The following is a 72,089-nucleotide window of genomic DNA, read 5'->3' as shown; positions in this document are numbered from 1 at the left end:
CATTTCTGTAGACAAACACCCATTACTTTTTCTTTAAATGTATTAAATTAATTTATTAAAAAAATATTAGTTGGAAAATGAAGAAGATAATGCATTCATTCATTTTTAGCGGACAAGCGTGGCATGGCGGCCTTGTCACTGCGAGCCGTAAAAAATTAAACAAATTGGAAACGTAAATATCAGATGTGAGCATTATCATGAGAAATTACATATTATGCGGTGAGCGTGGATCGAACACGCGGCCTTCAGATCTTCAGTCTGACGCTCTCCCAACTGAGCTATCCCCGCTTTACGTTCAATTAGTAGTTTAATTCATTAAATAGATAATAAAATTAAATTTAACTAGATGGAGACCTGCGCTTAGGGGTGTAATCGAGCCGAGCCGAGCCGAGGTTTGTAAAGCTCAAGCTCGTTTATTAAAAAAGTTTGAAAGCTCGAGTTCGAGCTCTAATATTTGATTCGAGCTCGGCTCGAGAATTAAATATTATAATCGAGCTCGATTGGAGCTCGACTCGTGAAAGGCTCGTTTAGTTTAATAACGAGTCTAATTCGAGTTCGAACTCGAAAAGCTCGATTAAGAAGCTCGTTAATAAAACTCGAGCTCGAACTCGAAAAGCTCGATTAAGAAATTCGTTAAAAAAGCTCGAGATCGAGCTCGAAATTAAAAAGTTCGGTTTGAACTCGAGTTCAGGCTCGAGCTCGAATTAATAATTACACTTTAATCAGTTTTTAATCATCATTAATTTAAATAATATAAAAAAAGAAAGTGCGCATAAAAAAATTACATAACACAATTTATAACTAAAATAACACAAATAAATATAAATTCAACAATATAATAAAATTACACACAAAATTTAATATCAAACGAATAAAGTTGATTCCAACTTCCAACAGTTGAAACAAGCTAATATAATTTAATTATCTTCATAATTATCTTCATACTTGTTCAACTAGTTAACTTGAATTTCAACTTCAACGTCCATATAACCTTCAAATAACACAAAAAAAAAAAAAAAAAAAAAACTCTATTAGCAACATAAACAAATGTGTCATTATCTAATTAGTACTATAAATTAAAAAAATAAAAAAATAAAATAATTTGTACCTGAAAAATAATTATAACAACAAAGTTGAATGTTAAGGATCCAACCACTAAGGTAGTATGACCTCTTGAATATCATCTTTATCCTTTAATAATAATAAAAGAATAAAAAAAGTTAATTACATATTATTATTTGAAAATAAAAATAATAATGTGTTATTAAACTTACCTTCTTTTTTCTCTTGATGCTATAAAATGCTCGCAACCAATCAGCTCCACAAGTTAAAACTTGAACAGTTTCTGCTCCCAATGATGCTCTATGTGGATCAATAATTCTACCTCCAGCACTAAAAGCAGATTCTGAAGCAACAGTTGTTATAGGAATTGATAGTATATCACGAGCCATCTTTGATAATATCCTAAATTTCATGTTGTTCATCTTCCACCATTCTAAGGCATCAAAGTTAGAATCATCTTGACAAATATGAACACCTTCTTCCAAATACACATCTAATTCAGACTTTGGTTGCTCAATCACACAATCAACATTCCTAATATAGCTATAAAATTGTGCTCTTCCTCTGATTTTCCCTTTTCCACTTATAATACAACTAGATCCTTCTTTTTGAGTTTCACCACTACTAATTTTTGATCCAATACTTTTTGTTTTATGAGCATCTACATATTCATTATAAAGCATGCGCAATGTCTCCATCACAGTTGTAATATGCTCATCAGAATCAAACTCAGAATATATTTCTGGAAAACTCCATTCAATCAATTTCATCTTATTTCTTGGATCTAATATAGCTGCTAGAGAAATCAACAAATTACAATCACCCCAATACTTATCAAATTTACATTTCATCTTACCAACCATGACTTTCATATAAATATTCCCATTTTCATGTGCTTCATCTAATAATTTTTTATTGAATGAAGTTCATGAAGAAATAAATTTGAAGTTGGATATTCAGTACCTGAAATAACATTGGTAACTTCATTAAATTCTTCAAGAAAAGAACACACTTCCTTAACCTTTTGCCAATCATCCTCACTAGGCAAATATGTATAACTTGAATCTCTTTGCTGATATCGAAGGAAGACATCTTTAAACTCCAAAGCAGCTGATAACATGAAATAAGTTGCATTCCACCTTGTGCCACAATCTAAAAGAAGCTTCTTGGAAGGTAATTTCAATTGTTTTGCAATTTCACTAAAAATTAAACGGCGAGACTCAGAAGCAACAAGATGTTTTACACTTTCACGCACATTTTTAATTATATCTGCAATCTCAGACAAACCATCTTGTACCAATAAATTCAAAATATGTGCACAACATCTCACATGAAATAATTTACCATGAAGTGCAAGACTATTCTTGTAAGCAAGATTATCCTTCAACATCCTAACAGCAACATCATTATAACTGGCATTATCAACACTAATAGTCCATACCTTATCTTCGATGCCCCATTCAACTAAGCATTTTTGTAGCACATCACATATAACAACACCTGTATGAGGTGGTGGGACATCACAAAAATTCAAAGTACGTTTTTGTAACTTCCATTCAGAGTCCACAAAATGGGCAGTAACAACCATGTATGAAATGTGCTGCCCAGACTTCCATAAATCCGTGGTCACACTAACCTTGTCAGTGTCCTTCAGTAATGCTTTCACTTTCTTCTTCTCAATTTCATACGCAGAAAAACAATCTTTCCTTGCAGTTGCACGACTAACCTTCTGATAATATGGAGTTGCGGTTCTCATTAACAAATTGAAAACCTCATACTCTACAAAGCTGAATGACAACTCATGAACAAGAATCATATGAGCAATGACTTCTCTTACTTTTGCATGGTCATATTTAAAATTTTGCACAGAAGTCACACTTTCTGTCTCAGCTATGGTTGTTGTGATGTTGAGTTGTTGTTGCCCTTTCAAATTCACCTTCCTTCTTAGGCAACTCTTTAAATGTCTAAGCAAGTGTGTTGTGGCACCAGTTTTGCACACTCCAAGTTGGTGCTTGCAATGAATACATTCTGCCTTCACTGTTCCATCAGAAAGTGAAATTTCCTTGAACTCAGTCCACACTTTTGAAGTCCGCTTCCTTTTTTTCAGACAAAATGGACTTTCCTCATCTTCTTTTTCTTTATTTTGATTTGATTCATCAACATTTGTAGTGGCATCATCCATGGCTGGACTTGTAGATGAATCTTGAGTAGAAAGAAAAATAACAGAAGGCACTTGATCAATAGGAGTACTTAATTCGTTCGAATTTACGTTTGACATTCTGTTAAAAAAAACTACATGTTAATTTTATTAAATACACAAATCTATTTTACAATAATGTATCATATCAATCATGTATTCATAATTAATGAACATATAATAAATATAAATGATTCAAATTAATAGAAATAATTTTATCCAAATGGTATACAAACAAGTTAGTAGAAGGACAGTAGGAATCTTGAAAATAAAATACTTTAATATATATAATATAAAAAAAATATGCCTGTGAGTCTTGTTTAGGATAATTAACACACGACCAAAACAAGAAACAAACTCTACCCAAATTTTCCAATTTTAGGAAAAGTTGTTATAGAGCATTTCAATCTCTCTTTTCCTACAGGGCATTAAGAAAACATTCTTCTAATGGATTTGCTATCTTTTATAAAAAAAAAAAAGGGTCTTGAGACTAACTTCATATCTGTTCTGATAGTAAGGCTAACCTAATTTCATATATGTTGAATGCACTGCTTATTTTATTGTTACAAAAGCTCATATCCTATCAGGGTAAAAATATGGAGATTATTTATTAAAAAATTTTATTCTATTGCGATTAATATGTTATATTAAAGTTGTAGAAAATTAAAAAATCAGATACTAATAATAATAATGATCATAAATTAAAAAAATCAAATGCAAATTATAACAATAAAGATAATAAATTATATTTACATTAGAACTGATCGACGGAATGGCGGGATGTGGCTCAGCGATGGCGATCGGCGGTGGAGCTATGGATTCAACAATATCCTCCAGCAATGTGATGGGTCTTAGAAGGCTCTGTGATTGGCATGCGGCAGAAGGTGAGGCTGTGATTGGCATGCGGTAGAAGGTGAGTGGTGGGATGGTGTTGGCATGCGAAAAGGTAAGTGGTGGGATGGTGTGTTGGCATGCGAAAAGGTGAGTGGAAGGTGAGTGGTGGGATGGTGTGCGGCAACATCAGAAGTTTGAATTGATTAAATAATAATATTAATTTTGGTTAAAACTAATATTATTAGGTTATATGATTAGTTAGGTTATTATTAGTTACACAAAACTACGTAATTTTGATTAAAACTATCCAATTTTGATGAAAATGTATTTATTTATAATTAATTAATTACATAATTTAATTAATGGATTGTAAAAATATTCTTTTTATATAATTAGAGTATTTCATTTAAAATTATATTATTTTAATTAAAATTATAATTTTTTTAGTAATAATTATATAAATATATTAATAATGATTAATTAAATATTTACAGTAGTATTAGTTTAAAAAAGATTTTTATAATTATACTTTAATCTTTAATTTTAAAAAGTATCTAGTTTTACAATTCAATTTATCAGGTAATACTACTTGAATAATAATATTAAAAAGTACTTATTATTATTTATAATTTTTAAAAATGTGATTTTTAATTATTTATAGTATTGATATAGGACTGATTAGATTTTTTTAAGTTAAAACTTTTAATCAATAATATTTTGTTAAGATGAAATTTGAAAACGAAATGTCAAAAATCGAAAACTCTTATTGATAATTATTATTTTTAACCAATAATGCTTTGATACTTAGTTAAAACTTTTAATTAATAATACTTGATTATATACATTGTTTACTTAATTAATTATTATTAATATACTTTAATAATTATATCATTTTTTATATCGTATGCTTAATTATATACAAAATTTTTTTATAATTATACTTTAATTTTAAAATGTATATAATTTTTACAACTCAATTTATCACGTAATACTATAATTTTAAAGAATATTTATTATAATAATTAATATTAATTATTTGTGATTATACATTAATTTTATGGGATCTTATTATAATAATTATATACAAAAGATTTTTATAATTTAATTTTAAAGAATACTAATTATAATAATTAATCTTAATTATTTGTAATTTTCAATAGTATAATTTTCAAGTATTTATAATAGTTTAAATTTTATAATTTTATAATTATTTTTATTTTTTTAATAATATATGAACTTGTTTATAAATTTATTTAACGAATTAGTTGACCAATTTATTTAAACAATATTACTCATGAGCCTATTTAACAAGTCAGCTCGCGAGCCTTCTCAACGAGCCAGCTCGCGAGCCTGCTCAATGAGCCAGCTCGCGAGCCTAAAAACGAGCCAGCTCGCGAACCTTAACGAGCCGAATACTATTGAGCTCAAGCTCAGCTCGTTTAGGTGACGAGCCTCAAAATTGAGCTCGAGCTCGGCTCGTTTAAAAAACGAGCCGAACTCGGTCGAGCTTTTATCGAGTCGAGTCTCGAGTAGCTCACGAATAGCTTGGTTCATTTACAGCCCTACCTGCGCTACGCTGCCGCTATTATTTATTTATTTTTTTATATATTTATTTTATAAATCAGTAACAATTTTTTTTATAATTTTTTAAATTTTATTTTTCATATATTCTAATTTTAACTGCGATTATTTTATTTTTTATTTGAAAAATATTTTACTATTACTTTCATTACTTTTTTTATGATCTGAGATCCAGAAAAATAGGGTTTTACAGAGGTTTTGTGAACTTAGAAAAAGTTTAGACCTAGAGGGAAGTATCTCCCCTTTTATCTGTTTTCTCCGTCGGCTTATGACGTATAACACATTGGCTATCACTGGGCCACCTGTCCCTGCCACGTTGATACAGACGTACGAGGAAATCAGATCTCTGCCCCATACATAACGGCCCCTAATTCTCCCCAGGCACGCATGCGGATGGTCCCATAAGGCGAATGGGCTGAACTTCTTCCTGGTTCCGAGCTGAGCCGGAAGATAAGGTTAAGACTAGGCCCAGAGGGGATCTGTTCATTGGACCGAAAGAGCTGGGCCGGCCTGATTAAAGAATCTGACTAGAGCCCGGTCTTTAAGCTGAACGGACTGGACCTGGCTCTTGGAGGAGACTTAGAAGCCTTCAGATTATGGGTTGTCCTAATGGGCCTGGCCTTAGACCGGGATGAAGAAATCCAGCGGTCAATCACTTTTTTTTCTATATCCTGAATGAGAGAGTCAATTCATTATTTTATTACCAATATAATTGATTTTGAAATGCAATTTCACATAAAAAGCATAAAACAATAAATCAAACTAAACCATCAAAATAGCAATTCAATCATTAGAAAATTCTTATAGCACACAATCAAAATCTTATTACTATATGAAAGTATAGCAAACCTTAGTGTAAAATATGAATGTTAAAATTTGAAATTATGAAATTGTTTAAAAAAATATAAAATTTCAAATGGGGCTAACAATTTAAGGTATAACACTCAATCAATAATTGATTAATAAGATTCAAGTCAACAGTATAATATCATTTTATAAAAGGAAAAATAAAGTATAATCCACATATACTGTTTACAGACAAAATAAAGGTTTATATATTATAAACATGATCAAAATGCTCTTCAGACGATTTAAAATTAGAACATCACTGACATATTATAATTTCCTGAAATCCATCCATTTATTGCTTTCACAGTAGAGAGGTACAAAATCATCACACACATCCAATGTGCCCTCCTCAGACCATTGTTCATCATGTGATCACTGGATTATGCAATATTGATCCTGACGCTCCTTTTTCCCTCTCTCTTATTAAAAGAACTGCATCATGGTTTTTAGTGGAATAACATTAAATCAAACTCATACTGAATTATAATAGAATAAATTTGATAATGAAGGAAATTAGAGAAGGGAAATACATGAACCTGTCCTTTTGCTCAATCACACCATTGTCGATTAATAAGCATAGCAATAAAATGAGTTCTATATCAAAATCAAAATTTACAATATACGCCATAAATATAAAGCCAAACTTAATTGCTATGCAATTCTTTTTCACTGTGAAAATTCAAGGTAAAGTAAAAAAACTTGAATCAAAAGTCGCACTTGAATTTGCATATTGTGTGCTGCAATCTATAAAAATCAAAACTATAAGCACACAATTAATTATTCAAGAATAAAATAAAAAAATACATATAAGTAAAGAAAAACAAAAATAAAAGGAAAAATATATTAACTTAAAAGAGATAACACCTAACTAGAGACTTATATTATAAGAATCAATAATTGCGGTACTTATATACAGAGATCTTTGACAGGCATCAGATACTAATTCAGATTCACATCCACAATCCACGTCTAAAGCTCGTGCTTTGGACTGAGAAGACTTAGAAATGGAGCCATTAGAAATGGAGCCATTAGCAATGGAGCATTCGAATTTCTTTTGTCTAGTTTTTTTTTGGATGCATCACTACTTGTCTTGCTTGTGGTTACTTGGCCTTAATCCTTTGTTTTTTTAGATTAGTTTGAAAGAATATCTTATAATTGTAAGTTCCATATGATAGTACAACCAACAAATGATAAATTTTTACTGACTCTGAAGTAAAGGAGCCATGGCAATATCATATTAAGGAAGCAACACCTTAGTGAATAAATACAGGAATAGCAACAACACTACTATAAAATGATATTTTTAAAGACAAAGGATCCTTGTTATTTATTTTTTGTAAGGAGGCAATAAGATAGAAGATAAACTAAGTTAATAAGCTTACCAATACAATCTAATACAACTAAAAAGTCAGAAAATAAAAAAGTCCTAGCTTAGACTTCCATTTTATTTGAAATTGATAACCTAAATCTGCTTGAGCTCTACAATATCAACAAAATAACCCGTATTCTTCTCATCTTTACTGCCCTATATTACATCTGATAAATCTACATCATATCAAATAATAATTAATTAACTAAATATCAATCTATAAGTTGAGAAAATGAACGAAAAGAGGCTGAATTAAAGAATTCTTGGACCAGAAGGTTATAACCTTGGTCAAACCTGTAGCCCAAGGCGATGAAAAGTTTCAGAAAGTGCCACCTCATCAGATTTTGCCACGTAAGCAAAGATAAGATAAGCTTCAAGTTAGATTAAATATAATCAGATTAGGATAGTGATAAGATAGGAGTAGTAGAGTTTATTTTAAATTATTAAATTTTATCTTTTTGTGCTTATATAAAGGCTCCTAGAATTAAACCTAGGATAATATATTTTTCTTCTCTCTCTCCTCTCCTCTCCTCTCTTGCCCCCTCCCCTCTCTTCTTCTCTACCTTTTTTTTCTTCTTTTCTTCTTCTTTTCTTTAGTTTTGCAATTTTATTATGCCCCTTAGAGGCTAAACAACTCTTTTCAGTTGAAAGTTAATTTAAATTGAAATTTTATTCAAGTTGTGAGGTTATGTGCTTCAATTCTTTTTATCTTATTTCTATTTTCTATTAATTTTTGAATTCGATAAACACTACCTCCATTGTTGTTTTCTTAAGCATTTAAGGGATCCATTGAATCTCTTAGGAAGACAACATATTGCTAATTAATCCGATTAAATCTATAATTATTTAATTAGGTTAATAATAAGTAGCAATTAACATATTAGTTTATATTAAGGAATTAGTAGATTTGATTTAAATAAAACACGTGTTTTTATTGATCAAATTTGGGTTCTTCTCTCTTAAAGTAATTGACTAATTAAATCTACACGTGTGTTGGAGTTATTAGTTAATTAGGAATTAATTTAAGTGCGAAGCTGATTAATTTAATCATAAGGAAGAATTGGTGGGATTCGCGTGTTTGACCACTATAACCAAACAATAGATAATAAAATGAATTATTTTTCTAATCGATGATCAACTGTAAAACACCTCAATTTGACTACCTCCAATTAAATTTTTAATTAATTATTTGTTTCTCAAATTTAATTGCATTGTTTATTTTTCTTTTTTAGTATTTTTAGCTTGTCCAAGGCAAAAAACCAATTTCATCAAAAACTCTCTTCTTTTCACTTTTTGTATTAAACTACTTTTCTATTTCAACTAGTCATCTAAATTAAACAAAGTTAAGGTCTGTGGGATCGATACTCACTTATCCTATCTACGAGTTCTTATTAATCAAGAAAAGAAAAGTAAATTTCAATTGACGGATTCAACACCCATCAAAATGGTAAAAATTGAAAGTCCCTTGTATGGTATGAGTATGCAACTAACTGTATTGTAACACCTCATAAGGATTATATTTACGTTTTCGGATAGTATTAAGTATTTAACCATTGTTCAATTGAAACCACGTTTTCCATTATTTTTGTAGCCAACTATAGAAGCCTTTTGCTATTTGGAAGACGTGAACATTCGTTGTCTATTGATATAACCGATTCCACTTCCATAATCTCTGCATATTAACTGATATCACTTTTGCTTACACCTTCTATACTTCTATTTTTGCATTCTTACATTCTCTTCTTTCTACATACATAATGAATACTAGAGACATGGTCTTCTTGCATAGGGTTATTCTAAAAAATTTGAAAATTGATATGCATATAGAAATTAACTTTTTCCAAGTTCAATTTTTTTTTTCAATATTTCCTGAGGCACTTATTACATGTTATTTTTGTATTATACATCTTCAATATTTTGTATATAATCTTTTAATATGTGATATGACAACTCAAACGGAAATGAGGACGAGAATCTTAATAGTTAAGTTTATTTCAACTATTAAATTACATGTATTTTTTATGATATCATCGATTATTTTATAGTGTATATTACAGAGTTAATATATTACTATTATGATATGTAAAATTATTTTTTTATATTTATTATTTTCTAATGTAGTCATGCTCTTAACTGCATTTCTTTTGTTATTTTTAGTAAATTTGGGATAAATTCAATCTAAGCTAGATGACCTAAAGTTTTTTTATTAACTGAATAAATGTGATTTCAAGTATAAAGTGGTAAGTAGTTGTTCATTCGTATTATTGATATTATCTTACTATTATTTCTAGTTGATCTCTAGTTTATATTCATTTATTTCATGCAGCAAAACATTCCAATATAATTTTTAAGAAATCATGTTAGAGATAAAAAAAAAAAAAAAAGATAGCAATTTTTTATAACAAAAGGAAGCGAACTTTTTAAATATATGAATTTCTACCCAGACTGAATGCCAAAAGAGTTATGTACAAAGGAAGAATTGAGGGTGAATGGTTTGAGTTTGTTAATGCCCATATGTTGACAAAAGAGATGTAGTTAAGTTTATAGTCACTGCAAAGAAACCTATACATCTCAGTTCTATGCAATTATTCGAAAGCAAAGATGACCATTTGATTTTTCTTAAGCGTTATCAACCTTGAATATTTAGTCTTTCTAGTCATAATCCAATGATATATAATTTTCATAATTATGTTCTCTCTCATATGTTTCATTAGTTTTTGTTTAGAGATGGTATTATGAATTTTATATTTTAGATATATGTTTTATTAATTTTTGTTTAGAAATGTTATTATGGATTTTATATTGTTGATTAAGCAATTGATATTTATCAATTACTTTACAATAAAAAAAATATTTATATCAATCAATTTTTTTTTCATACTTAACTTCATGTATAAAGTATATTGATCACTTAAAATAAAAATGCAAATAATGTAAATAGTATGTATTTGTAGTTAAATATAAAAATAAAATTACATAATTTCTTAAATAAGTAATTTTTATAATGAAAGGTAATAAGTTTGAATAATATAAGATAAAAATTTAATGCACATAACATATAAATATCAACTTAGATCAAATTTGTATTATAAAAATAAAAATTTGGTAATTTAACAACTCAAAACTATATGATATATGATATGCTCAAGTTAAGTCTTAAATCAACATCATTGAGCCATTTAATACTATGCATTACATTCTCTATAGAAATAGTATGCTACTCATATTGGAACTTCAAAAAAGTTTTTAATACCACTTATTATTATTGAAATTCAGCAAATAATTTTATTGAGCTGTCCAAATCATAAAGCCATTGAGAAAATATTGTCTCATGCCACAATTTAAACTTCTCTATATAAAGTTGCTCATGCATATAGAACAACATAGATAGCTATCAAAAATTACAATATTTCTTACTTCCTCTATCCACATTTCTACAAGCAATTTTGTCTGAAATTGCGTCAAATCCTTAGAAGAAAAATGATGGTAGGTGGATAATGTTTGCATCCCTTATCACATTGGAGAAAATATACAATAATTAGGAGCCAGTTGATTGAATTGAAGAATGAAATGAAGCTCCTCATGAAAAGGCTGATCAAAGATTATAGAGAAGATGAAATGAAATTTATCATGCTACAAGAGTATCTACTGATGAATACGTATGAGATTTTGATGGAAGTGATTAAAATAAGGAAGGAGGCTACTCGAAGCATTAGGGTAATTAATATCTCAAATACTTTTTATGAGATATGAAGTTATTATAAAATGGTCATTTTTTTATGATAGTAAGAAATTAAAATGTTGTATTTTGATGCATCTAGAATGTTTGAGAATGATTTTACTTATGTCTTTTTGAATTTTACATCACTATATTAACTTTTTTTTTAGGTTTCAATTGAAATGGTGATGTTATGAAATTTTATTTGGCAAATTGATTGAAATGTATGAAATTCTTTTTGGTAAAAAATAAATATTTAATGAAAAATTATAACAATAAATACTAATTTTTAATCAATATTTAATTTTTTTAAAAAAATACAAACCAATAAGTACTAAACAAGAAGAGTAATTGATAATTGACTAATAGTAAAATTGTTCGAAATATTTTTTTGACTATAACTTCTGTATCTGATGTTGATCCAATAACAATCAAAGATGTATCTTCCTCATTTGATGATGAGCTTTCCTTTCTCTTTCTAATTATGTAAAAATTATAAGTTTGAATAGCCTTCGCCTCTATATCAAATGATTCATATAATATTTTACTCACTCTAATAATGTTATCTGCATATTCATGTAATGAAGTGTAAATTTCGAATTGAACACCTTCAGATATAATATAATATTTGTATATTCTTCTTTCTCTGGTTATATATACTTTAAATGATGTCAAAACAGAATGAAGTATATTTTTTTGTGTTTAGATTAAGAGAATACAAGAAATGACTCACTTTTTTCTGATAATCAAGATGGACGTGAAGTTAAAAAAGATTGGATTGAAAGATGAATGTTAATATAAAGATCTCAACTTTGTTAAAAATAAAGTAAAGTAGGAAGGTGAATATATGAAGTAACAAGATTACTGTTTTATTATAGCTATCTGAATAACGAATTAATAATAATGAAAGAAAAAAACAACATAAGAAGACGAAGAGAAAAAACCAAATGGGCAATATAAAAAAGATTAGGTGAAGTAATTATTAATGTAGTAAAAAATTTATTTGCAAGTGATAGTAAATTTTTATTGAAATTATTATTTTATGCGAAAATTTATAATACTTTTAAATGCGTGAGAATTTAAATTATAAATTTAAAATCTGCACAATATTTTATAAAGATTTTTATAAAGGTATTGTAATAAAAATAATCACAATTTTAAAGGATATTATTAAAATATTACTATCGTATTTAATCCACCTAGCATTATTCTTTTTAAGAAAAACTATGAATATTCTCTTTCTTCATCCCCTCTCATTTCTTCTCTCTCCTCATTATCTGCATCCTAATTTTGGAAGGCATATCAGATTTTGCTTCAAACCCTTTAGCGTGTAAATTCCAATACTGCACTATTTTCACCAAAGGCCATGCTAATGAATTGATTGAATTGATTTAATCAACAAAGTCTAATTCAATTCATTTCAACATCGGCTTAAAATTTCAACATCGGCTCATTCTGAGTCAGATTAAGGAATTTGGATTCATATCCCTTTTTCTCTTATAATTTTTTTATCGTTTTGAATTAATGATATTTATCTATTTTTTAAAAAGAAAAAAAATATTAGAAAATTCTTGATTTAAGACCGTTTATATAAACTAATTTGAATTGATTAGATATTGAATTCGCTGAAAATCGAGGGTGGATTTAAATAGAACTTTCTAAATTAAACTCACTTTCTTTTTTTTTTAAAGAAAAAAAAGAAAAAAAATTTTATAGACATAAAATCCAATCATCCATTATATTGAAAAATAAAAAAATACAATTAAATAATTAATAATATCAGTAATTTATTTATTAGCTGAATTAAAATATTAATTTTTTATTTTATTATCTTTTATAGAGTAAAAAGCAAATAAATTTTTATATTTATTGTGTTATATAATTTTAATATACTAATTTTTATTTTTCATTTGTTATTATACAATTTTAATTGCAAGTATTTTTTATTATATAAATTGAATATTATTATTTAAAATTTCAAATTATTTTCTAAAATTATTTACATCTTAAAATTTGAGTAATATCAAATAATTAGTAACAAAAATATAAAATTGCGAGAGAGAAATTTATTTGCAGATCTGAGCCTATATTGTTTTATATATTTTTTGTTTGTGTTTTTTTTTTTCCAGATCTGAGCCTTGCGGGAGGGTTGTTTTGCTGATCTGATGGAGGGGCTCTCATTCGATTTATAGGGTTTCAGAACATTAGTGTTCTCTTGGAGAGAAGTCTTTGCAGCGAAGGAAATTTGGGCGCCATCACCACGCATGGTGATTAGTCGACTTTCGATCAGTGTTGCTATGAGCTCTTCCTCGCCATCCTTGGAGATGGATTTGCTTTGTTATGAAGTCTAAGATTTCTGGGAAGTCTTTCGGGGTTTGAATCGAGTTTCTTAGAAGTGTTTTCCTGGTATTCATGTTGGCTCAAATGATTCTAGCTTTGTTAGAGGTCTAGTGCTAGTCCTCTTGGCAGTGGCATTGTGGGCATCTTCCATGTCAACCTCTTTCTCCTGCAGTTTCTAGGCTGCTTGAGAGGATTAGGCTGATTTCTGAATTTTGGATTGTTTTTTGTTTTATTTGAATGGGGTTTAGTTTGTTCTATAATGGGCTGGGCTAAGTAGTTAATTTGAAGCTTTATTTTAGTTTTCTATAGTTCCATCCTTAGTCGTTTTGCTCAATTTTGAACTATAAAATGCATCTGCATCTCAAAAAAATAAAAATATATAAAATATTAATTATAATATAAGTATTATTATCAATTTCATGATATTTATTTAATAATATACTAATTAAATTTTGATTGAATTTTAAACCCTTAGTTATTCTCCTTCATCAACTTAATGACAAGGTGGGTTTTAAGAATATTGCCCAAAACTCTCTAACTTTATACTCTTTCCTTAAATTTTTTGCATATGTAATAGACTTTCATTGTATCTTTTGCATATGTAATAGACTCCCTAACGATGAGTTCCTTCTTCTCACCATTGGGTTAGAGTGTAAATAGCTCCCGGTAGTTTTATTTTTGAAGGCAGCAACGTTATTAAAGGAAAGGATTCTTTTGCTGTCTTTGTATTTTTGTTTGTTTCTTTAACTTTCTGGAAAATATTTTACTTGCGTTTGTTTGTGCTTCGATGGTTCTTTCTACCTCTTTTTTTCCATCTCATGGCCTCTTGATAGTCCCTTCCAGCAGTGGCAGCAACAACTCCAAATGGCTCTTCTCCTACAAGTTAGGGTTTTTTGTTTGCTTGGTCGAGCTTGTTGTAACCCTTGGGATGTCTCTCTAGGCCTCTTTTGTTTTAACTTGTAGTTCTTTCTTTAGGTTTGAAGCCTTTTTTTTTTTTATTTTTTTATATCTGATTGTATTTAAACTTGTACTTAGGCCTCATAGTTTTTAATCAATATATCTACTTTCTCTTCACTAAAAAAAAAAAAAAAAAAAAAAAAAAGAACATCTATCCATTCTCCCTCCCTTTCTCACATCATTTATATTTTATTAATAGATAATTATTTATTAATAAAATTATTATAATTTTAATAAACTTATATTATTATATTCTACAATTAAATTATTTGATATATGTAATATATGTAACTATATTAAATTACTTGAATTTGATTTAGAATTAAAAAAGAAAATTCTTGTTATAAAAAGTAAGAGTTTAAAAAATTTATGCATGACTATATTAAGAGTTAATTATTAATTTGTTTTTTTAAAACTATATTATTGATCTATTAAAAATATTTAACTAGATAATAGTAAATTTTAAAAATATAAATATCAAATTTAACTAATTTAAAAATAAACTATTAAATATTTAATAAAAATAAAACTAATGAAAATTTCCATTGCTAATGGTTGAATTTTATAAATAATGCTAGATCTTAAAAAAGTAATTATTTAGTTGCAGAAATAATTTGAAGTAAATAAAAGAAATCTTTATTCAATATTAATTAAAGTTTTTTTTCTTAAATTCTAACAATAATTTGAATAAAGAAAAAAAAATTACATTTTTATCGTTGATTGTTAAGTATTTTTAATATTGGCATTTAAACACTTTTATTATACATTATCTACATATTTTTATATTTGAGATATTTAATATTTTTTATTTATAGTGAATATTTATTAATTAAAGAAAAATAAACTAAAACATTAAAATTAGTTTTTATTTAAATTCAATATGAATTAATTAATTTAATAAAGTTTAAAATAATAATAATAAAATGCAGAAAAATATAAAATAATAATTAAATTAATAATAAACTTATTAAATTAAAACTTTATTTAAGATAAAATAATTAATTTTTAATTTCTTTAAATATAAAAATGAGAGTAATAAAAAATATAAAAAAGAATATCTAAAATAATTATTTGTCATTTTGGAAATCTGGAAATCTATTATAGTAAGTTAAAGTCGAAATAAAATTAAAGTTGTGTGGCTGCCAGATTGAAGATTTGGACTTCAAATTGTGGGTGGAAGAGAAATGAGGAGGGGATAGTAAAAGACATCAGTTTCCAATCCTATAGCCTCACAATCCCTCCAAAAAGTAGAGGTAATTGCCGAAGCAAGCTTCTCAGACACCTTTTTTCGCAAAATTCTCCTTAACAGTTCTGCGAAAATTTGAAAAAAACTCCGAAAGACAACTGCCTCACCTCATAGGAATAACTCAATTTAGCAAGCAGATGGTAAGTCCAGAACGAAGAAGAGAAATTGGGTTTTGCCCACGAGAGAACCTGACATAAACGCCCATTTGAAGCAAAGGATGGAGTTAAGTTGAGAGTTTAAAGGAGTGGAAAAATAGAATCCCTTTGAGTAGGGTATTGTAAGTGAGTTGTCAATTATAGAGACATTAAAGGAATGCTTGGAGATGAGGGTTTTCGGTTATAGACATGTTGGCTACGGTGAGCTATTAGCTAATTGGAGTTGCTTGTTCTAATGAATCACCAGGATAGAATATAAGCCCTTAGCAATGTTGCAGGTCAGTTAGCGGGTGTACCAACTTTAGTTATTGATTCATTTGGTAAGCACGTGCAAATACAAATAGCCATTCCTATGTTTACGTTATGTTTGTTTCTTTTTAATTCCATTATATTTAACGATGTTCAACCAAACTCACATTCACTCTTCTTTTTAGACCTTTCCTATCGCTATGTAAATATTTCAATTGGTAAGCATTATAAGTTAGTTGTTGTTATTATTATGAAAACTGCTAAAAATTATACTGTATTTCACTAATTTTTATTTCAAGATATGTAATTTAATTTATATTAAAATACTAATCTATAGTATTAAATTGTTAGCAAACAACAATAATATTTAAATATTTCCAGAAAATATTAAGTGACAAATAAAATATAACTATTAATTATTATTTTACTTAATATTTTTAAAGACAAAATAAAAGAAAAATATTTTATAATTTCATTAGTTTTTACTTCAAAATATCACCTTAATATAATTTTTCTGTTAGCATTGGAAATTACTACTGTTTGCTGACAGTGGTATGGATACCACAAGATATTATTTTAACATAATATAAATCACTAACTCTAAAGTGAAAAATTAATCAAACGGTAGGATTTTTTTTTTTTACTTTTTTCGATTATTGTTACTATGTATAAAATACCTGACAATATCTAGAAGGAAAAAAATCATCTTAATTTGAAGGATAAATTGCTAAAACCCCCAAGATTTAACTTCACATGTAATTTCATCTCTATCGTGTCAATCATGTTTTTACTTTCAGTGGTGAGTTTCTTTTGATTTTTTTTAGATTGGGTCTTGGGAAGAGAGGAAGGCAGAGAAGCTTAGAGGTAGACCTGAGAACAATTGCCATAAATATTTTCAAGGTAACTAATTAGTTAACCTGACTGGTTCTCAATGTGTCTAGTGCAATGAGCTTGACAATGTTCGTACTGGTCATGAATCTAAGTTCACATCCTTTAGATGTTCGTTGATTTACCTCTGGAAGCGGGCAAATAAAACAGTTCGTAAATAGAAAAATTCAGTTTAAAAAAATTTAATGTGACAAAGACATGTATGCTATAACTTACTGATTGCTTTTGCATATAAACAGACTAAGCAATACATTCAAGTTTGAGGCAGTTTGAAGATGTCTCCAATGCTGTAGCTTGAAGAATCCAATTGTAAATGTGTATTGACATGCAAAGTTCAGTTTACTTACATGTCAAAACTTTGCAAATCTGGGCTGTCTGTCCATGCTGATCACATAAATATTGGTCTATCCTTCAGCCAGATTCTCTTTCTTTATTTCCATTAAGCAGTTTAATCATGTCAGCAACAGTAGAATCTTATCACACCAACTGAAAGTGTTGTTCTTCACCTAGTAGTATAGCAGGATGCATTAAAATAGTGATGCGCTTCAATAATTGGAGGAAAAGAAAAAAGGAAAAGAAAATTCAGTGCAATTATTATTTGGTGGTACCTGATATCGCTGGCAAAAGATTAAATTCACGCTCCAAAGTCCATTTAGATTCATTCTGATTGTTAATATTTACAATATACTCCTGGAAGTACCCATTAAAGGTTATTATTGATAGCGTGGCTCTGGAAAGTCCAAAGTAAGAAGGTAATAAGACAGTAGAAATATCATTTACAAGAAATTTCACAGGACATGTAAAGGTCCTTAATAAATAATATATATATTTTTTAATATGCAAGGAAAACACATTTTTATACGCAGAAGTAAGCATACATGTCATTATCAAATGATATAAATGCCCAACATCCTTTCAATGAGATCTGGACTTGAAACAATTAATTGCTACTGGCCACAAAGTACAAGGGGCCGGAATTTCAATTCACCAAACAAGAGACATTATGGGTTCATTGCTTGAGAACAGAGTTTAAGTGAAGCTGGAAGTCCAAACTCAAGGGAGACAATTGCTATTTACTTTTTGTTTCAAAATTTATCTTCTTTTTTATTTGTATTTCACAATGATAATGACAGCACTGATGCAAAAGGCTAAATGGCATGACTGGGTCTAAGCATACAAGTCTTAACACGGAACTCAACAAAAGCTAGGTTAATTGACACCCTTAACGTGAACCTATTCCCTAAACACTTGCTCAAAGGTTCCAACAAAAAAACAAGGGACTTGCTCACAGGCTTGGCAAAAAGTATACCAATGGTAGAACATTTGAATGGGAGAAAAAAGATATAGTTATCATAAATGTATCATCAAGTACAAATACTGCTTCCTTTCGTGATGCAAATTCCATATTAATCCTGATTTCTATTTTTAAAGAAACAAAATAATCACAAGGGAAATCATATTCAATTACACATTATACCAAACATGAAGTAAACATGGCCATTCAATTCAATTCTGATTCCAATTTGGAAACCAAACACGTAGAAAAATTGGTCATTCAATTCAGCTCCAATTCCACTTTATTAGAAGCTTGAAACAAACACGACCATTTGTTGACAAAATTTTAAAGCTACTTTGTGGTAACATGTAATGTAATTGATTCACCAAATATGGGAATCAAATAGAAAAGAAGAAAAATAAATAGCCTCCAGAAGCAGAAAATAAAGACACATAATAAAAGGCAATAGAAAAGGATGAGAGAGAACATATTTGAAGCCTGCACATATAGAAAACTAACCTACAAGCAACAAATTCAGTTGATGTGTCAGCAGCCTTGTCCACCTTGCGCACTACCACATAACTGTATTACATGACCTGATTAATAAGTCAATGCGTTTCAAACAACATAAATGTAGATAGGCATTATTGAACTAATGTAAGCTGAACAGGAAAATATGTCTACAACTTCAAGAATTACCTGAGAAATCATATTTGCCCATCAAGAAATATTTAGACACTACATTCCGTCTTTTGTTTCTAGAAGATCATTACTAGAGAAATCATTTTTTTGTTTCTTGAAGATCCTTTTATTCAGCTAAAAATATAGCTCAGAGTATCTCACAGAACTAAACAGTAAATTGCTTGTTCAATAGCAAATATGTACATACATTGCATGTGAACTTTTTTGTTCTGAACAAAATCCATGGCATTATTGAGTTATATTCGCCTTCATTTTAACTTTGTTTTTAATATTCTACAAACTATAGACGAAACTAACTTAAAAAGAAAAAGAAAACCTTAACCACCCCCTCCCCCAAAAAAAAAACCTTCAACCAAAAAAATAATGAATAATAATAATAAACAACTATAACAACCAAGTCTTAATCTCAAAGTAGTTAGGATAGGCCACATAGATCCTTTGTTGCCATTTAACTCTATTAGACACCTAGTCTATTTTAATATTCAAGACATGTAAATTATTTAATGTGACTTCTCTCCATATCATCTTAGTTTTCCCCTTTCTCATTCTCACTCCTTCCCCTATTAGAACAGTGATAACAATATAATAAATAAATAAATATGAGAAGAAAAAAAAAAAGACGATCCAGTAGTTCAATTGTATAGAAAACCTCCTCACAAGGTTTTAGATGCCAAGAGAAGGTTTTAAATACCCATACAAGTAGGGGTGTAATCGAGCCGAGCCGAGCCGAACTTTGTAAAGCTCAAGCTCGTTTATTAAAAAAGTTTGGAAGCTCGAGCTCGAGCTCTAATATTTGATTCGAGCTCGGCTCGAGAATTAAATATTATAATCGAGCTCGATTCGAGCTCGACTCGTGAAAGGCTCGTTCGATTTAATAACGAGCCTAACTCGAGCTCGAGCTCGAAAAGCTCGATTAAGAAGCTCGTTAATAAAACTCGAGCTCGAATTCGGAAAGCTCGATTAAGAAACTCGTTAAAAAAGCTCGAGACCGAGCTCAAAATTAAAAAATTTGATTTGAGCTCAAGTTTTGGCTCGAGCTCGAATTAATAATTACACTTTAATCAGTTTTTAATCATCATTAATTTAAATAATATAAAAAAAAATAGTAAATAAAAAAAATTACGTAACACAATTTATAACTAAAATAACACAAATAAATATAAATTCAACAACATAATAAAATTAGATTACACACAAAGTTTAATATCAAACGAATAAAGTTGATTCCAACTTCCAACAGTTGAAACAAGCTAATATAATTTAATTATCTTCATAATCATCTTCATGCTTGTTCAATTAGTTAACTTGAATTTCAACTTCAACATCCATATAACCTTAATTAATTATTATTAATAGACTTTGATAATTATTATCATCTTTTATATTGTATGCTTAATTATATACAAAAAATTTTTATAATTATACTTTAATTTTAAAATGTATATAATTTTTACAACTCAATTTATCATGTAGTACTATAATTTTAAAGAATACTTATTATAATAATTAATATTAATTATTTGTGATTATACATTAATTTTATGAAATCTTATTATAATAATTATATACAAAAGATTTTTATAATTTAATTTTAAAGAATATTAATTATAATAATTAATCTTAGTTATTTGTAATTTTCAATACTATAATTTTCAAGTATTTATAATAGTTTAAATTTTATAACTTTATAGTTATTTTTATTTTTTTAATAATATATGAACTTATTCATAAATTTATTTAACGAATTGGTTCACCAATTTATTTAAACAATATTACTCACGAGCCTATTTAACGAGTCTGCTCGTGAGCCTTCTCAACGAGCCTGCTCGCGAGCCTAAAAACGAGCCAGCTCGCGAGCCTAAAAACGAGCCAGCTCGCGAGCCTTAACGAGCCGAATACTATGGAGCTCAAGCTCAGCTCGTTTAAGTGACGAGCCTCAAAATTGAGCTCGAGCTTGGCTCGTTTAAAAAACGAGCCGAGCTCGGTCGAGCTTTTATCGAGTCGAGCCTCGAGTAGCTCACGAATAGCTTGACTCATTTACAGCCCTACATACAAGGTAGATCATGCCACCTCCCTCCCCCTCTAAGTGGGGTGTCATGTTTTATTTCATACTGCTTGTGATAACATTAGGAATTTAGGACAGCAACCAAGAAAAATAGGATTCAAGATACAAGTACAAGAAGAAGAAAAAATGTCCCACTCAATATTAAGAGATAATAATGTTTTTGGCACATAATTTCTTATTGTCTATGCTGCATATACAATAAAGGTGCTCAGGTAGTTCCATCAGGCTAGTCTTTTTTTATCTTTTTGCCATTTTGTTTTTCCCATAGAATTTATTTTAATTTAATATATAATTTTGTTTTTAACTTTTTAGTTGATTGTTTTGGCCTTTTTACAGCTCTCAAAATGATAGACATATATAACATGCAAGCAAAAGGAAATTTTTAAATCCTCTAAATTTAGTTTCGCCCCTAAAAAAGGAAAAAAACTATCTTTGAACCCATCCAATGACTTCAAGACTAAATTATCAGTGAAAAATGATTCACCTTTTCACTCCTGCTGGAACAGCATTATGAAGCACATGATGATGAGCTGGATCCAATGCATCATTTACAGAATCAGGCAAAATTGACCCAAGGAGACTACTTGATCTCCTACTTCTGGGAAGAAAATAGTTTAAACATGAAAGATTGGATGATTTACAAATTTTCATATGATTAATTATTTGAACATAAAACACAGAGCCTAAAAAGTAACCTGAAAAAACATCCAGTGCAAATGTGATAGAGCAGATAATATGCTCATTACAAGTTTACAATCATTGGATTTCAACAATTTCAGGTATCTCCCTTATTTTGATAGACATTATACTTATTTCTCTCCCACATGTAGCTTATATTGGAAGATTCCTTTTCCATAGACTAGAAATGTGATCATTTATTTATCATGATAAAAGGAAATGAAAACGAAAATCACACACACACACACATGCACACAATCACAAACATACATTTGAAGATGGAGAAAATTTGAGGGCAATTATTAGCTAAAGCTAAAAGGTGAAAAATGATGATCAATAGCACAAAAAAGATAATACCATGTGACTCTCGTCAATATGTCTAAGAAAGGTCATTGTGAACCAATTTTACAAATTAGATAGTAACTATACTCTATAGCACATTGCTGGTTTGCCAATAAAAAAGTGAAAACATTAAAAAAATGTAAGGATATTGGTGAACAAAAGCCTTGAACATTATAACTTGCTATTACCATTATAATTAGCAATCATCCTCAGCAATACGCTCCCAGCAATAATCCATAATAGTTTGCAGTTCTCACCTCTGATTTATAGCAAAACTCAGGGAGAAGACGTGAATAGAACCTGAAGAACTTGCTGCTACAAGAATATCTGGAAGTTGCATTGAAGGTCCAAAGGATAAGGAAAATATAGTTGATGGGTATGTCCCCCTTCTAAAACTATATGACTGCTCAAGAACAAGATAGAATCTCATTAGTAGAGTGGAAAGAATTCATGAAAGCCCATAGTGTCCATTAAAAATAAAAAATCCACCTCATAATGAGTCAAACGAATGGAGCAATAGAGAAAGAAGACTATGCATCATAAGTGTAAGTCTTGTATGGAATTGCAAAATGCTTGACCTAGCTATTAGAAGGATCAACATATGAGATCTACTAATCTGGTGATCAATCTTACTCGAGAATGAAGAAATAACAACAATAGCATCTATGCATTTTTCTTTACCGTATTTTCAAATAAGAAATCATTTTTGTAGTTATTTTTTAATCCACACACATTCTATAAAGATGTAATGAGCAAAATTTTGAAATCCGGTTTAATCATTAAATCCATAAAAGCATAGAGTTAAGGTTTAAGGTTTAAAGTTCCAAGGTTGAACAAGGGTTTAACTGATATTATTATTTATTAAATATTACAACATTAACAATAATGTTTTTTGTTGACTTATTTGTTGATCCTAACTGATTCTAGGGATATGATTTGATTAGAATTCTTAATTATCTCTATAATTATTATTTGATTATTTGTTTTCTGTTTAGATATAATTCTTTGTGCATAAATAGTCATGTATACCAATTGTAAAGATTAAGAGTGAAATACAAGAATACTCTAAATTTTCCCAAAATTCTTCACGGTATCAGAGTCTTTTCCTGATTTTAGGGTTCAAATTCAATTTTTTCTCTTTAGGGTTTCAAAATCCTAGATCTACCTTTCTTGGTACTAACCCATCTAGGAGCCTTTCCTCCTCTCACCGCCGACACCAGGAGAATCGCCGAACTGTCGCCGACCGATCGCCTAGCTTCGACACCAAAAAAGTCTGCGCGTGAGGCTCACGCGCCTCCCCTTCCAGGCGCGTGACCCATTGCCTGACACTGCTTCGCCGCTCCAATCACTCCAACGACGATTCCGACCATCTTTTCGGCCTTCCCGTGCTGCTACCCGATCTTTTGGTGAATCGATTGGGTTCTCTTGTGTGTACAACCTTGGGTACCTCCTACTCTTTCACGGTTCATAAATCTTTACCATGGCAGAAGGTAAAAGGGTCTCGATTCCTAACTCTAATAATTCTTCCTTGCAAATTAGTCCCATAAAACTTGATGGAACCAATTATCTTGCTTGGTCAAGGTCTTGTTTGTTGTTTATCAAGGCTAGAGGACTGCAGCGCTATGTCACTGGTAATAAAAAAACAACTGGATGAGAGTGATCCAGATTTTCCTCAATGGGACTCAGATAATTGTCTTGTTATGATATGGTTACTTAACTCTATGCAACCTCATATCTCTAAGTCCTATTTGTTAATTGATACTGCTGCAAAAATAAGGAAGGTTTTGTCCTTAATTTATTCCAAGATTGGGAATGATGTTTAAATTTATGATATTCGGAATAAGATTCATGGTACTAAGTAAGGAGAAATGACTATCTCCCAATTTTATTCTGAGTGTTGACTTATTTGCTGATCCTAACTGATTATAGGGATATGATTTGATTTGATTAGAATTCTTAATTATCTCTTTATTTGATTATTTGCTTCCTGTTTAGATATAATTTTTTGTGTATAAATAATCATGTAGACCAATTGTAAAGATTAAGAGTAAAATACAAGAATACTCTAAATTTTTCCAAAATTCTTCATGGTATCAGAGCCTCCCATCCAATGTTGGGCCTCCCATAAATATGTCACGCACCAGTAAAATTCGGAGCGTGAAGGAGTGTGTTAAATCCCACATCGGTTTTGGAAAGGAGTAATGTGCCCCTTATATGGGCCATAGGCACTCCTCCCCCTTGAGCTAGCTTTTGGGGTGAGTTAGAGCCTTTGCCTTGTCTATTTCCTCTGTATCTATTCTACAGAATTGGAAAAAAGCTCTTACAGATTGGTAAAAATGAGACCTGAGAGCTTGGCACTCTCCCACCTGGGAAGAAACTCGTTGGCTGTAAGTGGGTGTTTACAGTAAAACACAAAGCTGATGGCACAATTGAACGGTTTAAGGCTAGATTGGTTGCTAAAGGATTCACCAAAACCTATGGAGTGAGTTACCAAGAGACATTTGCCCCAGTTGCAAAAAAGAACTCAACCAGAGTTCTGTTATCTTGCGCAACCAACTTGGATTGGGACTTGCAACAGTTTGATGTGAAAAATGATTTCCTCTATGGAGATTTAGAGGAAGAAGTGTTCATGGAAATTCCTCCTGGGTTCGCTGATGAGAAGACACAAGAGAAGGTATGCAGATTAAAAAAGGCTTTGTATGGGCTAAAACAATCTCCCAAAGCTTGGTTTCAAAGGTTTAGCAGAACCATGATGTCCTTTGGTTACCAACAAAGCAATGCTAATCACACTCTATTTATCAAACATCACAAGGCCTCACCCTTCTTATTGTGTATGTTGATGATATAGTGGTGACAGATGATGACAAAGAGGAAATGTCTCAACTAAAGAGGTTGTTAGCTCAGGAATTAGAAATCAAAGATCTAAGAAAATTGCAATATTTCCTAAGTATCAAGGTGGCTAGATCAGAAAAAAGAATTTTTATCTCCCAAAGAAAGTATATTATGGATATTTTGGAAGAAACTAGTATGATGGAATGTAAACCAGCAGAATCTCCCATTGCAAGTAATCACAAGCTGGAAGCAGGAACTGATGAGTTCGTGGATATTGGAAGATAACAGAGATCGGTAGGAAGGTCGATTTATCTCTAACACACTCGACCGGATATAGTCTATGCTATTAGCTTAGTCAGCCAATTCATGCATAACTCTCGCGAGACTCATATGCAGCCTGTACTTCGCATATTGAGATATCTAAGGTTTGCGCCAAGGAAAGGGCTTCTTTACTCCAAACATGGTCACCTCCGAATTGAAGCTTTTACAGATGCAGATTGGGCAGGATCTCTCGATGACAGGAGATCCACCTGTGGCTACTGCATAGTTGTGGGAGGAAACCTTGTCACGTAGAGGAGCAAAAAACTAAGTGTTGTTGCTTGGTCAAGTGCTAAAGCAGAATACAGAGCAATGACCCAAGGTGTGTGAACTCTTATGGTTGCAGAAGTTATTGGAGGAGTTGAGGTTGCCCGAGAGAGACAAGATAACTTTGTATTGTGACAATAAAACTGATACGAGCAAGGAAATAATACGATGCTTCAAAGATTTAAAATGGGAAACTCCAAATCATGATAAATCAAGTTCCCATCACTTAATTCAAGGCTTACGAGATGAGAACTATATTTGGGAAGTATGGGAGAATAAGGAAACAAGTTGCACTCTCTTCAACACATGTGGACGCACAATACAATTTCAGATCGCATAATGCATGTATGGCCAAATTGCATTTAGACCAATTTTGTTATTTTTGTATTTTAGTATTTTGTGGGATTTGTTTTAAATTAATTTGGCCTATATTAAAAGCCAAATTCGTGCAGCCCATTTAAGAAGGAGATTTCTCCAAGACAATTTAGGAAAATGATCTTTAATGTAATGTAGGTTTGATTATTTGACTAGATACACTTCCTATATTGTAATTACACCTTCCTACAATAGAATTAGGGTTTGAAGGCTATAAAAACACCCTTAAGGTAGCAACCACAAGAGGAAAACGAATAAAGATGATGTTATGAACAATATTTGGTTCTTCTCCACTATTTAGCAACTTATCAAGATCTAACCCTGTAGCGTTCTAATATGGATATCCTCCATGCTTAGTTAACTTATCAAGAATTTCTTGTGGCGTTCTCGAAACTGGAATCGCTTGATTATCTATGTTTCTAATCACATTGGTTGGTTAGAGGTATAGTAAAGCAACCTTCGCTTGATTATCTATGTTTCTAATCACATTAGTTGGTTAGGGGAGTAGTAAAGCAACTTTTTGAAATATATCTTTGTCTTGTTCTTTATCAAGTTGTGTGACGGGGTTTTTTATCACATGTTGGTCCTGGGTTCCGCATCAGTTGGTATCAGAGCACGGTGATAGATAAATTCCTATTTATCTATATTTATTTATTTCGTAAGTTTTTTTTTATTTTTTTACTCTATCTTATTTTTTTTATTTTAGTTTATGTTATAATTTCTCTCAAAAAAAAAACAAAGAAAAAAAAAATTCAGTTATATTTATATAAAAAATAAGAAGAAAAATTTTTTATTTTAGTAGTGTGAGTTTTTTTTTATTAAAAAAAAGTGAGATAAAAAAAAAGTGAAAAAAAATCGTTTCAGTTGTTTGATTTAAAAAAAAAAAAAGGAAAAAAAGAGGAGAGATGTCAAAATTTAGTGTTTTATTCGCAAAATGTCATACTGAATTTAAAGAGGATCCCATGTCTGTCGATTCTTTTCTTGTCATTATGGTTGAAGATTCGAGGACGAATCTTTTCGAAAAAGGAGAGAATGATACGAGCAAGAAAATAATACGATGCTTCAAAGATTTAAAATGGAAAACTCCAAATCATGACAAATCAAGTTCCCATCGCTTAATTCAAGGCTTACAGATGAGAACTATATTTGGGAAGTATGGGAGAATAAAAAAACAAGGCACTCTCTTCAACACATGTGAACACACAATACAATTTCAAATCGCGTAATGCATGTATGGCCAAATTGCATTTAGACCAATTTTGTTATTTTGGTATTTTAGTATTTTGTGGGATTTGTTTTAAATAAATTTGGCCTATATTAAAAGCCAAATTCGTGCAGCCCATTTAGGAAGGAGATTTCTCCAAAACAATTTAGGAAAATGATTTTTAATGTAATCTAGGTTTGATTATTTGACTAGATACACTTCCTATATTGTAATTACACCTTCCTACAATAGAATTAGGGTTTGAAGGGTATAAAAACACCCTTAAGGTGGCAGCCACAAGAGGAAAACGAATAAAAATGATGTTATGAACAATATTTAGTTCTTCTCCACTATTTAGCAACTTATCAAGGTTTAATCTTGTGGCGTTCTAATATGGATATCCTCCATGCTTAGTCAACTTATCAAGAATTTCTTGTGGCGTTCCTGAAACTGGAATCGCTTGATTATCTATGTTTCTAATCACATTGGTTGGTTAGGGGTGTAGTAGAGCAACTTTCGCTTGATTATCTATGTTTCTAATCATATTAGTTGGTTAGGAGTGTATTAGAGCAACTTTTTGGAAGATATTTTTGTCTTGTTCTTTGTCAAGTTGTGTGACAGGGTTTTTGATCACAGGTTGGTCCTGGGTTCCGCATAAAAAACTGCTATAAGTATAGCACAAAATCCAGTCTATACTTAACAAACGGTGTCTTAAGCCTAGTTCTTGTGACTTCTACTGGGCAACTTGTGGATGTGTTTACTAAAGGACTCAACAACAAGATCTACCATAACCTGATTTGCAAGTTGGGCATGTGCGACATCTTTGCACCAACTTGAGGGAGAATGTTGACTTATTTGCTGATCCTAGCTAATTCTAGGGATATGATTTGATTTGATTAGCATCTTTAATTATCTCTGTAATTATTATTTGATTATTTGCTTCCTGTTTAGATATAATTCTTTGTGTATAAATAGTCATGTAGACCAATTGTAAAGATTAAGAGGAAAATACAAGAATACTCTAAATTTTCCTAAAATTCTTCATATATGTAACAAGTTGGGCATAACATCTATACTCCAACTTGAGGAGGAGTGTTATAGAAAGTAAATATGTTAATATAGAAAGTAAATATTGATAGATGTGTTAGTTGCCTAATCTTAGGGATTGCATGATCATAGTCTTGATTTCTTGATTTCCTTTTCTTTCTAGATACAGTTTCTCATGTATAAATATGTTGTGATCTCTACTGTAATAGATACAACAAATATTACCTTTCTACATCTACAAAAGGGCACTGTTAGGATCGTAGATGGTTCTTCCAACAAATATTACCTTTCTACATCTACAAAAAGACACTGTTAGGATCACAGATAGTTCTTCCACTCCTATCTCTAGCATCAGTTCTATTATTTGTACTTCAAATATAAAGCTATCCTCTGTTCTTCATGTTACTTATTTTCCTATTAATCTTTTATCTGTTAGTGCTCTCACCAAAGCACTTAATTGTAAAATTGATTTTTTTCCTAATTATTGTATTATTCAGGACCTTTAAACTGGGAAGAGGAATGACAATGGTAGACTGCAGGATGACTTATATATGTTGGAAGGGAATCTGAGTCTGAATTCACCTCGAGCTCTTTTTAGAAGAAATTAGGATGTGAACCAAGAAATCATACAGTGGCATCGACGATTAGAACACCCATCCTTTTTTGTTTTAGAGAAATTTTATCCTGCTTTATTTTCTAAGCCTCAGAGTGATTCTTTAGTCTGCGATGCTTATGAGTACGCTAAGCATACAAGAACCTCTTATCCCTCAAGTAACAATAGGAATATGATTCCTTTTGTGACCATCTATTCTGACGTTTGGAGACTTACTCAAACGGTCTCATTATCTGGTAATCATTGGTTTATTACTTTTATTGATTGTTGCACTCGTATGACTTGGGTTTATTTGATAAACGCAAAGAATGGTGTGTTTTCTTGCTTTCAATATTTTCACAAGATGGTTTGTACTCCATTTGATACTAAGATAAAAATTTTGAGAACTTATAATGGTACAGAGTACATGGATGGACGTTTTTATGCTTATCTAGAATCTAATGGGATACTTCATCAAACTATTGTCCTTACACTAATATCCAAAATGGTATTGCTGAAAGAAAAAATAGGCACATATTGAAAGTAGTTTGATCTCTCCTATTCACCGTGAACCTTCCAAAAACCTATTGGGGGAGATGCACTCTTAACCACAGTTTATCTCATTAATAAAATGCCTCTCAAACCTTTTGCCTGTAAAATCCCTTTAGAGGTGCTACAAGGGAAAAATGCTTATACTGTTCCACTAAAGGTGTTTGGATGCATGTTTTTTGTTTATACTAGAACAGGTGGGAAGCTTGATCTGAGGGCTCTTAAATGTGTGTTTGTTGGATACTCTCCTACACAGAAGAGTTACAAGTGTTACCACCTTGCATCTAGAAAATACTTTGTCAGTATGAATGTTTCATTTAGAGAGACTGAACCTTACTTCAATACTGCCCCATCACCTCTTCAGGAGGAGAACAATGAGAAAGAAGAGATGATTGCTAGTCTTATACCTCTAGAGCATTTTACTATGGAGGAGACTGCTATATAGGGAAGACTAATGGTGATAAAAAAAAATAATTGGGCGTTTGGATAAACCAAATTTAAGGAAATACTCAATAAGAGACATTACAAAAGCAAAAAAAAGTCATTGTGCAATCTACTCAGTGTCATGAATCTTTTTTTTCTCCATCTGGTGAGTCATCCCTAAACCTTGAGCCCATTGATGATCTAGATAAACCAATTGCTCAACGAAAAGGAGTTAAGTCTTGCACAAAGCACTCTATTTCTAATTTTCTCTCTTATGATTCTTTGTCTCCATCCTATAGAGCCTTTGTCTTATCTATTTCCTCCGTATCTATCCCATAAGATTTGAAGGAAGCTCTCAAATATTCTAATTGGAAGGGAGCAATGATTGAAGAAATAGGATTGGAAGGAAACTCTCAAAAATTCTAATTGGAAGGGAGCAATGATTGAAGAAATAAAAGTTTGGACTAAAAATGAGACCTGAGAGTTGATATCTCTTCCACCTGTAGAAAAACCAGTTGGCTATAAATGGGTGTTTACTGTGAAGTACAAAGCAGATGGATCAATTGAAATATTCAAGACTAGACTAGTTGCCAAGAGATATATTTAAACCTATGGAGTGGATTACCAGGAGACATTTGCCTCTGCTGCCAAAATAAACTCAATCGGAGTATTGTTATCTTGCGCTGCCAATCTTAACTGGAACCTACAACAATTTAATGTGAAAAATGCATTCCTCCATGGAGACTTGGAGGAGGAAGTGTATACGGAAATTTCTCCTGAATTTGCTGATGAAAAAATACAAGGAAAAGTGTATAGGCTAAAAAAGGCTTTGTATGGGTTGAAGCAGTCACCCAAAACTTGGTTTGATTGATTCAGCAGAACAATGATTTTTTTTTGCTATCAACAGAGTAATGCTAACCATACTCTATTTATCAGACATTACAAAGGTAAAATTACTCTGTTAATAGTCTATGTTGATGACATAGAAATAATAGGAGATAACACTGAAGAGATGACTCGGCTGAAAAAGCTTTTCACTCAGGAGTTCGAAATTAAAAATTTAGAAAAACTTCAATATTTCCTAGGAATCAAACTTGCTAGATCAAAAAAGGAAACTTTTATTTATCAGAGAAAATACATTCTGGATATTTTGAAAGAAACCGGTATGTTAGACTGCAAACAAGAAGAAACTCCCATTAAGAGCAATCACAAATTACAAGCAGGGATTGGTGAATCAGCAGATATTGACAGATATCAGAGGTTAGTAGGCAGACTGATTTATCTTTCGCATACGCGACTAGATATAACATATGCAGTCAGCTTAGTCAGTCAGTTTATGCATGATTCACGTGAGTCTCACATGTAAGCTATTTTTCACATTTTGTGATACTTAAAGTCTGCTCCTGGAAAAAGTCTCATGTTCTCTAAACATGGTCATCTCCGCATACAAGCATTCACAGATATCGATTGGGTTGGATCTCTTAATGATAGATCGACTAGCGGTTACTGCACACTAGCAGGAGGAAACCTTGCAAGAAACAAAGTATTATTGCTCGATCAAGTGCTAAGGTGGAATATAGAGCGAGGACACAAGGTGTTTGTGAACTTCTATGGTTGCAAAGATTGTTGGAGGAATTAAAACTGTTGGAGAGGGACAAACTCCTCTTGTACTGTGACAACAAAGCTGTCATTACTATAGCTCACAATCCAGTTCAACATGATCGAACGAAGCACATAGAGATTGATCGACATTTCATTAAAGAAAAATTAATAAATGGTGTCTTGAGATTAGATCATATAACTTCCGATGAACAATTAGCTGATACGTTTACCAAAGGGCTCAGCAGCAAGACTTAACACATATTGGTTTGCAAGTTGGGCATGTGTGATATTTTTGCACCAACTTGCAGGGAGTGTTGACCAATATAGAAGGTTACTAATTGGAGGATTCAGATCTTTGAGATCCTAATTAGGCTTAATTATAAGGATTTTATTCTTATTGTAAATATTCCTAATTTAAGTTAATTCTCTGTGTATAAATACTCAAACCTTTTAAAAATCAATCAAATTGGAATAGAATTGAAGTAAGTATGTTTATATACAGATTACAAGATCTTATTAAGGCAACTCCTAAAAATCCTCTATCAATTAATTAGAATCAATTAACCTATAATTATGTAATCTCCTTTAATTATGTATAGATTATTTTCACACTCCAATATAATTAATGCTTTCATATATTTTACAATAATTGTTAAAATAAGTCTAGTTAGATTTTTAAGATATAATTTGAAATTTTAAATAATAATATTCAATTATATATAATAGATAAATACTTAAATTAAAAAGTTTATAATAACAAATGAAAAATAAATAATAATATGTTAAAATTATATAACATAACAAATACAAAAATTTATGTATTTTTTCTCTATAAAAGATAATAAACTAAAAATGTAGTAATTAGTTTAGCTAATAAAATAAATTATTCATACCATTAGTTATTAAATTAAAATTTTTCTTTATAATTGTCAGTTATAGGTTCATACTCATTTTTATTGATGTAATTTCACCATAAAAATTTATATACAAGAAACGAGTAGTCAAAAAATGAGAAATATATGAAGAAATTCATGTGGTAAACAATTTGAGTCATCTTGGAGGTTCTAGGATCAAATCCTGGTGGTCTGGTACCAGCAGGGTCATTTTTTTTTGTTAGAGGCGAGTGGTTCAATTTGAAAAATCCGATTCAAATCGGCCAAGTTAATGTTTTGCTGATTACTCAGTCAATTCATGATGGTTTATACCAACTCTCTTAAATTCAGGGTCTTATAGTTGAACCAAACTGGACCATGGTCCTATTTCAAATTAAACTTGTCAAATCATCCGGTCCAATCTAGTTTAACCAACCATGATAATGACAAACAAATGCAATCAGATTGTTGATTTTAATCTCATAGTTTCTATTCCAGGTTCTCCTCTTCTTCACATATGTTTCACCGCAAGTCAAAGCCACTTATGCACATCTACCAAGCAAATTCTGCCTTAAGAGTTTTATAACAGCATCTAAAAAGTAAAATGTCTTAGCCATTTTGCCTATACATCATATGCTTTTGTATATAAATATATATATTTGTAAACTGTCAATCACATTCAGATATACAATGAGCCAAAAGTTATCCATCAGAAACAGGATATATTGTCACTCACCTTCGTTGCTTCTAGAACTAGATGAACTCTAATTATGGTTCCCTGTTCAGATGCTGTAGCAATGTACATTCCATTTGAAGAAAGGGTAACTGCAGCCAGTGGCGCACGATGAGCATCTATCTGCAAGTATGTTCAACAATTACATATACAAATGCAAAAGGATGCACAAAAAAAATAAAAGTAAATTAATAATCTGATTATATTCTAATCGCTAAGGAAAAAAGATAAAATATGAAACCTCAGGAACAAGCATATATATTGGCATCCACTGTAAACAAAGTAAATGGATGTCTAAATAAGTTTATATACGCATATTTGTTAGCATCAATGTCCTGTATGATCATCATTAATAAAATAAGTTGTAAATTATAGAAATTCAAAAGAACTAAAAATCTCTTTCTGTTCTAATATAATTCTGGAAAAACAAAAAAGAAAAGCTGGAAACTTTTAATTATAAATGTATTGATTCCTAATAAAGACAAAGCACAATTAAATAGACAAGGAACAGCAAAGAGATCAATAATAAGTAACAAGTTCAAGTTCATAGAAGATAAAGACAAATTTTTGAAGAGCTAGCTATAGGTGCTTGAGAAGTAAATATTGATAGACGTATCAGTTGCTTAATTTTAAGGATTGCATAATTATACGCTTGATTTTCCTTCCTGTTTAGATACAGTCTCTTGTGTATAAATAGCTTGTAATTTCTGTTGTAATATATAACAAATATTGCCATTCTACAGGAACAAATAGAGAAGGAAGTACAAAAAGACTCTTCTCTACAAAAAGATTATTCAGGACTTGCAAGAAAATGCTGCTGTGTATCCACATTACACCTAGGTTCAGAACAAATTATATTGTAAAGGCAGATTGGTGATTCCAAAAACATCAGCCTAGGTACCTAAGTTGCTGAAAGAGTTTCATTCTTCTCCCTTAGGAGGTCATGCAGCAGCCTTCCGTACGCACAAAAGGCTTGCTTCGAATTTGTTTGGCCAGGGATGATGAAGTCTATTCAACAGTTTGTAGTTGAATGTTTGATTTGTCAAGAGCACAAGTATGAAATTGCTTCTCTTGCAAGCTTGCTTCAAACCCTGCCAATTCCAAATCAAATATGGGAAGATATTTTCATGGATTTTATCACGGGTCTTCCTAACTCACATGGGATGGATGCAATCTTGGTGGTGGTTGATCGATTTACCAAATATGCTCATTTTGTGAGTCTGCGACATCCGTATACTACCAAACCAGTAGTTGATCTATTTGCAAGAGAAATTTTTGGTTACATGGCATGCCAAGATCGATTGTTAGTGATCGAGACCCTATATTTTTAAGTCATTTCTGATCAGAATTGTTCCGTAATCAAGGGACTCAACTCAAAATGAGTACTGCCTATCACCCGGAAATAGACGGTCAAACGAAAGTGTTAAACCGGAGTTTGGAGACATATCTGTAGAGTAGAGTTTCACTTCTGAACAACCAAAGCACTGGAACAAATGGATTGCTTGGGCAGAATATTGGTATAATACCAGCTTTCAAACAGCAGCACGCATGACACCCTTTAAAGCAGTTTATGGTAGAGAACCTCCTATCTTGGAGCAATTTCTACCTAGTGAAACTAAGATAGAAGCGGTAGCACAGGATTTGGCAAATAGAGATGAGTTGCTATGTCAATTGGCCTTCAATCTCTCCAAGGCTCAACAAAGAATGGTTCGAGCAACAAATAAACATAGAAGGGAGGTGAACTTTGCTGTTAGTGATTCTGTTTTCTTAAAGTTGCGTCCTCACAAACAATCCATTCTAAAATAGGTCATTTCTCCCAAATTATCTGCTTGTTGTTTTGGACCATTTATTATTGAAAAGAAGATAGGGAAGGTAACTTATAAACTAAGGTTACCCGAATCATCCAGAATACATCCCGTATTCTATGTTTTCCAACTGAAAAGGGTCATTGGCTCTCATGATGTAATACCAGAACTCCCAAAAGGTTTGGAGGGGAAAACCTGTTGAAGAAGCAACCTGGATGTCTTATGTGGATATTGCCAATCAATTTCCTCACTTTATTGAGGACAAGGCTAAACTTCATGAAGATGGTAATGATAGAGGCAACTATGACGTGGCAAGAATAAGGTACCTAGCTACACAGCCTCAACCTCTAAAAGTGTACTACAGAAAGAAATTCAAGAATCAGAAGGAAGGACAAGTGGAAGAATATCATAAAGGACAGATGGAAAAGAATTATGAGGAGGTCATATGGTTAGAGAGAATCGCGGAGCGACTGTCTGGAGGGGAGTGAGCTGTCATGACAGAAGAAGGGTTTTAAGAAGAGGAGAGAGCAGAGAGGGGGTATGCATGGTTTTATTACTGTAATTCGCCTCGCCTAGGCTATCTTTAGCTAGATTTCTTTTCTTTTTCCTTTCCATTGTATTTCCTAAATTAGTAATGTATCAACCTTGACTTGGACTTAAAGTAGAAAAGTCCACTCTCTATCACCAATACATTTTCTCCATTAGCTCCTAACTCTATCAAAAGAACTCCCATAAAAATTTATAATCAACCAAACAAAATCATGTGAATTTTGGCTCCTTATCACATATTATTCACATTAATCATTTTCAAAATATAGTTTGCCACCTCACAATGTGACTGGAGTTCCATGACATTATAGACCAAAACTGATCCTTTGGTTGTACTAGCAGGAAGAGCCAAAAAACAACCATCCAAACTGGGGGAGAATGCACATAGTCCTGAGGAACGAAAGAAAGTTTTCATAGAAGTTAACATTAAAGAAAGTAAGGTTTTACACAAATAAAAAATAAAGTCAAAGCAAAAATTCTAGATCATCTGGAAATTAGAATTGTTATTATCCCCCCACTTCTAGAACTAAATAACTTCAGCAGTCATTCCATGTGCTTTCTTTTAAAACAATAGTTGGCACACAGAAATTTCAGTGGGCCCAAAACACGAAGATGTTAGATTCAGAAAAAAAAAGTTGAAAAGCAATAAGTACTGCAAACAAAACTTATAGATACAAAAATTTTACTAAAGCCACCGGTTAGAAGATGAAAAAAGGTTTTCCATCTACGTCAACAAGTTTGGACCAAGCAGCTGACAAAGGGCTACAATCCCAGCCCATGAGAGAATAAGCTACATAGACCAGAAAACAGATTAATGAAAACTAGATAGGTACTTGAGGGATTAAATCAAAAATATGCTCATCATAATACAGAAAATTATCATTGCTGTGTTACTTATAAATGCAGTGTTAGAATATGATGCCTATAAGATCAAAATCATGCAATATGTACCAGAAGCTTTTATCTTAAATTTGACATTCACACTTATAGCATTGCAATTGAAAATTAATTTTAATTCGTTCTTCCACAAGATGGAGAAAAAGTGAAGAAAAAAAATCCATTTTTTCCCATTATCAATTTGCTACTTAGAGTTAAACACCAAAGTTTATCAAGATATGTGAATGCTAATACAAATACAAAACTAACAAATTCTAACCACACCTTTTGTGTTTGGAACTGTATCAAGAGTATCCAGTATTGCAAGACTATTTGAGTCATAAATGTAAGTCTTTTCTTGCAAAACAACAACAAGCCTGCAATGATGAAGAAGTGACAACAAATCAAAACCAAATGCAAAAATATTAAAATAACATAGAAATAAGGTATTCACTATTTGTAATATACTGTAAATCAAACTGAAGTCAAACTGTATTAACAAATTCAATCGGTTTTATAGGATTTGAAGCTTGATTTGCTTTCCCATTTGATAAAATCCAAAGCAAATTGTAAACCAAACTATGCCTAAATTTTATAATCTCTCATTTTATCCAAAACAGATCCTTTTACCTTTTTCTATTTAAACGAACAGCAAGAATTGAAGTTAAAAAATTCAATTCCCGGAGAGCAGTTCCAGTGGTAGTATTGAACAAACAAAGACGCCGTGGGGATAAAGAAGGCTGCTTGAATTCAACGGCACACTTAATCAGTAATACAACTTGAAAAAGCATAGAAGAGGAAGGGCAAACATAAAAAATAAAAAAAATCCTCATCACCTGCTCACCAGCTCCAACAATAGCAAGAAGACTAGAACTATACAGCATTTCAACTATGATAAAAGCTCCAACAGCTACAAAAGTAATCAGAAGCTATTTGAGCAATTTAAAAAGCAAATTAAACAAGAACAGTGGAAAATTTTCGAGAAATTGAGAACCAGCCTCGTTCATAACAGAGACGACCAGAGTTTGGATCAAAAATTTTGAAGCCATCACGAGTGCTAACTGCAAAACCACTGCACAGAAACGAAAACTTAGTCAGAATCGAATTGCAGAAAAGAGTGATAATCGAGGAATTGAACGAATACCTGTTATCTTGATTGAAAGAAGCGCAGAAGATTGAAGAGTTGGAGGAGGACTCGGTAGTCATTGTTGGGGAAGAAGGTAGTTTAATTTTACAGGAATTTGATTATCAGACATTCTATTAAGGTCTGTTCGCGCTTTGGTCTTCGATGGGAAGAAAACAGAAAACAGAACATATTGAAAATAGAAAGTCCAGCGGTAAAACTTACAAGGGACGTAAATGCTTTCTTTTTCGGGATGTTCACAGCTAAGGTGGGCTCTGGGTTCAGGGCTTCTTTAATTTAACTTTTAGATACATCCTCTGATTATTGCAAATAACTAAGTTTTAATTTCTCATTATTATTTTCAAATTAATATATATCAATTTATTATATTAATAAAATAAATATAAAATATTAATTGATTATACAAAATTTATAATAATTAATGGATATACATCATTTTTATAATATAGTAATGAATATTATAATTTTCACAAAGAATAGAATATTATAACCATGGCATTTATAGAGTTAATTTTTTTTTTTTGAAAATTTTATAGAGTTAATTTAAAACACTAATAAGCCGCTGAGATGTATCAATTATTAATTAGTTTTCTTAAAGTCTATCAAATCTTTTTAATTTATCTATTTGGGTACATATATGATGAATGCTGGATTTTATCATCCCGCTATGAGATCAAACCCATAATGACAGTCCTGATTCTGAGGCCTCTAAGTCCTCTCGATGGGCCGGTCCAGTCCATTCGGTCCTAAGATCGGACCTCCTCTGGGCTTTAGCCTTAATTTCGTCTTCCAACTCAATTCGAAGGAGAAAAAGTAGCCGGCCCATCTGCCTAGTGGGTCCATCCGCATGCGTACCAGGAGAGAATTAAATGGCCATTACATATGGAGCAGAGATTTGATATTTTCGTACGTCCGTATCAATATGGCAAAGACAGGTGGCCTAATGGCAGTAAGACCGTTACACGTCACTGACAGACGAAGAAAAATAATAAAAGGAGAGAAGCATTCTCCTCTCCGAATAAGCATACACAATTCTTATAAAACCCTATTTTCTGGATCTCAGATCATCAATATAAATTATTAGTTGCATTCAAAAATTATTTATTTCATTTGAATTACTGATTGATAGTGCAGTCGATTTTATTTAATTTAAAATTCAATTAAATTCGCATAATAAAAATAAATTAACTAAGAGATTAATAGTAGAAAAGTACCTTAAAATTGTTAACTTTTAATGAATTTATTTTCCTTAACAAATATATATACTTTATTTTACGTAATTATTTACTCTATCCTATTATTATGAATGGCCATTAAATTTAATGGATTTTTAATAACATCGTTAACACTATGATAGATTTATTAAAAATATATACATGGAGTGTGTCTATTAAAACTCGAAAACTTTAGAGTTTTCAAGTCACTATTTTTATTAAAATTGTAAACTTATTATAAACTTTTTATTTCTTTATTTTCAATATTTTTTAAGAAAAATAAATCTATTATTATCATGTTCTTTTATTTTTATTTAAATAAAATATATTTTCTCAATCGATTCATTTATTTTCTTTCTCCATTAAATAAAATAAAAAATTTAATTTTCAAATTATATATTTCATTAATAACAAATTTATTAGAACATAGTTAACAGAAAATTTATTTTTTTTGTATGCAAAAAATTTATATTTTGGATTGAAATAAAATTTAGGGTAAACTGTAATTTAGTCCCTCTGGTTTAGTGAAATGCAACCTTTTATCCCTCTGTTTTAAAAAATCTTCAATTTAGTCACTGTAATTTTTAAAAACTATGAAATTAGTCCCTCCCGTTAGATTTTCAGTTAAATCACCGTTAATTTTAGTTAAAAAGACTAAAATACCCATTCTCTCTCCTTCCTCTTCCTCTTCCTCCTCTTCTTCCTCTTCCTCTTCCTCCTCTTCTTCTTCTTCTCTTTTCCGATCTCCTTCTTCTTCCTCTTCTTCTCCTTCCCGATCTCCTTCGGAAAGAGTTGCAAAGTGTATTGGGAGGGAAGACTGTGAGCTTGCCGCAGGTGTTTATAAGGGGAAATCGTGTGGGTGGCGCTAAAGTGATTAAGCAAATGTTTGAGACTGGAGAATTGGCCAAGGTCCTGGATGGATTTCCGAGAAGACAGCCTGGGTTTGTTTGCGAAGCGTGTGGCGATGTGAGGTTTATGCCGTGTGGAAATTGTAGTGGTAGTAGGAAGGTGTTCGATGAAGATGAAGGGGTGCCCAAGAGGTGCTTGGAATGCAATGAGAATGGGTTGATTCGGTGCCCAGATTGTGGTTCATGATTTTCTCTCCACAGATTATTTGCTGTGTGTTCTTCGTCGTTTTGTTGATGTATCATGTATGTATGGATGTGGATATTGTATTGAAGGTCGAATTCAAAGTGCTCTTTGGATTCATGGGCTTTTTTTCTCTTTCTCATTTCTAATTGTATGATCATCGGTTAGGGGATCGATGTTCACTGTTCTATGAAGAGTACTATGAGAAATAATACTGTGGTATCAAAACACCAATGGGTTGTGTGTTTTGCTAGTATTGTATACAACGGGGAGAGTTTCTCCATTACATCAATGTAAATATTTTGTACTCGTGGTATGAAAACTAGAAAAAAAAAAAAGAAGGTGCAAATGATGGATATAATGAAAAAAAGAAGCAGAATAAGGAGATCGGGAAGGAGAAGAAGAAGAAGAAGAAGAGGAAGAAGAAGGAGATCAGAAAAGAGAAGAAGAAGAAGAAGAGGAAGAGGAAGGAGAGAGAATGGATATTTTAGTCTTTTAACTAAAATTAACGGTGATTTAACTGAAAATCTAACGGGAGGGACTAATGTCATAGTTTTTAAAAATCACAGTGACTAAATTGAAGATTTTTTAAAACAGAGGGACAAAAGGTTGCATTTCACTAAACCAGAGGGACTAAATTACAGTTTACCCTAAAATTTACTTTAATTTTTTTTTAAAAAAAAAGGCTTAAGAAAGAGAGGGATATACATTTTTTTATTATTTTTTAATTTTTTGTTCTCTCCTTCTCAAAAATATGGAAAAGAATATCTATTTATATTTTCCTCAAACTATTAATGAAATATAATATTTTAAAATTTTAAAATTAAGCTTTACATTTTATTTAAAAAATAAAAGAAAATAAATGAAAGAGCATCGAAAGCTTTATTTGTTTTACTTTTATTTGGATAAAAGAAATGAAATAATAATAATAATAATAATTGTTTTTATACAAAAAAAATGTTGAAAATGAATAAAATAAAAGAAATATAACAAGTTTAAATTTTAAGAAAAATAGCAAAAAACTTGAAGCACTGATATTCAAATTCTTTAAAAAAATTCAGAATTTTTGGATAAATAAAAAAAAACGGAGAGATCAGACGACCAGTAGATGGCCTGACAGATGTTAAGACAATGTGACAACCTACAACCAGGTGTGACGACAGATGTTAAGACAATGTGACGACCTACAACCAAGTGTGACGACCTGTTGACGGGATAGTTTGCTGAAGGGCCGACCTGCTTGATGGAAGCAGGGCTAAACAAGGCAGGCCTGATGAAAGAAGGGCTGGTGTGCTCGGAATTCTTGCAGGGCTGGTGGAGCCCGGATACTCGTCAAGACAGGCCAGTTGTTAAGGAGAGCTCGGATACTCGGAAGCTTGCAAGGCAAGAAGGAAAGCCTGAAGGCTCGAAGACTTGTCAGGGCAAGAGTAGTCCGGATGTTGAATTTCAGAATGCCTGGAAGTACAGAATGCACGAATTCTTCAAAGTGCTCAGAAAGTCTAACACACGGATTCTTTAAAGTACTCGAAATGATTGAAAGGATTAAGAGGAACGACGACGTTTTATTTTTTTGCTTTCATTTTAAAAAATTCTTAGGGGCTTTTCAGTTTTTTATATTGGGGGCCAAGGTTGTTAAGTTTACTATATAAGGAGCATAAGTCCTTCTATTTTTGGGTATAAAAAGTGCGTAAAGTGAAAAGCGCTATGATTGTTATTTTCCTGCCATTGTTGATCTGTAATCGAGTGTGTTTTGGTATGTGGTTGTTCTCTTCTTTGTAACTCATCAGAATAAAGGATTTCCTCTTTTGAGACATAGGACGATCCCTCAAAAAATTGATCTGAACTCGTACTCTCTGTATTTTCTTCTTCTCCATTTTTCTTTCTTTTTTTTATTTTCTTATTTTCTGTTACGTTTCTCACTAGAGATCAGAGTTTAAGCCTCCAGCAACAACAAGTGATATTATAGCATAGTTTGTGAATAGGGAGATTCGTCACCGGTCAATTTTCTTGAAGCTTGGTTAAAAGAATGGCGACGATGCAGAAACTTGATGTTGAGAAGTTCGATAGGAGAGGAGATTTCATGCTTTGTAAAGAAAAGATCGAGATAAGTCTCGAGATCATAGGGCTGCAAGACGCTCTCAATGATGATCCAGAAACATAGAATCTAGAGGAAGAAAATGAATCAAAAAAATCAAGAACTCTAGTCTAGAAAAAAATTCTTTCTTTAACTCCAAAAACCTTAGAATCTTCTAGGGCTGCTTCAATCATCACTCGGATCAAGAAGCAAGATCAAAAGAGATGAGATTGAGGAACCGGTCAAATGGTCAAGAAGAGAAAGGAGTAGAAAGGCCAGAAACTTGATAGTTCTGTGTCTCTCGGATCAAATTCTCAGAAAAGTGATCCATGAGAAGACTGCTTTTGGAATCTAGAGATTTCTAGAGAAACTCTACCTGGAATAACCTTTACCTAATAGAATGTACTTGATGCAAAGGGTTTCGGGCTTCAAGATGGGTGAGGGCAAGACCATTGAGGAGAACTTGGACGTTTTCAAGAAGATGTTGTTTGATTTGCAGAATCTTCAAGTTAAGGTGGAGGAAGAATTCCAAGTAGTGTATCTATTGAATTCTTTGCCTCCCTCTTATAAATAGTTGAGGGAGATCCTAAAGTATTCAAGAACTAGTATCACGGCTAAAGAGGTGCTGCAGCAAGATCCAAAGAAGCATAACTCCATGCTCAGAAGGGTACAAGAAATCAGGGGGAAGGTTTGGTAGTAAGGGAAGATCTAAGTATAGAGACAACATGAACAAGGGCAAGAGCAAATCGAGGATTGTTACCGCCATTAGCATTCAAAATAACTTAAGGTCGCTAAAACTTATAATAAGTCTAATATGCATCCTATTTATATAAATATCTCTATCTCATGGCACTATTTTTGCTTAAAACTCATCTTCTTACACACCTAGGAGTTATAGAAAAGGGGTAAGCTATTTTGATTAGTTTAGTTAATAGAAAAAATTTATACTTTAAATTTCAGTCTTAAGCTCAAATGAATGCAACACATCACAAAATTTAAAACCATGGTGCATTTGTCAACAGTGACCCTTTACATATCTAATATGCTTGGCCCTTAATGGAAGCTCCTTAGGATTTCTTATTAAATCATATAAATAATCATAGTGCTGGAAAAGTATAATGAACCCAAGTGATCTTTGCTTTAACGTAATACCAAAGGCATAAAATGGGCCAACTTGGTCTTAATATATGCATTATAACATATCATATTTTTATCATAGAAGGGCTAGTGAGTAATCTGATATTCACCTTTCACTATATTTAAAAGATACAATACAATATATATATATATATATATATATATATATATAGTCACAACATTTATGATGCGTGAGCATGCTAATCTTCATTTAATATATGCATCATAACATATCATATATTTATCATGGAAGGGCTAGTGAGTCATCCAATATTCACCTTTCACCATATTTAAAAGATACAATACAACATATTCATTGTTCTATATATATATCCTAATATAGTCATAATGTTCATGATGTATGAACATGCTAATCTTTATTTCATTCAACTTTAATTAAATTAAATTAAGTTTAGCTCTACTCATCTCTTCTAGACTAAAAACTCTTTCTTTACTAAAACATGTAGTTTCCTCAATGATGGTCTCCTCATTTTCTAAATCTAATCTGACAATAACATATTTTAAATGAGGCACTAAACATGACTTTCAATGTAACTAAAACATGTCTAAAGCTATCCTAAGATATCTCTAAAAATATCATAAAAAATACATAAAATAAACATTGAGAAAGGCTGGATATGAAACTTTTTATAATATTTTGTATAGCCTAAGGTCCTTGTACAAAGCTACATGACCTATATCAGATAGCATCTTAAGCTTTCAAAATCAACATCATTAAGATGCAATTTCGAAGGGTGACAATTCCTTTTGCGGTTGAACCTCAATTTTGTTGTGGTTTCAAAACCCGATTCTACAAAGAACTCAACAAACCTAAAATCAATTTAAACAATTTGAAAAAAAAAAAAAAAGGAAAAGCCTTCCCAACAGCAAGGTAACTCGATAACAAACCAAAGCAACAACTCAATCTCACATACATCCATCTCAATCATGCATTCAACAACAATATGAGAATGTTGTAAAATACTAAACTAAATAGCTTAAAACCTAGCAAACTAAGAATATACCCATGAGAACAACTTCAACTAAGCTTAAAATTAAAGGAGTTTCTAACTAGAAAAGATAATCATAAACATGTATTTTAAACATCTTAACCTTACATGCAAAGTTATCTCACTCATTTAGCCTTACCCACCACTCCTAATGAATTTTAAGACACCTCCAAAAACAATTCAAGCAACCTTCTAAGTATTTCTCTTTTATAATGCAAGGTTAAAAATAAGGATCAAAGAAGTTAGAACTATCTCTTTAAGAAAGAAATCAACCATAACTAGAAATTGAAAAGGAAAGGAGAGCTTGAATACCAGATGGAGCTTGAACTAACTCTTAATCTTTAAACAAAAGAAGAAAATTTAGTGTAGTAATTTGAGAAGCAGAGACTAAAGAGAATGAGACTCACATCTACTTGAAAATGGAGAAAATTTCTCCAATTTCCAAATTAAAGATAGTCGAGTTATTTTAGCAACTTCGTTGGCCTAAGGTGTTACCTTAGGCGGTGAATTTTTTTTTTTAAAGGGAAAATTACTTTTTAGTCCCTAAGATATAGCGTAATTAACGGATTCGTCCCTCTATTTTTAGAACCCAACACTTTCGTCCCTGAGATTTAATTCCGTCAAAATTAGAGATCTCTCCGTTAAAAATACCGTTTGTGACAGAAAAAATGACCGAACTACTATTTCTAAAACCCAACACTTTAGTTCCTGAAATTTAATTCCTACAAATTTATAGGTCTTTCTCTCAAAGAATTGAAGGAAAAAATATATTTTCGTCCCTAAGATATTACATAATTAACAGATTTATCCCTCTAGTTTTTGAATTCAACACTTTAGTCCCTGAAGTTTAATTTCGTCAAAATTCAAGAAAGAAAATCTCAAACTCAATCTCCATAAACAAATAAAAATTTTAATAAATTTAAGATTCAAATTCAGCAAAGATAATAAAAATCAAAATATATAAATTTTAAATTATTAAAAATAAAAAGTTAAAACTCAATAGAAATTGATTTTTTGATACCGTTCGCTGTCGATCACTACTCGCTATTTAAAAAATTCATTAAAACATCTTTGTCATTTTAAAAGTCTACTAGTTAGTCTTTCCGTTAATTTTAGTCGTTAAGTATTATAAAAAAATCTAAAATACACTTGATATAAAGGGACTAATTAGTAAACTTTTTAATAATTTGAGGGACCAACTAATAATTTTTTCTAAACTATAGGGACTAAATAGTAAAATTTTTAGTGATAAATTAATAGAGAAACTAACTAGTAGACTTTTAAAATGTTAGGGATATTTTAATATATTTTTCAAAATTGAGGAACTAAGTAGCGAGTTTTTTTCATACTATAGGGACTAAATAGTAATTTTTCATTTTATTATTGATAAGGGTATTTTTGGAATTATATTTATTCTCTTTCCTTTGACCAAGTGAAAATCACTGAATTGACCAAAATTTTTGACGGAGGGACTTTGGATTTTGACGGAATTAAATCTCAAAGACGAAAGTGTTGAGTTCTAAAAATAGAAAGATAAATTCATTAATTATGCTATATTTTAGGGACTAAAAAGTAATTTTTATTTTTTAAATTAATAATAATATTTTTAAAGCATATTTAAAAACATTTATGAAATAACATTTTACCCTTTTCTAAGATTCTCGGCTTTAATATTTTAAATTCCAATAGAGATTCTATTACAATTTGAAATTTTATTACTAAAAATTAGGTGAGTATTGCAAATACCTTATCAGATATTAAAAATGCCCTATCTAAGCTTCCAAACAAGTTACTTGCACCACCTTACTAATTCCACATTTGAGATTTGCAAATTACATAGAGAACTAAGAAGGTACCATAATTATTACCTTTAAAAGTATAGAATTTTATGTTGTTGGAGTTTATGAGACTTTTTATCTAGAAGATTGATAAAATTGAAGGGCCAAGTTTGTCCTAAAAATCTAAAGATCTTATAAAAAAAGTGTTGTATTAATCAAGTCTTTTAGTTTTTTCTGTTATATTTATTATAATATTGATCATATTTCATTGTTTCAGTAAAACGTGGTCAAGACTTATCTATACATAGTGATATATATTGTGAAGAAATATAAGAAAAGTGAAATTTTAGAACTCCTTCAATTTTCTCTAAATTTATAGTTTCTTAGTTTCAGCAATGGTATCAAAGCTCTTGGTCTTTAAGGGCTACAGAGTTTTAAAATAATGTGAATTTTCAATTAGAGAGAAAATTTTTGTGAGTTTTTTATGCATCATTTTACCATAACAAGTTCCAGTTTCTCATCAATTCCTAATCCAGTATTTTCTAGAGAAGAGTACTAAGTTTGGATGATTAGAATGAAGGCTTACCTATGAGCAAAGTCTTCATAAGAAGTTGTTGAAACAAATGAAGAATCATCAAAGTTGAGACAGAGTCCAACCATTACTCAACTGATGAAGCACAAGAAAGATTTAGCAAAAACATCTAAAGGTTTTGACCTATATTCATTCAACAGTATTTGAGGCAATTTTATGCAGGATCATGGCCTGTGAAACATCTAAAAAGACATGGGACAAGTTGAAATAAAAAGTTAAAGACAGAGATCAAATCAAAGCAATAAAGATGTTAATTCTCAAAAGGGAGTTTAAAATGTTGAAAATGAAAGAAAGTGAGCTGATGATAGACTACTCCTCCAAAATTATGCAACTAGCTAGTGAATCAAATTAAGTTTGGAGAAAATTTTAGAGATTCATAGGTAATTGAAAAATTATGGTCACATTATTAGAAAATTTTGAAGTAAAAATCTCAACTGTTGAGGAATCTTGTGACCTCAAAACTCTATCTATTGCAAAGCTCATTAGTAAGCTTCAAACTCAGAAGCAAAAATCTTCCATGAGAAATAAAGAAATTGGTGAAACTGCCCTTCAAGCAAGTCACAAAAGTAGAAAATTTAATGGCAAAGATTCAAGGAAGAAAAAACTCTAGTCCTTGTAACTTTCAAAATAAAATTAAGTTTCCTCTTTGTTCTATCTACAAAAGGGATATTACCTTGAGAAAGGTTGTTACTTCAAGGGAAAATCCATGTATCATTGTAATTTTTTTAATAGAAATGACCACACAGAAAACTACTGTAGGGACAAATAAAGATTGAACTAAAATCCTTAGCAATATTATTAAGTTCATCCATCTTAGAATGCAATTTTTTTAGAGGAACATGCTCAAAACAATAAAGAAATATTATTTATGACCTTTCATCTCAAAAATGAGCATGGCAAGTTTACTCGACTAATTGACAATCGTTGCACAAGTCACATGGTCTAAGAATAATATTTTCTCTTCATTGGAAAAGTCATTCAAAATCATTGTTAAGTTAAAAGATGGAAAGGGAGTTAGAGTAAAAGTAGCGGCGGACTTGGGGTGCAAGGGGGAGCCTTACTCCATCCTTCAAGAAATATATATATATATATATATATATATATATATATATTTCCTTTTTTGGCAAAGTATTAAATTTATTTTTGGTATTTTAGCTTTAGATCAGAATTAAAGAATTATAGAAAACGGTCAGTAATTACTCTCCTTTTGTTTCACTTCTAGATGTGCTGATCTATTTGGCAGTTTACTATGCACCGACTCATTTATGTTAACCCTTGCTTTGTGGCACTATATCCTCGTTTATTCATAATGGCCCCTCATAATTATTAATAATATTTAAGTCTTGAAATATATATTTTTTAAAATATTACTGTTAATGTATATTTCAAAGGTCAACAAAAAATAATTAGTCAAAATTTTATTTTAAAAAGTTAATAATTGAAAATAACTAATAAAGAATAAAATAATTTCTCACGATTAAGTACTACATCCAGTTATATTACTATCATTATTCTTACTATCAGTGTAGTTATCAATAATCATGAGAGAAAATATTTCGATTATTGTGACATATGCATTCCATTAAATTATGAGTTGCATATAAAATTTTTTTTTCTCCATATTATTATAATTTAAAGGAAACTTTTTTTCATGCGACAGAAACTAATAATTTATTTTGGCACCCTCTAAAATTTTTTTCTAGTTCCACCCTTAAGTAAAAGGGAAAGGTTCTATTATTATTCAAACCAAGCAAAGTAACAAGCTGATTTCATATGTTTTATTTGTTTCTTGTCTTAATCAAAACCTATTAAGTGTGGTGCAAATGAAGAATTATTACTCTCTTGAGTTTAATGATGATTTGTGTATTGTTTTTTTTATTTGTATGGTTATGAGATAGCCAAAATCAGGATGGTCTACAATAATTTTCCTTGAACTTGAAATATGGTAATTAGCATGCTCTAAGTTGTACTTCTTATGAAACATGACAATATCATAAGACATTAGGCCATTTCAACCTAACATTATTAAAAGTTATGCAAATTCATAGATATGTGTTTGAGAAAGAGATTTACATTCATCAAACTAAAAGTTTTGTGATCCAAGGCAGTGAAAATAAAGTGTATAAACTCAATAAAGCTCTTTATGAATTGAAAGGTATATTAGAATTTATGTTCATTTACTACTCAAAAGTTTTTAGGATGAGTGAGAATGAAGCTACTTTATATTCAAGTTTTTGGTAGAAAGCAAGAAGTTGTTGGTATCCATTTATATGGATGCATTGCTCATTTACTACTCCAATATTTCAAGAAAGAGAATGAAGCCACTTCGTATTTCGAATTTTTAGCAGATGTAATACCCGGCTAGACTCCGGTATCGGAATTCCTACCGTCCGGTGGAATCTCGGATGTCGGAGACCTCTAGAAGGGTAGAATCATGTTTTATAAAAATGTTTTCATGTTTTAATGATTTTAAATATGATTTTAAAAGAGTTTTTGCATGAAAATAGCTTGGAGGAAAACCCAGGTTCGGCCGCCGAACTTCACTTTCGGCCGCCGAACTTGCATGCGTTTTGGAGGCACGTTAGGCCCCCGAAAGCATAAGTGAAGGGAGTCCAGGTTCGGCCGCCGAATCTCATGTTCGGCCGCCGAACATTGCATGGATTCGGAAGCGCTTTCGGCCCCCGAACGTGGCCTGGCCAGCCACTATAAAAGGGACCCTTAGCCGAAAATTCACGAGTTTTCTCCCATTTTCGGCCACAGCAAGCTTCCGACCTTCTTTTCACAAATCTTGTGTTCTTCCTCCAAAATCTCTTCCATTTTCTTGAGTTTTAAACTCACATTGCAAGTTTTGAGCATTTAAACCAAGTTTTGGAGCTTTGGAAACTCAGGAGCCCATTTGCTTGGATCTCCGAATTTAAGTCGTCTCTCTCTTTCGATCTTCAAGAGGTAAGAGCCGATCTTAAGCTCATTGTATATTTTAAGTAAGCATTAAGTTGTTTTATGGGTAGAGATGCATGTTTAGGCTTGTTGATGAATTTTTGGGTTTTGAATGTTTGATGAACAATGTATGTTGATTTTTGTGTGTTTGAAGTGTTGTAGATGGGGTATATGTTCGTTTGAGACCCCTAGGTATGATGTATGGTAAGTATGCATGTTTTAGAACAAGTTTATGCATGATTTGAGGTTTTGGGAGGCAAGAGGTTCATGTGAACCAAGTTTCTGCCCGTTTGGCAGAAACCAGGTTCGGCAGCCGAAGGGAGTTTCGGCCGCCGAACCCTCTTGTGGAGGCAGCATTCGGCTGCCGAAGCCTGCCCCCGAAAAGAGACTTTCGTCTCTGTCTGGGACTTTCGGCCGCCGAAGGTGCCGCCGAAAGTGCCTGACTTTCGGATCTGTCCAGGACTTTCGGCCGCCGAAGGTGCCGCCGAAAGTGCCCTGTTCAGCCATTTCATGCATATCTTTATGTGAAGTTTTCATGATGTTTGAGGGGATATTTGGGGGATATATCAGAGTTATGTATATGTATGTTTGGTCCCTCATTTGAGTCCGCCTGTGTAGGTTCGGACCAGAGGAACCGAGGACCCCAGCAGTAGGTTCAGCTGCTTCTGAGTCAGTAGAGCTTCAGCAAAGGTGAGTGGAATAACCCTTATATTTTAAATAAAGAAATCAGTTTTAGCATGATTCATGCATCATGAATGCCATGATATAATAGGGTGTTTGCATTAGATTCACGAATATGTTGCATTTGCATAATATGTTTGATGATGTGGATGAATGTTGGATGATCCTTTAGTCCCCCTATGTTATGATGATGATGATGATATACATGATGATGATGATGATGATGATACGGTAAGAGAAAGACCAGTGAGGCCCATTCTACGCCCCTGGCACAGTTGGACCATGTTATGCTATGTTATGTAAGAGAAAGACCAGTGAGGCCCATTCTACGCCCCTGGCACAGTTGGACCATGTTATGCTATGTTATGTAAGAGAAAGACCAGTGAGGCCCATTCTACGCCCCTGGCACAGTTGGTCCATGTAGGGGACTATAGGTGACAAATTCATCCTTGATGTGATTAGCTGTGATGTGATGCATTTCATGTTATCATATGTTTTAAATTGTTTTTATTTATGCTGCTCACTGGGCTTTAAAGCTCACCCCTCTCCCCTAACCCCAGATGTGCAGGTACAGGGTAGGCCAGGAGGTTAGCCAGAGTATGAAGCGATGTTTTGTAATAGTTAGATTGTGGACATGATAAATGTATTATGATGTAATGTAAAGTGTTTTAAGTTATGTTATGTAATTTGAATATTGAGGATAGAGTTGTGCTTGACCAATACAGATTGTTAATCCCACTTGTATGTACATGGTCTTTATGATATGAGATATGAGGTTATGTTTCAACCAAGCTTATGTATGATGAGATACCCCATTGGAGCATTTGATGAGGGCTCCAGTGGAGGTTTATGTTATGTTTATGTTTATGTACAGGTTGAGCTTGGTTGTTATATGAGAATGTTTACAGGTTTATGAGTATTGTTGATCATGTACGGGATTAAGCAGGTTTACAGGTTATATGTTAGGCTTGCTATGGGTCCCGGCGGCCTTACGCCGATCTGGATCCTAGCGCCGGTAGCGGTCCGGATTTCCGGGCTGTTACATGGAAAAAAAGTTGTTGGTATCTATTTATATGGATGACTTACTTGTTATTGGAAATAATACGAATTTACTATAGGAATTCAAAAGATCATATGAAAACATAATGTGAAATATCTAAATTAGGGTTGATGAACTATTTTCTAGGTCTAGAAATTTATCGGTAGTTGAATGAATTTTTTCTAAACCAAAGGAAATATGCTTGGGATATTTTGAAAAAGTTCAATAAACTATATTAGCTCATCTAGCACATAATGAGAATTTTTTAACTGAAGATGGATAAAGAAAAAGTTTATGCAACTGAATATAGATGCATTATTGATAGTACTATATTTGACTACATCAAGGACAGATCTCATGTTTCCTGCAAACCCACTTTCTAAATTTATGTATTTTCCTAGCAAGTTGCATCTTAATCCCACTAAAAGAGCCTCAAGATATATTAAAGGAACAATTGACTTTAGTGTATTTTATGAAGAAAAAAAGAAAATAATTTAGATTTGAAGACTATATTGGCAATGACTGGGCAAACAATTTTAATGATGGAAAGAGTACAAGTGGTTACTTGTTCTCTCTAAGCTCAAGACCATTTTATTGAAAAAAAAAAAAAAGAAAGAAAGAAGTTTTTGCTCAATCTACTATGGAAGCTGAGTATATTGCAGTAACCTCTGCGACAAACTAAGTAATTTGGATTAGAAAATTATTAGCATATTTGGGATTGAATTTTTTTTTATGACAATAAATCAGTAATTGATATTGCACAAAATCCAGTCCAACATGGAAAAACAATCATATTAAAGTCAAATTTTATTTTCTGAGGAAAATTAAAAGAAATAAAGAAGTCAAATTGGTTCAATTTCAATTAAAAAAATTTAACTTGCTAGTTTATTGAAATGAAATTTATTAGTTGGAAGGTTTACAAAGTTGAGTAAGTTATTTTTGCAAGAAAATCTCAAAGAGTATTGGAGTTGATGAGACTTTCTCCTAGAAAATTAATAAAATCAAAGAGTCAAGTTTATCCTAAAAGTCTAAAAGTTGTACTCAAATACAAAGTATTATATTAATTAAGTCATTTAATTTTTTTGTGTTATATATTGTAATCTTCGTCATATTCATTATTTTATTAAAAAGTGGTTAAATTTATATGCAAATAGTAATATGTATCGTAAAGAAATATAAGAAAAGTGAATTTTCAGAATTCCTCTAATTTTCTCTAAATTTATAATTTCGTAGTTTCACCTATGTTATAGTATTAGTTGAAAATAATTAAAAAACTGAATCAATATGAGAAGCATTCTGCAAAATTTCGACTCTAAGTAAGTTGATACAGACAATCTTATTTGTTTTTTGTAGAAATTATTTTTATAACTTCAACCACTAATTTATTATATCAATGGTGGAATACTTATATATTACACTAAAACTACCATGTCAGTTAGAACTTAATACAAAACCCAAAATTATCCAAGTATTTGACCCGACACTCACAATTTTTAGGCGACACCAATCTAGATCATATTGATGGTCTAAATCTAATTAATAATTCATATACAAATATCAAAGAGATGATTCGGTGACATAGCCGAAATGAACTCAAGGAGTCAAATAAATAAAATTTTTAAATTAATTTAGATCTTATTTGGTTAGGGTAAATAAATTTAGAAAGTGTAAAAAATCTCTTTTGTTTGGTTTACACTTTTAAGTTATTCTTGGGAAGCAGTCTCCACTTTCCTCACGTAACGGAAGTAACTTGCCTGAAACTTTATCCCTTATTTGGAATAGAAAAATTCACAAAAATTCAATTCAATTCTTTTTTATCAATATTCTTGTTTGGAATGGAAGAATCTATTTTTTCAACTTACAAAATTTTCAATTTCATAAAAGTAAATGTTAAGAATCGAACAATCATGTAATACCCGGCTAGACTCCGGTATCGGAATTCCTACCGTCTGGTAGAATCTCGGATGTCAAAAATCTCTAGAAGGGTAAAACCATATTTTTATAAAATGTTTTAATGTATTTTATGATTTAAGTAAGAAAGAAAATGAGTTTTTTTGCATGAAAATGACCTTGGAGGAAAATTCAGGTTTGGCCGCCGAATCTCAAGTTCGGCCGCCGAACATGCATGCGCTTCAGGAGTACTTTAGGCCCCGAAGGCATAAGAGGGAAATCCAGGTTCGGCCGCCGAACATGGCATGCATGCAGAGGCACGTTAGGCCCCCGAAAGTGGCCTGGCCAGCCACCTATAAAGGGGTCCCTTGTTCGAAACGGGCGAGCTTTTCTCCCCATTTTAGGCCAAGGTGAGTTCTCTGCCGTCTCTCGTCGATTTTGAGTTTCTTCCTTCGAGTTTTCATGATTTTCATGAGTTTTCAACTTGGTTTTGAAGATTTTCAAGCAAAGATCGAGTTTTGGGAGCTTGGAGACCAAAGAGTTGATTTCTCCCCATCTCCAAGCTAGGGTCGTCTTTCCTCTCGATTTTCAAGAGGTAAGCTTATATCCTACCCTTCTTGTATGTTTTAAGTTGATCTATGGGGTAGAAATGCATGTTTAGGTTATTTTTGAGTTATGGGTTAATGTTGAGTTTTGAGCAATGTGGGTTGTTTGAGTATATTGATGTGTTGTAGTTGGGGGTTTAGGATAGTTTGAGACCCCTATATGCTTGTAGGCTTGAGTTTGCTTGTTGTAGAATAGGTAAATGCATGATTGAATGGTTTGGGAGGCATTTGTGCATGTTTGAGGCTGAGTTCTGCCCTTTGGAAGAACTCAGGTTCGGCAGCCGAAGGGACTTTTGGCCGTCGATCCTGCCTGTGGAGGCAAGCCTTTTGGCTGCCGAACCCTGCCCCGAAAGTGGACTTTCGGCTCTGGAAGGGACTTTCGGCTGCCGAAGGTGCCACCGAACATGCATGAGTTTCGTCTCTGGAAGGGACCTTCGACCGCCGAAAGTGCTTCCGAAGGTGCATGACTTTCGTCTCTGGAGGGACTTTCGGCCGCCGAACCTGCCGCCGAAAGTGCCCTATCCAGCCTTCCTTTGCATGATTTCTTTGTTTGTTTTAAGGTGTTTTAGGGGGTTTTTGGGGAGTATTTTAGAGTCATGTTCATGAATGTTTGGTCCTTCATTGGAGTCCACCTGTGTAGGTTCGGACCCGAGGAACCGAGGACCCCAGCAGTGAGACAACTGCTTTAGAGTCATGTTAGAGCTAGCCAGAGGTGAGTGGAATAACTCTCTATGTTTCAAAACAAATAATGAAATTTTTAGCATGATTCACGCATCATAAATGCCATGAGATATATATTAGGGTGCTTGCATTAGAATTCACGAATATGTTGCATTGCATACTATGTTGTTGGTGCGGATGAATGTTGAATGATCCATTAGCCCTCATATGTTATGACATGATGATAGGATATGGAAGTCCAGGCGTGCCTGCTCTACGCCCCTGGCACTATGTAAGAGAAAGTCCGGGTGTGGCCTGCACTACGCCCCCGGCACTATTGGATATGTATGATATGATATGGAAGTCCAGGCGTGCTTGCTCTACGCCCCTGACATGATTAGACTGTATAGAGGGCTAAATGGTGACAAGTTCATCCTTGATGTGATCTGTTTGTGCTGTGATGCATTCCATGATACCATATGTTTTAAATACAATGTTTTTTTATTCTGCTCACTGGGCTCTAGTAGCTCACCCCACTCCCTTAACCCCCAGGTTTGCAGGTACGGGATAGACCAGGAGGTCAGCTAGAGTAAAGTCTTATTTGTGTAATAGCTAGCGGTGGACATGATAATTTATTGAAATGTAATGTATTGTGTAATAATGTAATAAACAGTATTGAACAGTTATGTAATGTAATGATATTATTGAGGATTAGAGTTGTGCTTGACCCTAGCTTGTATGTTAATCCCTTTTGATACATGATCTTTCGAATATAATGGTTTAATGATGTTTTATGTAAACCAAACTTAGTATATGTGATGTTACCCCATTGGAGCATCTGATGAGGACTCCAGTGTGGGGATTATGATTATGAGTTGTGCATGCACAGGTTGAGTTTGGTAAATGAATGAGAAAGATCAAAATTTTTATGTAATTGTGGATCATGTATGGGATTATACAGGGTTACAGGTTGTATGTCAGGCTTGCTACAGGTCCCGGCGGCCTTAAGCCGATCTGGATCCTAGCGCCGGTAGCGGTCCGATTTTCGGGTCGTTACAGATTGGTATCAGAGCCCTAGGTTCATATGGTCGGACCTATAGAGAGTGTCGGGCTCATAGATGTTCTAGAAGGTCAAGCACAATAGGAAAATCATATCCACTAGGATAGGATATAGAGTCCTATCTTGAATAATGATGTGAAATGCCATGATATTATGCATGTGCATTGATGATATGCTATGTATGTGATGGATGTGATACGGGTTCATGTGTTTGCACATGAACCATTTGATGCTAATGTTTGTGTGATGTGTGATGTTCTTTTCAGTAAGCAAGATGAGAGGAACTCGTCGATCTGCACGATTGACTGGAGTACCACCCCAGGACGAGGGCACGGATGCCCATCCTCCAGCATTGCCTAGGGCAATGTCCTGCAGGTCTAGCAGGGAGAGAACATCAAGGGACCCTAGAAGGTCTTTTGATGTGAGCAGAAGAGGAACAGTGCAAGGTGGAATGTCAGAGGATGTAGGGGATGAAATGGATGTGGATCAGAGGAGGGATGGCAGTCTTGGAGTGAGTATGTTGGAAGAGGGTATGGGAGAGTCCCAAGGAGGCACTCAAGCCTCGGGATTTGTTCAGCCACCCCAGTACCCGCCCTTTTCACAGAATCCTGGGTATTTGATGGGAGGTACATCGGATTACCCCAGCTTTAATCCTTATCACTCTCACATGCCATACCCACCTTTCTACCCACCATACCCACAGTACCCTATGTACCCACCCCCATCTTTCTACCCAGGTACAGCAAACCCTACTCCGGGGAATGTTGTACCTCCTCCACCACCAGCAGAACCTACTGTCCCAGAAACCCGAATGCCTAAGCCTGACTCATCTGGAGGGAGCAAGGTCAAGATGACCGATTACATGAAGTTAGGTACTCCCCAGTATGAAACAGGTGATGACCCGTTTGTGTACCTTGAGAGGGTCAAGATGATTATAGATGAGATAGGAGCTGATGACAATAGAGCCATTCAGATGGCTGGGTTCACACTGAAGTGCAAGAAGGCCCGAGAGTGGTTTAAAAATTATGTGAGCCCAAGGGTGGATGGTCTTTCATGGGAGGAGTTTGCTAATGAGTTTGCTGGATGGGCTTTCCCTGACAGTTCAAGGGAGTTGAAGATGATTGAATTTGAGCAGTTGAGGTAGACAGAGGAGATGAGTGTGGATGAGTATACAGACAGGTTCTTGGAGCTGTTGCCGTTTGCTAGGCAAAATCTGGACACAGATCAGAAGAAGTCAAGGAGGTATATTATGAAGCTTCATTCCAGGTATTCCTCCCTAATCCAGTCAGCAGAAAGGGAGAGTTTCCATGCCATAGTGGATATGGCCCGGAGGATGGAGGCTAGTGCCATAATTGAGGGAAGAGTTAAGCAGTCAGTGGCACAGTCTTCTGGTTCCAAGACCCCAGGTGGGGGAAAATTGGACCCTTCTTCCTTGAGTTCAGCAGCTTCAGGCAATAAGAAGTGGGACAGAGGCCACAGGAAGTCCAAGAAGAACAAGTTCTAGAGCAAGATCAAATCAGGTCTGGGATTAGGAAGTGGCTCGAGCTCAAGTGCAGATAATGCAGTATGCATGAAGTGTGGGAAGCCGCACAAGGGAGTATGTCGATTTGGGATGACAGCCTGCTTCAGATGTGGGCAAGAGGGACACATGGCTCGGGAGTGTCCTAGAGCAGCTTTTGTGGCACCGTCTCAACAGACAGCTTTTGGTAGTGTGGCTCAGCCAGTAGCTCCAGCCGTGACTCAGGCCAGTGGCAGAGGCAGAGGGAGAGGGGCAGCCTCTTCTTCAGCGGGTTTTAGGGGTGAAGGTCCATCAGCTCCAGCACGGATCTTCACGATGACTCAGCAGGAGGCAAATCCATCCAACACCGTGGTGTCAGGTAATCTCATCATTGGTTATTCAGATGTTTATGCCTTAATGGACCCTTGTGCATCTCATTCTTTCATTGCTCCGAGGGCCGTCGACAGGTTGGGTTTGATGGTCTCTGGGTTAGAGTGCCCCCTATGGGTCAGTGGACCCAAGTGCGACCCATCAGTGGCAGAGTCAGTCTGCCAGTGTAGTCCAATTTTTATTGAGGGGAGATGCCTTTCAGCCGACCTTGTGGATCTAGATTTGACAGATTTTGACGTCATTCTAGAGATGGATTGGCTATCTACCCATGGTGCTACCTTGGACTGCAGAGACAAAGTAGTCAGGTTCAGTTGTCAGGATGGGTCAGAGGTTGTCTTTAGAGGAGACAGGAGGGGTACACCTAGAGGTTTGATATCAGCCCTACAGGCTCGTAGGCTACTCAGAAGGGGTTGTCAGGGTTTTCTAGCTCATGTGAGAGAGCTGGATAGTCATGTCAGAGAGCCCGCCTCAGTGCCCGTAGTCAATGAGTTCTTAGATGTTTTCCCAAACGAGCTACCAAGTTTACCACCTGCTAGGGAGATAGAGTTTGAAATTGAATTGATGCTTGGAACTAGACCGATCTCTATCCCTCCCTACAGGATGGCACCAACAGAATTGAAGGAGCTTAAAGAGCAGTTGCAAGAGTTGGTAGATAAGGGCTTCATCCGACCGAGTACCTCACCTTGGGGTGCTCCAGTGCTGTTTGTGAGAAAGAAGGATGGGTCCCTTAGACTTTGTATCGACTACAGGCAGTTGAACAAAGTCACTACCAAGAATAAGTACCCGTTGCCAAGGATCGACGATCTATTTGACCAGCTAGCAGGAGCAGGTTGTTTCTCCAAGATAGATCTGAGATCTGGGTACCATCAGCTGAGAATAAGAGAAGAGGATGTATCGAAGACAGCATTCAGGACCAAATATGGGCACTATGAGTTCCTTGTAATGCCGTTCGGGTTGACCAATGCCCCTGCAGCATTCATGGATCTCATGAATAGAGTGTTTAGCCAGTACCTGGATCACTTTATTATTGTCTTCATAGATGATATCTTAGTGTATTCCAGGAATGCAGAGGGTTATTCCATCATCTGAGGTTAGTTCTGCAGACCTTGAGGGAACACGGCTTGTATGCCAAGTTCTCCAAGTGTGAGTTCTGGCTGAGGAGCATCTCTTTCTTGGGGCATGTTGTGTCGGAAAATGGAATCAAAGTGGACCCCAAGAAAGTGGAAACTGTAGCTAACTGGCCTAGACCCACTACAGTGACAGAGATCAAGAGCTTCTTGGGTTTGGCAGGTTACTACAGGAGGTTCGTGCAGGACTTCTCCAAGATTGCAGCTACTATGACCAGACTGACTAAGAAGAACTAGAGGTTTGTGTGGACCGACCAATGTGAAGAGAGCTTTGAAGAGCTAAAGAAGAGGTTGACGTCGGCACCGGTGTTAGCTCTGCCAACTAGTAATGAAGACTTCACGGTTTTTTGTGATGCGTCCCGTGTGGGACTGGGTTGTGTGCTGATGCAGAATGAAAGGGTGATTGCTTATGCTTCTAGGCAGCTGAAGAAGCACGAGTTGAATTACCCCACACATGACCTAGAGATGGCAGCTGTAATCTTTGTACTCAAGATGTGGAGGCATTACCTTTATGGGGTAAAATGTGAGATCTTCACAGATCATAAGAGCCTGTAGTACATCTTGAGTCAGAGAGAATTGAATCTGAGGCAGGGGAGATGGGTAGAACTGCTTAGTGACTATGATTGCAAGATTCAGTACCATCCGGGTAAGGCGAATGTTGTGGCAGACGCCTTAAGCCGGAAATCACTTGGCAGTCTGTCCCATATTTCAGCAGAGAGGAGACCAGTGGTGAGGCAGTTTTTCGAGCTCATCAATGAAGGTTTGCAGTTGGAGTTGTCTGGTACAGGTGCTTTGATAGCCTAGATGAGAGTAACACCTGTGTTTCTGGAGCAGGTGGCTCAAAAACAGCATGAGGACCCGGAGTTAGTGAAGATTGCCAGGATTGTTCAGTCAGGCAAAAATGAAGAGTTCAGATTTGACAGTAAGGGGATCCTCCGCTATGGGAATAGATTGTGTGTACCAGAGGACGTGGGTCTGAAGGGAGACATTATGAGGAAAGCTCATAATGCCAGATATAGTGTTCACCCTGGAGCCACCAAAATGTACCAAGATCTAAAGAGAGTTTATTAGTGGCCAACTATGAAGAGAGAAGTGGCACAGTTTGTGTCAGCCTGCGAAGTATGTCAGAGGGTGAAACTGGAACATCAGAAGCCGGCTGGAATGCTTAACCCACTATCGATTCCAGAGTGGAAATGGGAGAACATAGCTATGGACTTCGTAGTGGGGTTACCGGCAACGTCCAATAGATTGGACTCCATATGGGTGATTGTGGATAGACTGACCAAATCTGCTCACTTCATCCCTATCAGGAGCGGCTATTCTGTGGACAAGTTGGCGCAGGTGTATGTTGATGAGGTTGTCAGGTTGCATGGGGTTCCTGTTTCAATAGTGTCGGACAGAGGACCCCAGTTCACCTCCAGGTTTTGGCGGAGTCTGCAAAATGCCATGGGTACCAGGTTGGATTTTAGCACTGCTTTCCATCCACAGAAGGACGAAAAATCAGAGAGGACCATCCAGACAATAGAGGATATGCTCAGAATGTGTGTGCTAGATTTTGGCGGTTCTTGAAAGCAACATCTACCTTTCGTGGAGTTTGCCTACAATAACAGCCATCATGCTAGCATAGGGATGGCTCCATATGAAGTTTTGTATGGAAGGAAGTGCAAATCGCCTGTTTGCTAGGAAGAAGTTGGAGAAAAGGTCTTGACAGGGCCTGAGCTAATAGAGATCACCAGCAGAGTGGTGCCCATAATCAGAGAAAGAATCAAGACTGCTGCAAGCAGGCAGAAGAGTTATACAGATATCCACAGAAGGCAAATAGAGTTTCAGGAGGGGGATTTGGTATTACTCAAAGTGTCTCCAATGAAAGGGGTGATTCGGTTCGGGAAGAAAGGTAAGCTAGCTCCACGGTACATCGGACCCTTTGAGATCTTGCAGAAGATTGGGAATGTATCGTATAAGTTGGACTTACCTGCTTCCATGGAAAGAATCCATCCGGTTTTCCATGTTTCCATGTTAAGAAAATTTGTGTCAGATTCGAGCAAGGTTCTTAGTGAGCCTGATGTGGAGATCTAAGAAGATCTCACCTATGTTGAGCAGCCAGTACGGATCCTAGACACCCAGATCAGAAAGCTAAGGAACAAGGAAATCCCGATCGTGAAAGTCCTTTGGAATCACCACAACATAGAGGAGTGTACCTGGGAGACACGGGAGTCCATGCTCCAGCAATATCCTCATCTCTTCTAAGGTAAGTTTTATGTGTTTATTATGTATGTTTATGTTTTATGCTATGCCATGTTTGTTTGGTGAACATTCGGGGATGAATGTTTTTAAGGGGGGAGAATGTAATACCCTGCTAGACTCCGGTATCGGAATTCCTACCGTCCGATGGAATCTCGGATGTCGAAAATCTCTAGAAGGGTAAAACCATGTTTTTATAAAATGTTTTAATGTATTTTATGATTTAAGTAAGAAAGAAAATGAGTTTTTTTGCATGAAAATGACCTTGGAGAAAAACTCAAGTTCGGCCGCCGAACATGCATGCGCTTCGGGAGTGCTTTAGGCCCCGAAGGCATAAGAGGGAAATCCAGGTTCGGCCACCGAACCTCAAGTTCGGCCGCTGAACATGGCATGCATGCAGAGGCACGTTAGGCCCCCGAAAGTGGCCTAGCCAGCCACCTATAAAGGGGTCTCCTGTTCGAAACGGGCGAGCTTTTCTCTCCATTTTCGGTCAAGGTGAGTTCTCGGCCGTCTCTCATCGATTTTGAGTTTCTTCCTTCGAGTTTTCATGATTTTCATGAGTTTTCAACCTGGTTTTGAAGATTTTCAAGCAAAGATCGAGTTTTGGGAGCTTGGAGACCAAAGAGTTGATTTCTCCCCATCTCCAAGCTAGGATCGTCTTTCCTCTCGATTTTCAAGAGGTAAGCTTAGATCCTACCCTTCTTGTATGTTTTAAGTAAGTTTTAAGTTGATCTATGGGGTAGAAATGCATGTTTAGGTTATTTTTGAGTTATGGGTTAATGTTGAGTTTTGAGCAATGTGGGTTGTTTGAGTATATTGATGTGTTGTAGTTGGGGGTTTAGGATAGTTTGAGACCCCTATATGCTTGTAGGCTTGAGTTTGCTTGTTGTAGAATAGGTAAATGCATGATTGAATGGTTTGGGAGGCATTTGTGCATGTTTGAGGCTGAGTTCTGCCTTTTGGAAGAACTCAGGTTCGGCAGCCGAAGGGACTTTCGGCCGCCGAACCTGCCTATGCAGGCAAGCCTTTTGGCTGTCGAACCCTACCCCGAAAGTGGACTTTTGACTCTGGAAGGGACTTTCGGCCGCCAAAGGTGCCGCCGAACATGCATGAGTTTCGTCTCTAGAAGGGACCTTCGGCCGCCGAAAGTGCCGCCGAAGCTGCATGACTTTCGTCTCTGGAGGGACTTTTAGCCGCCGAACCTGCCGCCGAAAGTGCCCTGTCCAGCCTTCCTTTGCATGATTTCTTTGTTTGTTTTAAGGTATTTTAGGGGGTTTTTGGGGAGTATTTTAGAGTCATGTTCATGAATGTTTGGTCCCTCATTGGAGTCCACCTGTGTAGGTTCGGACCCGAGGAACCGAGGACCCCAGCAGTAAGGCAGCTGCTTCAGAGTCTTGTCAGAGCTAGCCAGAGGTGAGTGGAATAACTCTCTATGTTTCAAAACAAATAATGAAAGTTTTAGCATGATTCACGCATCATGAATGCCATGAGATATATATTAGGGTGCTTGCATTAGAATTCACGAATATGTTGCATTGCATACTATGTTGTTGGTGCGGATGAATGTTGAATGATCCATTAGCCCTCATATGTTATGACATGATGATAGGATATGGAAGTCCAGGCGTGCCTGCTCTACGCCCCTGGCACTATGTAAGAGAATGTCCGGGTATGATCTGCACTACGCCCCTGGCACTATTGGATATGTATGATATGATATGGAAGTCCAGGCATGCCTGCTCTACGCCCCTGACATGATTAGACTGTATAGAGGGCTAAATGGTGACAAGTTCATCCTTGATGTGATCTGTTTGTGCTGTGATGCATTCCATGATACCATATGTTTTAAATACAATGTTTTATTATTCTGCTCACTGGGCTCTAGTAGCTCACCCCACTCCCTTAACCCCCAGGTTTGCAGGTACGGGATAGACCAGGAGGTCAGCTAGAGTAAAGTCATATTTGTGTAATAGCTAGCGGTGGACATGATAATTTATTGAAGTGTAATGTATTGTGTAATAATGTAATAAACAGTATTGAACAGTTATGTAATGTAATGATGTTATTGAGGATTAGAGTTGTGCTTGACCCTAGCTTGTATGTTAATCCCTTTTGATACATGATCTTTCAAATGTAATGGTTTAATGATGTTTTATGTAAACCAAACTTAGTATATGTGATGTTACCCCATTGGAGCATTTGATGAGGACTCCAGTGTTGGGATTATGATTATGAGTTTTGCATGCACAGGTTGAGTTTGGTAAATGAATGAGAAAGATCAAAATTTTTATGTAATTGTGGATCATGTATGGGATTATACAGGGTTACAGATTGTATGTCAGGCTTGCTACGGGTCCCGGCGGCCTTAAGCCGATCTGGATCCTAGCGCCAGTAGCGGTCCGATTTTCGGGTCGTTACAAATCACATAATCAAAGAATGAGTACGAAAAGTAAATAACACAGATTTAACGTGGTTCATCAATTTGGCTACGTTCATGGCTGCTAGGATTTTCTTATTTCTCTATGAGTTTTTCAATCAAAATACACTAGAAGAATATTACATATTTATTTATCTAGGAAAATACAAAAAAGACAAAATAGTTGGATCTACTATCGTGGGGTATGGTGTACAGTCCATAATATATCATTAGACTTCATATATTAACAATTCTCCCACTTGGAGACTAATCCAATCATCCCAACCATTTTCATTTTCCATGCTAATGTATCCAACAAAAAGACCTAGTTGTAAATATCTTCCATACTACTGTAGAAGACAAACCGAGGTCTTGCACAGCCCTAGCCTTCCAGCATCAACACCTTTAGTTAATATGTCTGCTAGATTCTTAGTACCTTTAATTTTCTTCAAGCACATCTCACATTCTTCCACTAAACTGCGAGTGAAGTGGTATCTACGTCGGATGTGCTTTGTTCTGAAGTGATACACTGGGTTCCTCACCAATTGTATGACACTCTGACTATTAGTGAAAAGACCCTTATCAAGCTACTTCTTGTCCAACTCTTCCAAGTGATCAGTTAACCATATCATCTCCTTACCAGATTCAGCAATTGCAATATATTCAATCTCTGTAGATGATATAGAGACACACTTCTGAAGTTTAGACATTCAGCTCTCTACTGTTTTTTCTACAATGTAGACATACCCGTATGTGCTCTTACTTGTATTCACATCTCCACTAAGATCAGCATCAAAAAAATTCTCTAATACTACCTTGCCATTTTTATAATAAAGTGATGTACTAGTTGTTTCTCTCAAGTATCTCAGAAGCCACTTCACAACTTCTCAATACTCTTTCCCTGGATCTAATATATATCTGCTCAAAGCTCCCACTACATGTATTATATCAGGTCTAGTGCAAACCATAGTATACATCAAACTCCCAACTACAGAAGCATAAGGAAATTTTGCCATGTGATCACGCTCCATAGATGTCTTGGGTGATTACTCCTTTGAAAATTTGAGATGGTTAGCCAAAGGCATGCTCTTAGATTTAGCATCATCAACTATGAACCTGAACAATACCTTCTCAATGTATTGCTCCTAGGACAAATTTAAAATTTCAGCAGACTTTTCCTGAGAAATTCTCATCCCTAGAATCTGCTTTGTTGCACCCAAATCTTTCATCTCAAACTTTAATGACAGTCTCTCTTTAAGATTATTGATCGCCTTCATACTTAACCCTGCAATCAACATATCATCCACATATAAGAGTAAAATAACAAAAAAGTCAGTAGACTCTTTAATATAATAACACTAATCCTTTTCACTCCTGTGAAAATCATTTCTGTACATAAAAAAGTCAAACTTCTTATACCACTGTCTTGGAGCGTGCTTCAACCCATTCAAACTCTTCTTAAGCTTACACACCATTGTTCCTTACCTTATATCCCTGTGGTTGCTGCATGTAGATCTCTTTCTCTAAATCCCTATATAAAAATGCTATTTTTACATCCATCTGCTCAAGGTGCAAGTCCTCTGCTATAATAATTCTCAGCAAAATTCTGATTGTGGTTAGCTTCACAATGGGAGAGACTATTTCAGTGTAGTCAATACCTTTTCTTTGTGAATACCCTTTAACCACCAATCAAGACTTGAACCTAACTTTACCATCAGTTTTATTTTTAATCCTGTAAACCCACTTGTTCAGCAAAATTTTCTTTCCTACAGGCAACTCAGTTAATTCCCAAGTATTATTCTTCTCAAGTGACTATATCTCATTATTCATAGTTTGCTCCCACTTGATTGAATCCTTCACCTACAAAGTGATACAAGTAAAGAAATGACACGATGTTTCAAAGATTTAAAATGAAAAACTCCAAATCATGACAAATCAAGCTACCGTCACTTAATTCAAGACTTACAAGATGAGAACTATATTTGAGAAGCATGGAAGAATAAGAAAATAAACAATACAATTTTCAACACATGTGGATACGCAATACAATTTCAGATCGCGTAATGCATGTATGGCCAAATTGCATTTAGCCCAATTTTGTTATTTTGGTATTTTAGTATTTTATAGAATTTGTTTTAAATTAATTTGGTCTATATTAGAAGTCAAATTCGTGCAGCCCATTTATGAAGGAGATTTCTCCAAGACAATTTAGGAAAATGATTTTTAATGTAATCTAGATTTGACTATTTAACTAGATACTTTTCCTATATTATAATTACACATTTCTACAATAGAATTAGGGTTTGGAAGCTATAAAAACACCCTTAAGGTGGCAGCCACAAGAAGGCCAATGAATAAAGATGAAGTTATGAACAATATTTTAGTTCTTCTTATTATTTAGCAATTTATCAAGGTTTAACCTTGTGGCGTTCTAATATGGATCTCCTCCATACTTAGTTAACTTATCAAGAATTTTTTGTGGCATTTTCTAAGTTGGAATCGCTTGATTATCTATGTTTCTAATCACATTAGTTGGTTAGGGGTGCTTTATTATCTGTGTTTCTAATCGTATTCGTTGGTTAGGGGTTTAGTAGAGCAACCTTCTGCAAGATATCTTTGTCTTGTTCTTTGTCAAGTTGTGTGATGGGATTTTTGATCACATATTGATCCTGGATTCTGCATCGATTGGTATCAGAGCACGGTGATAGATAAATTCCTATTTATTTATATTTATTTGTTACGTAAGTTTTTTTTCTTATTTTTTTTAGTCTGCCTTATTAATTTTTTATTTTAGTTTATTTTATAGTTTCTCTTACAAAAAAAAATAAAGAAAAATTTTTTTTATTTTAATTGTGTGAGATTTTAAAAAAAAGTGAGAGATAAAAAAAAAAGAGTAAAGAAAAAAAAATCATTTCAATTGTTTGATTTAAAAAAAAAAAACAAAAAAGATGAGAGATATCAAAGTTTAGTGTTTCATTTGCGAAATGTCATATTGAATTCAAAGAGAATCCCATGTATATCGATTATTTTCTTGTCATTATGGTTGAAGTTTCGAGGATGAATCTTTTCGAAAAAAAAGAGAATGATACGAGTAAGGAAATGACACGATGTTTCAAAGATTTAAAATGAAAACTCCAAATCATGACAAATCAAGCTACCGTTACTTAATTCAAGACTTATAAGATGAAAACTATATGTGAAAAGTATGGAAAAATAAGAAAATAAGCAATACAGTTTTCAACGCATGTGGATGCGCAATACAATTTCAGATCGCGTAATGCATGTATGCCCAAATTGCATTTAGGCCAATTTTATTATTTTGGTATTTTAGTATTTTGTAGAATTTGTTTTAAATTAATTTGGTCTATATTAGAAGCCAAATTCGTGCAGCTCATTTAGGAAGGAGATTTCTCCAATACAATTTAGGAAAATAATTTTTAATGTAATCTAGGTTTGACTATTTAACTAGATACTCTTCCTATATTGTAATTATACCTTCCTACAATAGAATTAGGGTTTGGAAGCTATAAAAACACCCTTAAGGTGGCAGCCACAAGAAGGCAAGGAATAAAGATGATGTTATGAACAATGTTTTGGTTCTTCTCCATTATTTAGCAACTTATCAAGGTTTAACCTTGTGGCGTTCTAATATGGATCTCCTCCATATTTAGTTAACTTATCAACAATTTCTTGTGGCATTCTCAAAAATGGAATTGCTTTATTATTTATGTTTTTAATCACATTGGTTGGTTAGGGGTGTAGTAGAGCAATCTTCACTTGATTATCTATGTTTCTAATCACATTAGTTGATTAGAGGTGTCGTAGAACAACCTTCGCTTGATTATCTATGTTTCTAATCACATTAGTTGGTTAGGGGTATAGTAGAGCAATCTTCATTCCATTATCTATGTTTCTAATCACATTCGTTGGTTAGGGGTGTAGTAGAGCAACCTTCTGAAGGATATCTTTATCTTGTTCTGTGTCAAGTTGTGTGACAGGTTTTTTTATCATATGTTGATCCTGGGTTCCGCATCACAAAGCCTCATCAAAAGATTTTGGTTCCCCTCAATCAGTCAATAACAAATAATATAAGGAAGGTGAATACCTTTCTAGTGATTTGGTAGCCTTAGTAGATCTCCTCAACACTGGCTCAGGTGTGATTGGCTATGTTCTAATTATGCAACAGTGTTTTTTTTATTCTCCTGTGGTCTTACTACAACATCAATAGGTGAAATTTCCTGTAACTCAACCTCAGCTTTCACTTCTTCTGCATCTTCAGATTGCACCCTAGACTTATCTTTATATAGGACATTCTCATTAAATGTCACATCATAGTGTTTCAAGATCTTTCAATTCTTGTCATCCCAAAATTTGTACCCAAACTGATTCGAACCATACCCAATGAAGTAGCACTTCAAAGCCTTTACATCAAGCTTGTCTCGCTTCTCTAGATCAATGTGAATATAGACAGCACACCCAAAAGTCCGCAGGTGAGTAAACTTGACCTCCTTACCCGACCAAACTTCTTCTAGAATCTTGAAACCTAAAGAAACTAAAGGTCCTTTATTTATCAAATATGTTATTGTGCTCACTGCATCTATCCAAAATATTTTTAACAGCCTAACATGTAGCCTGATGCTTCTTGCTTGCTCATTCAATATTATGTTCATCCTTTCAACAATTCCATTCTGTCTAGCCTTGCTAGGAACTATCCTAGTGCACTTGATTTCCTCATCAGCATAGAACTTTTTGAATTCTGTTAGAATTATACTCTCCTCTATTATCATACCTTAGGCATTAGATCTTCAAATCTCTAATTTTGCAACTTCAGCCTTCCACCTCTTAAAAGTGGCAAATACATTTGATTTGTGTTTCAGAAAGTAAACTCATACCTTCCTACTGAAGTCATCAATGAAGGTAACATAGTATCTCGAACCACCAAGAGAGGAAACTAGGGATGGCCCCCACACATCTTTATGTACTAGTTCTAATCGTTCTGCTTTTAGTTCTCTGGTAGCTTTTGTGAAATTGACCCGTTTCTGCTTTTCCAAAACACAACTCTCATATAGACTTATATTAACAGATTTCAACCCTTGCAAATACCCCTTCAAAACTAGCATTTTCATTCCCTTCTTACTCATGTGTCTAAGCCTTTCGTGCCACAAACTTGAGCTCAATGTACTGTCAACCGCAGCAACTATGTCCGAACACTTTGTAGTAGTGTATAAAGTTTCAGATTTTGTGCTTTATGTTATCACTATAGCTCCTTTCACAATTTTCTGGGAATTCTCTCCAAACACTATTATATAACTTGTACTGTCCAGCTAACTAATAGAGATCAAATTCTTCTTCAAGTCAGAAACATACCTGATATTCTGCAGCTTCCATTTACCGTCACTTAAGGTCTGGATACACACATCCTCCTTTCTAACAATCTATAAGGCTTTATTATTAGCAAGATACACCTTCCCATAATTTTCAGACTTGAAATTATGGAGTAACTGTCTGCTCGAAGAAGAATGGAATGATGCACCCAAATCAAGTATCCATGAGTCAACCGGACTATCCATACTAAGAATTAAAGCATCATCTATGTCATCTGCAGAATATACAGAATCGTCATCTTTATGGGACTTGTTCTTTTGGCCTTTCTTCTTCTTAGGTTTAAGACAGTCCTTCTCAAAGTGTCCTTTTTCACTATAATCCCAATAAACAACCTCGTTTCTGTCCAGTGATTTCCCCTACCCCTTTGACTTCAATGGACCATATTTACTATGGCCTCCCTTCGACTTACTCCTGCCCCTACTGATGCAGAATCCAAGATCAACTCGTGATAAAAAAACCTTGTGTGATAAAATACAAAGCATAGATATCTTCCAGAAAGTTGCTCTACTGCACCCCAAGTGAAGGTTGCTTTACTATACCCCTAACCAACCAATGTAATTAGAAACATAGATAATGGAGCGAATGTTGCTCTACTACACCCCTAACCAACTAATATGATTAGAAAAATAGATAATTAAGCGATTCCAGCTTCGAGAACGCCACAAGAAATTTTTGATAAGTTAATTAAGCATGGAGAAAATCCATATTAGAATGCCACAAGATTAAACCTTGATAAGTTGCCAAATAACGAAGAAGAACCAAATATTGTTCATAACATCATCTTTATTCATTGGCTCATTGTGGCTACCACCTTAAGGGAGTTTTTATAGCCTTCAAACCCTAATTCTATTGTACAAAGGTGTAATTACAATATAGGAAGGGTATATAGTTAAATAGTCAAACATGCATTACATTAAAGATCATTTTCCTCCATTTCAAAAAAAAAAAAAAACATATCATTTTCCTAAATTATCTTAGAGAAATCTCCTTCCTAAATGGACTACACGAATTTAGCTTCTAATTATAGGCCAAATTAATTTAAAATAAATTCCATAAAAATACTAAAATACCAAAATAATAAAACTGACCTAAATGCAATTTGGCTATACATGCATTACGCGATCTGAAATTGTGTTGCGCGTCCACATGTATTGAAGAGTGTGTTGCTTATTTCTTTATTTTTCCATGCTTCCTAAATATAGTCCTCATCTCGTAAATCTTGAATTAAGCAATAATAGCTTGATTTGTCATGATTTAGAGTTTTTCATTTTAAATCTTTAAAGTATCGTATTATTTCATTGCTCGTATCATTACTAATGTGGAATCCTATGGTACAAACCTCAAACCCACACGCACAAATAGATATGGAATCCAAAGATTTGATAAACCCACCTCTTATGACACCCCACACTTAGAGAAGCCGAAACATTAATGACCAAAAGATTTAGATGGGAATCTGACAAACACCACAACGAATAGTTGATAAGTTAGCCAATATTTTTAGTGCAATTGATGAAATCAAATCCTCACTCTCACTCAAAGCAATACACACCAAAGACATGAAAAAGAATTCTAAAAATTTAGATTCAAAGCTGTCTCTTACAAGTGTTTCTTATCCTTACATAGTAAAGAGAAAATAAATAAAACCCTAAGACACTCTTCTTAGGCCTAGCCGAGCCACACATAAGATCCAAGCCCAATCACACACTAAAATAACACATCAAACTCATAAGTATTAAAATATAAGCCCAAGACATGGCATGGCCCAACACTCTAAAACTTAAAAGATAAAATATGGTCAGAATACGAGACCAAATAAAATCAAAATAAAGCAAGTGTTTAAATAATAAAACATAGCAAGCCCATCATGACAAAGCTGAATCTTCACAAAAGTCTTTCTTGATCTTCACTTTAGGCTTCCATTTGTGTAGCTTTGTCCCATAGGTTTGATTAGGCTCCTTAAGCCTATGATTGCAAGTGTTGTACAATATGAGTTGAAGCACACCCCAAATATATATGGATCATATGAATATGATTTTGAACTCTTTTTAGATCCATTTGAATGATATAAGTTTGCTCCATACCATTGTTAGAAATTTTCCCTATTGGATCCGTGTCACCTACCCTCAACACTGAGTGTGTTACCAGACGAATCCCCAATTTCCCTTTCGTGAATGCTCTCACTTATGAAAACATCTCAAATTTCATCAAACGTTAATTTCTCAAACCCATGTGAACTGCTAATTACGGAAACAATAGTATCCTACGACTCAAGTAGAGAGGACAACAAAATTAGGGCTCTAATCTCATCATCAAAATTAATCTTGACAGAGCTTAATTGACTGATGATCATATTGAATTCTTTAATATGATCTATGACAGATCCACTTTCAGACATCTTTAAATTAAATAAATGACACATTAAATATACCTTGTTAATGGCCTACGGTTTCTCATACATGTTCGCTAGAGCCGTCAACAATCTTGCAGTCATTGTCTCTTTAACGATATTAAAGATAACATTTCTCGCCAACGTCAAACGGATCAACCCTAGTGCTTTCTGATCCTTCAGATCCCAAACCTCATGTTTTATAGTTTTTGGCTTCTCCCCTATCAGGGGTTCATGGAGGTTATTCTGATACAGATAATCTTCGATCTTCACTTTCCAGAAATAAAAATCGATTCCACTGGACTTCTCAATTCGAACCTTCGGGCTTTCCATCATCTTTTCAAGTTATTGTGATGCAAACCAAAAGATCTGATACTAGTTGTTAAGAATCGAACAATCACACAATCAAAGAATAAGTATGAAAAGTAAATAATACATAGATATAACGCGATTCGCCAATTTGGCTACGTCTACAGCAATTGGGGTTTTGTTATTTCTCTTTGAGTTTTTCAATTAAAAAACACTAAGAGAATATTACATATTTATATATTTAGAAAAAATATATAAAAAATAAAATAAAATAGTTGGATCTACGACCGTAAGGTATGGTGTATAGTTCATAATATATTATTAGGTTTTATATCTCAACAATAAAATCATGTCATTAGGTTTCATATCTCAACAATAAAATCATGTATAATTTTACAATAATTTTTTAAATTTTTTGCTTGCAAAATGAATCAACTCAAACCGAGGGGATAAGTTGCAGTTTCTTTGTTAAATTTCATAGAACCTACCAATTTATCCTTTATTTTATTACACTTGCAATTATATTATAGATATTATTATATTTTACAAATTAGAAATAATTTTACTTTGTAGAAGTTGATTTATATACCAAACACATTTATATCATACTATCCAGTAATTAAATTCCTTAAATGTCACTACAACATTTTAAAGTTTAGGCAATACTATCTTCGTAACAGTTATGAAATTGTTGTTTTAATACCACTAAAACAACAATTTAACAATAGTTTAAAACTCTTACAAAAAAAATTTATTTTTTTACTATATATAATAACATACTTATGTATTTTCTATTTAATAAAATCATAATTTTTACGATATTTTTTTTTTGTTGCTAAAAAGTAATTAAATCATTATCTTACACTTAATAG

The 72,089-nt window shown here is 33.5% G+C and overlaps 3 protein-coding genes and 1 non-coding gene across 8 annotated transcripts; all 4 read right to left on the bottom strand.

Annotated features, from left to right (window-relative positions):
- Positions 1–215: 215 nt before the first annotated feature.
- TRNAF-GAA lies at positions 216–288 on the bottom strand. Its single transcript has one exon. It is a non-coding gene; the product is annotated as a tRNA-Phe (tRNA).
- Positions 289–869: 581 nt separating this feature from the next.
- On the bottom strand, positions 870–1,986 carry LOC110618529 (zinc finger BED domain-containing protein DAYSLEEPER-like). The gene is made up of 3 exons (XM_043957879.1): positions 1,275–1,986; positions 1,109–1,191; positions 870–991 (listed from the first exon to the last, which is right to left on the bottom strand). The coding sequence occupies exons 1-2, from the start codon at positions 1,932–1,934 to the stop codon at positions 1,156–1,158; spliced, it is 696 nt and encodes a 231-aa protein (XP_043813814.1). The 5' UTR covers positions 1,935–1,986; the 3' UTR covers positions 870–991; positions 1,109–1,155.
- Positions 1,964–3,340, bottom strand: LOC122723836 (zinc finger BED domain-containing protein RICESLEEPER 2-like). Its single transcript, XM_043957725.1, has 2 exons — positions 2,900–3,340; positions 1,964–2,791 (listed from the first exon to the last, which is right to left on the bottom strand). The coding sequence occupies exons 1-2, from the start codon at positions 3,338–3,340 to the stop codon at positions 1,964–1,966; spliced, it is 1,269 nt and encodes a 422-aa protein (XP_043813660.1).
- A 14,091-nt stretch (positions 3,341–17,431) lies between these two features.
- Positions 17,432–37,935, bottom strand: LOC110617778 (autophagy-related protein 18b). 5 transcript variants are annotated; one of them, XR_006350993.1, is made up of 13 exons: positions 37,697–37,933; positions 37,551–37,624; positions 37,389–37,462; positions 37,183–37,292; positions 36,838–36,929; positions 35,954–36,066; positions 33,326–33,445; positions 22,766–22,911; positions 21,973–22,086; positions 19,241–19,303; positions 18,054–18,175; positions 17,662–17,951; positions 17,432–17,572 (listed from the first exon to the last, which is right to left on the bottom strand). XR_006350993.1 is itself a non-coding variant. In XM_021760771.2 (12 exons), exons 1-12 carry the CDS (start codon positions 37,756–37,758, stop codon positions 17,923–17,925), a joined length of 1,119 nt encoding a protein of 372 aa, XP_021616463.1. In that variant the 5' UTR covers positions 37,759–37,933; the 3' UTR covers positions 17,600–17,922. The 5 variants fall into 5 exon arrangements, 1 of the variants encoding a protein (XP_021616463.1); XR_002488434.2 differs by lacking the exon at positions 17,432–17,572 and having other exon boundaries at positions 17,600–17,951; positions 19,241–19,317; positions 37,697–37,935; XR_002488433.2 differs by lacking the exon at positions 17,432–17,572 and having other exon boundaries at positions 17,600–17,951; positions 18,054–18,135; positions 37,697–37,934.
- Between the last annotated feature and the right edge of the window lie 34,154 nt (positions 37,936–72,089).

Source organism: Manihot esculenta, chromosome 6, assembly GCF_001659605.2.
Source record: "Manihot esculenta cultivar AM560-2 chromosome 6, M.esculenta_v8, whole genome shotgun sequence".
Lineage (NCBI taxonomy): Eukaryota > Viridiplantae > Streptophyta > Magnoliopsida > Malpighiales > Euphorbiaceae > Manihot > Manihot esculenta.
Note: the sequence above shows the minus strand (reverse complement) of the source record. Positions and strands in the feature narration are given on the sequence as shown.

What these genes read in the sequence shown, in the direction of transcription:
- LOC110618529 (XM_043957879.1), bottom strand. Translation starts at nt 1,934, where the DNA reads ATGAAAGTCATGGTTGGTAAGATGAAATGTAAATTTGATAAGTATTGG. An exon ending in GCATCAAGAGAAAAAAGAAG is followed by an intron (nt 1,192 to 1,274) that starts GTAAGTTTAATA and finishes TTATTATTAAAG; the next exon opens with GATAAAGATGATATTCAAGA.
- LOC110617778 (XM_021760771.2), bottom strand. Translation starts at nt 37,758, where the DNA reads ATGACTACCGAGTCCTCCTCCAACTCTTCAATCTTCTGCGCTTCTTTC. An exon ending in AACTCCAGTCACATTGTGAG is followed by an intron (nt 33,446 to 35,953) that starts GTGGCAAACTAT and finishes ACATACTTGCAG; the next exon opens with ATAGATGCTCATCGTGCGCC. An exon ending in AGTTTTGCTATAAATCAGAG is followed by an intron (nt 22,087 to 22,765) that starts GTGAGAACTGCA and finishes TTTTCTTCCCAG; the next exon opens with AAGTAGGAGATCAAGTAGTC.
- LOC122723836 (XM_043957725.1), bottom strand. Translation starts at nt 3,340, where the DNA reads ATGTCAAACGTAAATTCGAACGAATTAAGTACTCCTATTGATCAAGTG. An exon ending in TTAAATATGACCATGCAAAA is followed by an intron (nt 2,792 to 2,899) that starts GTAAGAGAAGTC and finishes CCATATTATCAG; the next exon opens with AAGGTTAGTCGTGCAACTGC.